Source organism: Eleutherodactylus coqui, chromosome 1 (assembly GCF_035609145.1).
Source record: "Eleutherodactylus coqui strain aEleCoq1 chromosome 1, aEleCoq1.hap1, whole genome shotgun sequence".
NCBI lineage: Eukaryota > Metazoa > Chordata > Amphibia > Anura > Eleutherodactylidae > Eleutherodactylus > Eleutherodactylus coqui.
The window spans coordinates 316356716-316428804 of NC_089837.1; the positions used below are offsets into that span (position 1 = coordinate 316356716).

Sequence of the window (72089 nt, forward strand, 5' to 3'; positions counted from 1 at the left end):
TTTATTTTTAAGGGAGATTACGTAGGCTATTATTCTGCCTCTTATCACTGCCTTAGCCGCATACCACAGCAATTGGGGGTTATTTGTGTGTGGTTCGTTGTCGGACATATATTCCAACCACCACCCTCTTAATAGGGCACAAAAGGTTTCGTCCTCTACCAGAAATGTTGGGAATCTCCATATGTAATCCGTTCCCCTTGGTGTTTGCTCATTTAGGGACCATATCACAGGGGCGTGATCCGAGATGATCATTTCGCCTATGGTGATGTTAGATGTTCTTGAAGCTAACTGGGGTGTTGTGAATGCATAATCTATTCTAGACCATGATGTGTGTACATGTGAGAAATGTGTATATTCGCGTCCCTCTGGATTGAGTTCCCTCCATATATCTTTGAGCCTAGCACTGTGTATAAAGTTCTTTAAATTGGTGTCTTGGTGTCTGGTACTATCTCCCTTGTTATTCTGGTTGAGTCGGTCTTCTGATGTTTTAATTGTTGCGTTAAAGTCCCCTCCCACTATTTTATGGGGCTCTGTGTCAGTAAGCAGTCTGTCGGATAGATTTGTTAGGAATTCTTTGTTGGTTGAGTTCGGTCCATACACACTGTAGACACTGAGTCTCTCTGATCCTATTTTTATGTGTAAATTTACAATCCTCCCCTCTGTGTCGCTCCATTGATCCTGAACTTCAATGTTTAAGCCGTTTCTAATAAGGATCAGCACCCCTGCTTTTGATTGCACTGATGGTGATCCATATACTTCTCCTACCCAAAGTTTCCGCATACGGAAGAAGTCTTCTTTGGTTAAGTGAGTTTCTTGGAGTAATGCTATATCTGTTTTAAGTCTTTTGAGATGTCTGAGAACAGCCGTACGTTTGTGGGGTGATCTTAGACCCTTAACATTCCACGTTATAATTTTCATCTTTTGTTGCTTTGTACTTCTGTCCTATTGTTACGTGTGCCGGTCTCCCCTGGTTACATCAACGAGTCTCCACTTATAAACTCTAACTTTCTAACTGAGATTAACCTTTCCCTTGTCCCTGGTGCCTTTTTCGCTGCGTCTAATGGTTAATGTTGGGATAACAGTTAGTCGAGCACCAGGAAGGAAATATTATGCTTTCTCCCTTAGGGTACAACGCCTTGCGTACCTCCCTAGGAAGAGTGCATAAGTTGACTTCCTTCAATTCCACTTCGTGAGCAGTTTGTGAGGGCAAGATTTACTTGCAGTCGTGCAATGTCGACTGTGCTTTTCCTTATTCCTTGCTCCTACTTGTGTCACGTAGTGGAATAGAATGGAAACAATTCCACTCCAATATATACATACATAAATGTATTCTTTCTTTCCGCTCCAGCATTTTCTATTGTCTTGCTCTATTACACTTTATAACATTTTAACTGTAATATCTGTAAACCAATTAAAGTTCTCTTTGTGTCAAATACTCTAGATCAAAGTTTCTCTTCTCTTGAAATATCTCTGAAATGTCTCTCGTGTGTTTTCGTACTCACGGCTGACGGTCTCACGGGGGTGGGTCAGTCGTTGCTGTGTTCTTGCCGCGAGGTTCTCGTGTTGTTGTTGTTGTTTCTTCTGATGTTGGCAAGTGGTTTGGGCTGTCTGCTTGTCCGTGGCTTTTTGCCTCTGTCGTCGGGCTTGAGTGGTTCCTCTGTTTGTCAGGTATTTTTCTTGCTCTTGGGGAGGATAGTACCTGTTCCGCTTTCCTCGGATCATGGAAAATGAGAGTATCTCCATTAGTATAGAACACTTTTAATATCGCCGGGTATAATAGTGCAAACTTTACTCTTTTCTTGTAGAGTTCTGAACATATTGGGGAAAACTCTTTTCTCTTGCGTTGTACTTCCATTGAGTAGTCTGCTTAGATTAGTACTTTGTGGCCCTCGAGTTCTAGTATGTTGTTGCGGCTCTTGAAATTACGTAGGATTAACGATTTATCTGTGAAATCCAGATATTTTACTATTATCGGTCTCGGGTGTATTTTAATTGCTGCATTTGTATTAGTAATTGAGTTTGCAGATCGTTTGTTGGGGCCTAGGCAATGTGCTCTTTCAATCCTACATGTCTGGGGGATCCCCAAAATATTGGGAATCGTTGATTCACATAATTGGCGTAGATCTTTTTGTAGATAGGATTCTGGGATTCCGATAATACGTAGATTGTTTCGTCGAGATCTATTTTCTAGGTCCTCTAACCGGTCCCAGAGCAGTCTATTGTCCCGTATCAGTTTCTCTACGTTTTTGGTGTTGGCGCTCTGCTCTGAAGATATTGCCTCTATGTCGTATTCCATTACGTCTAGTTGGTTGCCATGTTGGGATACCGCGTCTCTGAGATCATGCAGGGTGCCCACCACGGTGTTTGCCAGTGTAGTTTGAATATCTGGTGCAATCAGTTTTGCCACCTCAATCGCTAAGGCCATAGGCGTAGCGTCAGGGGGTGCTGGGGTCGCCATGGCGACCCGGCCCCTGCGCTCAGGGGGCCCCGACGCCGCCCTCTGCATAACCAACATGCACATTTAGTGCATTAATCGCTGACCGTTCTGACTGCAGCAAAATTCTCATCATGCGGCAGCCGGAACGGCCAGTGTGAGAGGAAGGCTCGGCAGAGCAGAGAGAAGGAGGGAGGAACTCACATGGGCCGGCAGCATATTTGGGATTTCAGCCGCACTTAAGCAGCAGTGAGCGATTCCCGCGACCTGATTGGTTGCTGGGTACACACCCCCCTTTGGAGATATATTAAGCTGCTTAAGTGCGGCTGAAATACCTAATATGCGGGCCGGCAGGGGAGAAGGAGGAAGTCACATCGGACGGCAGGGGAGGAGGGAAGAAGTCACATGACAGGGATCATGTGCTCCCCCCCTGCTTCCTGCTGAACGGGAAGCTTCTAAATTGCTGGCTTGCTGCTGCTGTCACATGAAGGAGAAGTGGACCGGGCCCTGGGGTAAGTGCATATGTATGTGTCTGTCTGTCTCCCTCCTTTATCTATCTATAGTATGTATGTATGTATGTATGTATGTATGTATGTATGTATGTATGTATGTATGTATGTATGTATGTATGTGTGTGTGTGTATATATATATATATATATATATATATATATATATATATATACTATCTATCTATAGTATGTGTGTGTATGCGTGTGTGTGTGTGTGTGTGTATATATATATCTATATATATAAAATTGAATGTATGTCTGTGTGCGTGTCTGTTTGTCCTTTATGCGCTACTACACCATTCATCCGATCGCCATGAAACTTTGGGAAGTTGTTGAGTACACTCCTGGGAAGATTATAGGCATAGTACAAATATCCTACGATAAATGGCGCGCGAGCGTCGTCGAAAGTTACGCCCCCCCCCCCCCACGTAGATTGAATAAGTAAGCCACCTGCTATTGTGATGTCATCACTGATGTCATCAACATCGGACGCCCTTGAACATGCCCCAACATCTATATATATAAAATTGAATGTATGTCTGTGTGCGTGTCTGTTTGTCCTTTATGCGCTACTACACCATTCATCCGATCGCCATGAAACTTTGGGAAGTTGTTGAGTACACTCCTGGGAAGATTATAGGCATAGTACAAATATCCTACGATAAATGGCGCGCGAGCGTCGTCGAAAGTTACGCCCCCCCCCCACGTAGATCGAATAAGTAAGCCACCTGCTATTGTGATGTCATCAACATCGGACGCCCTTGAACATGCCCCAACATCTATATATATAAAATTGAATGTATTGATCAGAATGTCTCCCATCCCCCCCCCCCAGCGATTCTCCCAGCAGTCAGAATGTCTCCCATCCCCCCCCCCCCAGCGATTCTCCCAGTCAGAATGTCTCCGATCCCCCCCCAGCGATTCTCCCAGCAGTCAGAATGTCTCCCATTCCCCCCCCCCCAGCGATTATCCCAGCAGTCAGAATGTCTCCCATCCCCCCCCAGCAATTTTCCCAGCAGTAAGAATGTCTCTCCCTCCCCCCCCAGCAATTCTCCCAGCAGTAAGAATGTCTCCCCCCCAGCGATTCTCACACAACGGCTATTTTATTCAGCCTGGAAGGGGGAAGCAGCGGCCTACAAAACCTCAGTGGTCGCTGCTGCCGTCATCTAGATATATAAAAACGAAGTATGTATGTATGTCTGTCTTCGCAGCAACGCGCGACGGGTACGCTAGCCCTTGAACATGCCCCAACATGTTCTATAAAGCTGCATTGTGAGACCTCCTGCTCATATACTAATATATTAAACAGACGACCTCCTCCTCATATACTAATATATTACACAGACGACCGCCTCCTCATATACTAATATATTACACAAGACGACCTCCTCCTCATATACTAATTCTATGCGCAAAAGAATTAGCGTCCAAATTTTACGTACGGAATCTAATTCTCTCGCTTCGCGATGTAATAGAAACTTGAAATTTGGCACGAGCATTGAATATGTCATAAATAGGAAAAGCTAATCGGTCCCAACTCGATTATTCAATTCTAGGCGCAAAAGAATTGGCGTCCAAATTTTACGTACGGAATGTAATTTTCTCACATAGAAACTTGAAATTTGGCACGAGCATTGAATATGTCATAAATAGGAAACGCTAATGGGTCCCAACTCGATTATTCGAGATTCTATGCGCAAAAGAATTAGCCTCCAAATTTTACATACGGAATGTAATTTTCTCACATAGAAACTTGAAATTTGGCACGGGCATTGAATATGTTATAAATAGAAAACGCTAATGGGTCCCAACTCCATTATTCAATTCTATGCGCAAAAGAATTAGCGTCCAACATGTTCTATAAAGCTGCATTGTGATGTCATTAAGGCTCTATTATGACACGTACAGCTTGGAACCACTAGAGCACGCCAGCCAATTACCATTGGAGTTGGAAGTGGGTAAACAAGTACTAGGATATCTTCCTAAGAAGCCACAGCAGCCGGATAAATTGTATGTTCCACCCAACGGCTATTTTATTCAGCCCGCAAGGGGGAAGCAGCGGCCTACAAAATCTAATTCTCTCATTTCCTGATGAGATAGATAGATAGATAGATAGATAGATAGATAGATAGATAGATAGATAGATAGACTGTATGCAATAACCCTGATAGATAGATAGATAGATAGATAGATAGACTGTATGCAATGACACGTACAGCTTGAAACCATAAATACTAGAGCACGCCACCATGCCCCCCTCCCCCCAACGATTCTCCCAGTCAGAATGTCTCCGATCCCCCCCCAGCGATTCTCCCAGCAGTCAGAATGTCTCCCATCCCCCCCCCCCAGCGATTCTCCCAGCAGTCAGAATGTCTCCCATCCCCCCCCAGCGATTATCCCAGCAGTCAGAATGTCTCCCATCCCCCCCCCCAGCAATTCTCCCAGCAGTAAGAATGTCTCCCCCTCCCCCCCCAGCAATTCTCCCAGCAGTAAGAATGTCTCCCCCCCCAGCGATTCTCACACAACGGCTATTTTATTCAGCCTGGAAGGGGGAAGCAGCGGCCTACAAAACCTCAGTGGTCGCTGCTGCCGTCATCTAGATATATAAAAACGAAGTATGTATGTATGTCTGTCTTCGCAGCAACGCGCGCCGGGTACGCTAGTCTAATATACAATACACGCCCTAGTCCTAACAGATTACTATCTAATATACAATACACACCCTGCTCCTAACAGCTTACTATCTAATATACAATACACGCCCTAGTCCTAACAGCTTACTATCTAATATACAATACACACCCTGCTCCTAACAGCTTACTATCTAATATACAATACACGCCCTAGTCCTAACAGATTACTATCTAATATACAATACACACCCTGCTCCTAACAGCTTACTATCTAATATACAATACACACCCTGCTCCTAACAGCTTACTATCTAATATACAATACACACCCTGCTCCTAACAGCTTACTATCTAATACACAATACACGCCCTAGTCCTAACAGCTTACTATCTAATATACAATACACACCCTGCTCCTAACAGCTTACTATCTAATATACAATACACGCCCTAGTCCTAACAGCTTACTATCTAATATACAATACACACCCTGCTCCTAACAGCTTACTATCTAATATACAATACACACCCTGCTCCTAACAGCTTACTATCTAATATACAATACACACCCTGCTCCTAACAGCTTACTATCTAATATACAATACACACCCTGCTCCTAACAGCTTACTATCTAATATACAATACACGCCCTGCTCCTAACAGCTTACTATCTAATATACAATACACGCCCTAGTCCTAAAAGCTTACTATCTAATATACAATACACGCCCTAGTCCTAACAGCTTACTATCTAATATACAATAAACGCCCTAGTCCTAACAGCTTACTATCTAATACACAATACACGCCCTAGTCCTAACAGCTTACTATCTAATATACAATACATGCCCTAGTCCCAACAGCTTACTATCTAATATACAATACACGCCCTAGTCCTAACAGCTTACTATCTAATATACAATACACGCCCTAGTCCTAACAGCTTACTATCTAATATACAATACACACCCTGCTCCTAACAGCTTACTATCTAATATACAATACACACCCAGCTCCTAACAGCTTACTATCTAATATACAATACACACCCTGCTCCTAACAGCTTACTATCTAATATACAATACACGCCCTAGTCCTAACAGTTTACTATCTAATCTATATATATAAAATTGAATGTATGTCTGTGTGCGTGTCTGTTTGTCCTTTATGCGCTACTACACCATTCATCCGATCGGCATGAAACTTTGGGAAGTTGTTGAGTACACTCCTGGGAAGATTATAGGCATAGTACAAATATCCTACGATAAATGGCGCGCGAGCGTCGTCGAAAGTTACGCCCCCCCCCACGTAGATCGAATAAGTAAGCCACCTGCTATTGTGATGTCATCACTGATGTCATCAACATCGGACGCCCTTGAACATGCCCCAACATGTTCTATAAAGCTGCATTGTGAGACCTCCTGCTCATATACTAATATATTAAACAGACGACCTCCTCCTCATATACTAATATATTACACAGACGACCGCCTCCTCATATACTAATATATTACACAAGACGACCTCCTCCTCATATACTAATTCTATGCGCAAAAGAATTAGCGTCCAAATTTTACGTACGGAATCTAATTCTCTCGCTTCGCGATGTAATAGAAACTTGAAATTTGGCACGAGCATTGAATGTGTCATAAATAGGAAAAGCTAATCGGTCCCAACTGGATTATTCAATTCTAGGCGCAAAAGAATTGGCGTCCAAATTTTACGTACGGAATGTAATTTTCTCACATAGAAACTTGAAATTTGGCACGAGCATTGAATATGTCATAAATAGGAAACGCTAATGGGTCCCAACTCGATTATTCGAGATTCTATGCGCAAAAGAATTAGCCTCCAAATTTTACATACGGAATGTAATTTTCTCACATAGAAACTTGAAATTTGGCACGGGCATCGAATATGTCATAAATAGGAAACGCTAATGGGTCCCAACTCCATTATTCAATTCTATGCGCAAAAGAATTAGCGTCCAACATGTTCTATAAAGCTGCATTGTGATGTCATTAAGGCTCTATTATGACACGTACAGCTTGGAACCACTAGAGCACGCCAGCCAATTACCATTGGAGTTGGAAGTGGGTAAACAAGTACTAGGATATCTTCCTAAGAAGCCACAGCAGCCGGATAAATTGTATGTTCCACCCAACGGCTATTTTATTCAGCCCGCAAGGGGGAAGCAGCGGCCTACAAAATCTAATTCTCTCATTTCCTGATGAGATAGATAGATAGATAGATAGATAGATAGACTGTATGCAATGACACGTACAGCTTGAAACCATAAATACTAGAGCACGCCACCATGCCCCCCTCCCCCCAACGATTCTCCCAGCAGTCATGCCTCCGCTCCCCCGCCAGCGATTCTCCCAGCAGTCAGAATGTCTCCCATCCCCCCCCCAGCGATTCTCCCAGCAGTCAGAATGTCTCCCATCCCCCCCCCAGCGATTCTCCCAGCAGTCAGAATGTCTCCCATCCCCCCCCCAGCGATTCTCCCAGTCAGAATGTCTCCGATTCCCCCCCCCCAGCGATTCTCCCAGCAGTCAGAATGTCTCCCACCCCCCCCCCCCAGCGATTATCCCAGCAGTCAGAATGTCTCCCATCCCCCCCCCCCAGCAATTCTCCCAGCAGTAAGAATGTCTCCCCCTCCCCCCCCAGCAATTCTCCCAGCAGTAAGAATGTCTCCCCCCCCAGCGATTCTCACACAACGGCTATTTTATTCAGCCTGGAAGGGGGAAGCAGCGGCCTACAAAACCTCAGTGGTCGCTGCTGCCGTCATCTAGATATATAAAAACGAAGTATGTATGTATGTCTGTCTTCGCAGCAACGCGCGACGGGTACGCTAGTATACAATACACACCCTAGTCCTAACAGCTTACTATCTAATATACAATACACACCCTAGTCCTAACAGATTACTATCTAATATACAATACACACCCTGCTCCTAACAGCTTACTATCTAATATACAATACACGCCCTAGTCCTAACAGATTACTATCTAATATACAATACACACCCTGCTCCTAACAGCTTACTATCTAATATACAATACACACCCTGCTCCTAACAGCTTACTATCTAATATACAATACACACCCTGCTCCTAACAGCTTACTATCTAATATACAATACACACCCTGCTCCTAACAGCTTACTATCTAATATACAATACACGCCCTAGTCCTAACAGATTACTATCTAATATACAATACACACCCTGCTCCTAACAGCTTACTATCTAATATACAATACACACCCTGCTCCTAACAGCTTACTATCTAATATACAATACACGCCCTAGTCCTAAAGGCCCATTTACACTGGACGATTATTGCAAAAAATTCGCTAATCAGCGATTGTTTTAGCGATAATTGGTGAGTGTAAATGGTCACGGGGCACCTGCATTTCGGGCCCTTTTTGGTCATCAAGCTCACTTGATTTTAATAATTACATTTATCAGTGGTTTTCCACGACCAGCCTAGTTTAAAGCCCCATTTACATGCAAAGATGATCGCTCAAAATTAGTTCAAAAGTTAGTTTGATTGATAGTTTGAGTGATCATTTTGCATAAGCTAATGGGCACTAAAGGCCCATTTAGACACAACGATTATCACTCAAAAGATGTTTTTGAGCGGCGTTTGAGTGATAATCGTTGTGTCATTTACAGCGCAAGATGATCGCTCAAAATGAGCGATCACCTTGCGCTGCGTGCGGAGGATGCAGAAGACAAGCTCGAAAGCCATCGTTGGAACGAATTTTGAGTCATAACTGTTGCGTGTAAATCAGCCTTAGGCTGCATTCCCACGAATGTATATCGGCTTGGTTTTCACGACGAGCCGATATACATCGTCTTCGTGTGCAGGGGGGGGGGGGGATGGAAGAGCCAGGAGCAGGAACTGAGCTCCCGCCCCCTCTCTGCCTCCCCTCCGCCCCTCTGCACTATTTGCAATGGGGAGAGGCGGAACGGGGACAGGGCTAATTCATAGAACTTAGCCCCACCCCCATCCCGCCTCCTTTCATTGCAAATAGTGCAGAGGGGCGGAGAGGAGGCAGAGAGGGGGCGGGAGCTCAGTTCCTGCTCCTTGCTCTTCCATCCGGAGCTGGGTCGGGCCTAACCCACATTATTCCCCATCAGTGGAGCAGTCTGTCAGAAGTGACAGGCTAGCTGGAGGAACAGAGCCTCCTTCAGCCTCACATGAGGCTTCTCCAAAATGGTTCCGTGCGTCCTCTACACTTCCCCATACCCTACCGCACTGCCTGGTAGAGGTGCGGGGATTTGGACTGACGCTGCACGTACCTGCGCTTTCCCCTTGCCCGCTGTGTCACTGGGCTGGCAGAGGGGAACACACAGGTCTAACAGGTCCCTTCTCCCAGCCACATCTCAGACCATGAGGGGGTGGGACTTAGTTTGGCCCCCTTACAATAGCGCTGTCTGCAAACAAAAAGGATCCTTCCTGTTTTTTACATTATAATCAACGAGTGATGAAACTGAACGGAAAGGTTGTTTCCTGTTTGTTTCCATCTTTGCTGTTTGTTTAATGGATCCACTTTCAAATGATCATGTGCAGAAGGCAAAAAGAACAAAACGGATCAGTTTAGGGGCTTCTTCAGACAGATGTATTTGGAATGAATGGAATGAACCTCGGAGGGGACTTTTTGCATTATTGGAAAATATGGGAAATCTGGAGCAGAGATAACACGCTGGTTTGGTGACCCCCTAACACCAATTTAGAGACCATAAAACTTTCACATCCCTTATCAGTGGGCTAATTAAGTATTTACCTCCCCACTCATCCTGTTCTGGTATTTGTGCAAATTAATCACACCATTTCTATGGCTTTGCATATGTGTGTGTATCTATTTCATTGAGCCTGAGGAAGGACCCGGAGTAGGTTGGAAAGCTCGCTTAAGCATTATGTATTTTTGTTAGCCATTAAAAGGTACCATGTCTACCAAACTACTTGGTTTCTCTTACTTGAAACAATCACATTTTGCTTACCTGGCTAACACAGTATTAATAGACAGGCTCACCCCGGAGAATCGCAGCAAATTGTGGCATGCCGCGTTTAAATCCCGCGAGCGGGGAATCGCTATGATTCTCCGCACGTGGACACCGGCGCTGCGCTTTGGAAAGCTTTAGACAGCGTGATTCACCAGTGAATCATCGTCTGTGGACAGGAGCCCTATGCCAAGAGGGGTGCAGTTTCTAAGTCAGGAGTATCGTTTGTTTTGGGAAGTGCAAAATAGTAGTACTGGACTTTGGATTGGTGCATTTAGATGTGCAATGTTTTTTGTTTTTTTTAACACAAGTAAAAAAAATTGCAGCACGTCTTATTTTGGTCCGTATTTACAGACCAAAATTGCACATTCAAATCTATAGAAGTGTAAAAAAAACCCTGCACTACGGCTGACACATGCGTATTCACTGCGTTTACGCTAGAAGACAGCGTGAAGAAAACGTGATATCAGTTGGGACTTTTTCTTGTGTGAGCGAAAAATGCATGAATTACACACAGGCCAAAATGGCATCCACTCATGTGAATGAGCCCTAAAGCGGAGATCTCACTGTGTGAGTTATGAAATGCAAGGGAAAAAGATCTGAAAAAACAGATTAAAAACATGTTTTTTTTATTACATACGTGTGTTGTACAAGTTTAACCAGTGCTAATAATCAGCATTGCTAATATATATAAAACACATGAAAAATGCACTGTGTGAGGCCAACCTACCTAGAGTCCTTGGATTATCATCATTTCCATATATATCTTTTATTATTGTAAAGGAGTGATATGGGCCCTTTAATTTACTTCTTGTGAGACCAGACATAACAGTTATCCTCTGTGTAGTGCAGTGGAGTGGGCGGAGCCTGGAGTGGGCGGAGCTTCTAGAAGGAAAAGTGGCAGTTGGTCAGTCAGACGCCATCTTGAAGCCAGATGAGAACTGCTGGTGCTGCTGACAAGAAGTTAACCCAACTGGATTGGATTTTGCCAGGAACAGCTGGAGAAGCCAGAAGAGGAGAAATGACGAGAGTGGCAGATAAAGAAGAAAGAAGAGGCAGCAGCAAGTCCTTCGGAGAGTCCAAGGAGATCTATCCTGTAGCAAAGTCCAGGCAGACAAAGAGCAGCGGAGACCCATCTAGGGGCCAAATACGTTAGATTGGAGGACATAAGGAAGAGACATTAAGGATTGGATTATTACCTGATGGGACGTCCCAGTGATCTGCAGCTGTCCGCGGGGAAGCCAGTGCCGTCCGCAGCGTCAGCCTCAAGGAGCTCCAGCGAGGGGGTCACCTGGAGTCGTAAGCAACCAAGTCACACAAAGATTAGCAGTCATTTAATTAACAGTTTATTGTTGTGGATTTTGTCATGCATTTTGGGTGGATTTGCCACAGATTTCACCCTTTGGATTCAAAAAGGTGAAATCTGCAGCACATGGTTAATGATCAGATGCCAGCTGCTGAACTCAAAATGTCACACTCAATGCTGAATGTGGCATCTAAGCCGTTAGAGGGAATCCTTGCATCTCTTCCAACAACATAGGATGCCTATGGGTTACTATGGCAACCCAAGGCCTAGTTAATGCTCCTGGAACTGTTGTGTATTAAGGCCTTTTACGTCTCAGCAGTGACATAAGAACGCAACGATTTTTGGGGTATTTTCACCTCCACTTTTCAGATGCCATAACTTTTGTATTTTTCAGTTCACTTGGCCGTATAAGGGCTTGTTTTTTGGCGAGGCAAAATGTAGTTTTTATTGCTACAATTTTTGGGTATATATACTATATTTTGTAAATCTTTATGAGCAGCGGGAGAAAGCACATCAATTCTGCCACAGTTTTTTTTACAGTATTTGTCATGCAATGTAATTGACATGATACATTTTTTCAGTTCAATTATGACGATACCAAAATTCTTGTTTTTTAAAACTTTTTCTACAAAAATATTTTATTCTGCATTCAAAGTCTATAGCTTTTATTTATACATGTTCGGAGTTCTGTGAGGGCTTGTTTTTTTACGTGAATAGCTGTAGTTTTTATTGGTACCGTTTTGATTTACATAGAACATTCTGATCATTTTTATTGCATTTTTGGGAGGCAAAAAAAGTAAGCATTTTTTAGGGTTTTTTAAAATGTTTTTTGTGCAGGATAAATAATGTGTTCAATTTATTATCCTTTTATGGATATGACAATATGAAATGTGGAATTTAAAAAGGTTTTTTTATACAAAAAGGGGAATGAGCACAAAATAAAGTATTTTCTTGTTTGCTTTTTTACACACTATTTTTATCTTTTTTTACCACTTTCTATATTGCTAAGAGCGCCTTCACACTGGCATTAAAATCAGGCAATTTTCTTGCGATCCGAGAGTGAGTGAAAACGCATGATTATGAAACCACTGACTTTCAATGGTTGCATTCTCATTTGCAATGTTTTCATTCCTGCGATGCTGCGTGAAAACAAAATCATAGCATCGCAGGAATGCGATATCGCCCATTGATTCCAACGGGGCCGGCCGCATCAGCGCTGTCCTCATTAAAAGCAATAGGAAGACATCGCAATCCCCTGCCATGTCTGTGACAGAAGCGGCTGGGGATTCCGTCATTCCCGCGAGGAGTCCCCTTATCACTAAATACTGTGACAGCTGCAACAGTGGATTCGTTCAGTCAAATGCAGGGGTTTTACCTCGTTCTCAATGCGGCCGGCAGCAGCACTGGCCCCATTGAAAATAAAGTGGGAACATCGCGTTCCTCTGCCGCTTCTGTGAGATCAGCGGTTGTGGATTCCTTCATCCCCGTGGGGAGTCACCTCATCACTAAATACTGCCACAGCAGTGGCAGAGGATCGCAATGTCTTCCTACTGCTTTCAATAGGGCTGCAGCTGCTGCTGCCCTATTGAAAGTAATGGGATGAAAGGGTTCCCCCTGCAGTGATGCGAGGCTGTTTTCACATGAAAATGGCTTGCATCCAGGGGCTTCCCATGTATTGCGAGGGTGATATCGGGCCATGAATCACAGGCTGATATCGCTCTCACCAGTGGGCAGTAGCCCTGGAACAGCGATCATAGGCAATGGCGAGCCTGGACACCAGCATCTGGTTTCCTGTTGCCATGGCAACACATAGGCCCTCCACAATTACATCACACAGGTCCGATAATGTTGCAAAGGGTGTGACCTCCCTCTGTGAACCCTTTACATGCCGCGTTATTAATAGATTAGGGCATGCATGGGGTTAAAAAAGGAGATCAAAGTTCACTGATCTCAGGGGAAACTGGCTACCAGTAACAGGAGGCTCATGATGCTCATGGTGAAATCTAAGGATTTGCCAAGGCACAGAAGAGTTAAAGGATGCCTCCCCCGATAACCTGCTCTAAACCCTAACATGCATTCAATTCGAGAGGCCCGACGCGGGACCGGCCGGCCGAGAGGCCCGACGCGGGACCGGCCGGCCGAGAGGCCCGACGCGGGACCGGCCGGCCGAGAGGCCCGACGCGGGACCGGCCGGCCGAGAGGCCCGACGCGGGACCGGCCGGCCGAGAGGCCCGACGCGGGACCGGCCGGCCGAGAGGCCCGACGCGGGACCGGCCGGCCGAGAGGCCCGACGCGGGACCGGCCGGCCGAGAGGCCCGACGCGGGACCGGCCGGCCGAGAGGCCCGACGCGGGACCGGCCGGCCGAGAGGCCCGACGCGGGACCGGCCGGCCGAGAGGCCCGACGCGGGACCGGCCGGCCGAGAGGCCCGACGCGGGACCGGCCGGCCGAGAGGCCCGACGCGGGACCGGCCGGCCGAGAGGCCCGACGCGGGACCGGCCGGCCGAGAGGCCCGACGCGGGACCGGCCGGCCGAGAGGCCCGACGCGGGACCGGCCGGCCGAGAGGCCCGACGCGGGACCGGCCGGCCGAGAGGCCCGACGCGGGACCGGCCGGCCGAGAGGCCCGACGCGGGACCGGCCGGCCGAGAGGCCCGACGCGGGACCGGCCGGCCGAGAGGCCCGACGCGGGACCGGCCGGCCGAGAGGCCCGACGCGGGACCGGCCGGCCGAGAGGCCCGACGCGGGACCGGCCGGCCGAGAGGCCCGACGCGGGACCGGCCGGCCGAGAGGCCCGACGCGGGACCGGCCGGCCGAGAGGCCCGACGCGGGACCGGCCGGCCGAGAGGCCCGACGCGGGACCGGCCGGCCGAGAGGCCCGACGCGGGACCGGCCGGCCGAGAGGCCCGACGCGGGACCGGCCGGCCGAGAGGCCCGACGCGGGACCGGCCGGCCGAGAGGCCCGACGCGGGACCGGCCGGCCGAGAGGCCCGACGCGGGACCGGCCGGCCGAGAGGCCCGACGCGGGACCGGCCGGCCGAGAGGCCCGACGCGGGACCGGCCGGCCGAGAGGCCCGACGCGGGACCGGCCGGCCGAGAGGCCCGACGCGGGACCGGCCGGCCGAGAGGCCCGACGCGGGACCGGCCGGCCGAGAGGCCCGACGCGGGACCGGCCGGCCGAGAGGCCCGACGCGGGACCGGCCGGCCGAGAGGCCCGACGCGGGACCGGCCGGCCGAGAGGCCCGACGCGGGACCGGCCGGCCGAGAGGCCCGACGCGGGACCGGCCGGCCGAGAGGCCCGACGCGGGACCGGCCGGCCGAGAGGCCCGACGCGGGACCGGCCGGCCGAGAGGCCCGACGCGGGACCGGCCGGCCGAGAGGCCCGACGCGGGACCGGCCGGCCGAGAGGCCCGACGCGGGACCGGCCGGCCGAGAGGCCCGACGCGGGACCGGCCGGCCGAGAGGCCCGACGCGGGACCGGCCGGCCGAGAGGCCCGACGCGGGACCGGCCGGCCGAGAGGCCCGACGCGGGACCGGCCGGCCGAGAGGCCCGACGCGGGACCGGCCGGCCGAGAGGCCCGACGCGGGACCGGCCGGCCGAGAGGCCCGACGCGGGACCGGCCGGCCGAGAGGCCCGACGCGGGACCGGCCGGCCGAGAGGCCCGACGCGGGACCGGCCGGCCGAGAGGCCCGACGCGGGACCGGCCGGCCGAGAGGCCCGACGCGGGACCGGCCGGCCGAGAGGCCCGACGCGGGACCGGCCGGCCGAGAGGCCCGACGCGGGACCGGCCGGCCGAGAGGCCCGACGCGGGACCGGCCGGCCGAGAGGCCCGACGCGGGACCGGCCGGCCGAGAGGCCCGACGCGGGACCGGCCGGCCGAGAGGCCCGACGCGGGACCGGCCGGCCGAGAGGCCCGACGCGGGACCGGCCGGCCGAGAGGCCCGACGCGGGACCGGCCGGCCGAGAGGCCCGACGCGGGACCGGCCGGCCGAGAGGCCCGACGCGGGACCGGCCGGCCGAGAGGCCCGACGCGGGACCGGCCGGCCGAGAGGCCCGACGCGGGACCGGCCGGCCGAGAGGCCCGACGCATAGAGTGAATACAATAATAATTTTGTCTATCTTTCTGTCTTCTGATGCACCCGAGCCAGACGCCGCCAGAGTCGCTGCACCCGAGCCAGACGCCGCCAGAGTCGCTGCACCCGAGCCAGACGCCGCCAGAGTCGCTGCACCCGAGCCAGACGCCGCCATGTAGTTTAAGGGACTATTTGTTTCTACAAAGGCTGGCAAGCAGAAACTGTTCTTTTAAATAGTAAAGCCAGCATTGTCAAAGCATTTGAAATTGAGCCAGTTTAGTCACTATACTGCTAATTCAGCTGCCAAATAAATACGTATTGTTTACTACAATGTATGCTGTTTTTAAATCCAACTAGACATATTTTCAGTAGTAGCCTGTGACCTGACTCTTACTTTGAACTTGCAGCCCTCTAGGCTCTAAACTGAGGACATATACTATGGGAATACCACATTTTGAAAGCTGTCTGGAACTTTTAGGCTGAGTTCAAACAGGGCGGATTTGCCGCCGAATTTCCGTGCAGAATTTCTGCGCGGCAAAGCTGCCCACGGCTCCTTACCATTGATGGTCTATCCACAGGTTATCAATTCTTGATTGGCTTGGATCTGCTGCTGCTGCTGATCCCTGCTGACATGTTGATTGCCGAGCCTCAATTGAAGGGGTCAAGTCTGCTGCAGCTCTGCATCAAAATCTGCCAATGGTGCAGAATTTGACATGATTTTCTGCTGTGGAAAGTCTGCACTAATTTGGCTACGTGTGAAGGTACCTTTAAGGGTGCTTTCACATGTGTACAAAAGTCTGCAATAAAAATCGCAGTAAATCAGTCACATCTACAGTAGATTCCATCCTTTCAATTACTTTAAAGTCACCAAATTATGCAACAAAATAAGCAACAAATCAGCGACATGAGAAAGCCCACGGCGGATTCCATTGCAAGATTTTCCACATGGATTCCACCTGTAAAACGTCAGCAGAAATCCATAGCTATTCCGCCATTGTTTTTGCAGCAGATCCGCATGCAGATTTAGCCGGTATTATTGTATCTTGACGCCACCAGGAATTTCTTGTGGAGCCAAGATTGATGGGGGGGGGGGGGGGTGACCCCATCTGTACCTGATTGGCTGCAGAGGGCATTAGGCAGCAGGTCCTGCAAGGCCACTAAAGAAGAATAGAAATGCGATGTAGTGGCCAGCGGCACTGCAGCGCGCACCCGTATGCAGCAAGTGCCTTGCTGTTCAATCGCTGCATGACGTCGGGGGTAGGAAGGCCAAACACTACTCACTGTCGTTACCCGAGAGTGGGCATCACAGGGCAGAGATGCAGCTGGCGGAACGGAGCTCCAGCGGCCGGGATGGAGGCATGACGGAGAGGTGACCGTGCGGTGGGGAGCGTATCACGCATGCCTGAAATGCCGGGTAGGACACAGCACTAAGGCTGCAGTGTCTGTATTGATTTGTGGCAGTGCTGCAGGCTTAGGCTGAGGGTTACTATACTTTGGTAACATGGCAGTCTTTAGAGGTCATAATGTAAGGCTAAGAACTATGGTAATCCTTAGCCTAAGGCCTCCTGCACACGGCCGGAAATTCCGCGGCGGGATTTCCGCCTGTGCACACTGCCATAGGATTGTATTAGATAATCCTATGTGAGGTCTGATTGGCTGCATCTGCCTGTGACGTTCCATACACAGGCTGACTGCAGCATGCCAACACTGCATTAGAGGGAAGACTGAAAGATGCGACGCTGGAGCTGCATGAACCCAGGAGAAGGGGGTATACATTAGTTTGTAATACATATTTTTTGCATGGTGCGCAGGAATATAAAGGGAACATGTCACGTTCCCACCGCACCAAAAAGAAGCCTGACAAGCCCTGCAAATGTGTTATTGCACCGTAGAAAGAAAAACCTTATACGTATTTGGCATCACGTCAATTGTACCGAACCCTAGCATAAAGGTAACACATTATTGCCACATGGTACTGTAGAATTAAAAATGCAAAATAAGAAGCAACAGTTATGGTTGTCTCAAAAAAGTGCCAAAGTTGGCCTGGTAAGAAGTGGGAGAGGAGTGCTTTGGTAATTAAGGAGTACAGGCTCATTCACGCTAGTGGTCTTGTCTCTGTTCAGGCTGTCTGTCCCATTTTCGGAGCAGAGCAACCAGATTAAAAGGATCTTTGTTTCCTCAATTGATTTTAATAGGTTTTTTAAAAACAGAAAGCAAACGGAGCAGAAATAAACTGAAAGTTTTCAGTCTGCTTTCATTTTTTTTTTTAAATCCCATTGAAAACAAGGTGGGAGGGGTGGCAATTGATACATTTAATTCAGTTTAAATCTGTTGCTGTGCGCCAACAGAAGAGAAACACAGAGAAAAGACATGCTGCAGCTTGAAATTCTGCACCGCATCGCCAGTTCCGCCCAGCTTTGCGACAACGGATTGGCCGCCCAATGTGGACGAGATTTTTGCAACTCATCCCAGCCACCCAAAAACCTCCAGTGTGATAGCAGGGCCATACTAGCAGCACAGCCCCATCAGCAGCCTGCCCTGTTCTTACCCCTCTTGTTTGCTCCAGTCTTACAACCATCACTCACTAGTACTCCTATAGAAAGAGTCAGCTCTTCTCACCTGGTCAGTCAGAGCAGCAGGTGTAATTCATGGGATGGAATTAGAGTTGGGGATCCTCCCAACTCTTCCCCAACCACCTCCAGGACCCTTTACATGCTGGTTGAGGACAGAACACAGTTTTCTTCTATGTTCAAACACAATGGAGCTGATTTATTAACCCTTTAGTGACTACCCATACGTGTTTTCATGTCCTGGGCTCTAATATAATGTACAGGGCTGTAAAAACACGCCGGTCTTACAGGATAAAGCCTCGGGTTCTGTGCATGTAACAGCTCCCTGCTTTCAGCTGCCAGAGGTAGTCGATTGCCGTGAACTGTCACAAGGAGCTGCAGTGTGCGACCCCCAGTTACGTGATTCGCCGATTGGACAGACCGGCCGAGAGGCCCAACGCAGAGAGTAAATACAATAATCATTTTGTCTATCTTTCTGTCTTCTGAGTCACGGGACCAGCCGACCCGCTCCACCCAAGCCACACGCCACCACACACTGCTGTAAAGCCACACGATGCACCCAAGCCAGACGCCGCCAGAGTCGCTGCACCCAAGCCAGACGCCGCCAGAGTCGCTGCACCCAAGCCAGACGCCGCCAGAGTCGCTGCACCCAAGCCAGACGCCGCCAGAGTCGCTGCACCCAAGCCAGACGCCGCCAGAGTCGCTGCACCCAAGCCAGACGCCGCCATGTAGTTTAAGGGACTATTTGTTTCTACAAAGGCTGGCAAGCAGAGACTGTTCTTTTAAATAGTAAAGCCAGCATTGTCAAAGCATTTGAAATTGAGCCAGTATAGTGACTATACTGCTAATTCAGCTGCCAAATAAATACTTATTGTTTACTGCAATGTATGCTGTTTTTAAATCCAACTAGACATATTTTCAGTAGTAGCCTGTGACCTGGCTCTTACTTTGAACTAGGAGCCCTCTAGGCTCTAAACTGAGGACATATACTATGGGAATACCACATTTTGAAAGCTGTCTGGAACTTTTAGGCTGAGTTCAAACAGGGCGGATTTGCAGCCGAAATTCCGTGCAGAATTTCTGCGCGGCAAAGCTGCCCACGGCTCCTTACCATTGATGGTCCATCCACAGGTTATCAATTCTTGATTGGCTTGGATCTGCTGCTGGTGATCCCTGCTGACATGTTGATTGCCGAGCCTCAATTGAAGGGGTCAAGTCTGCTGCAGCTCTGCATCAAAATCTGCCAATGGTGCAGAATTTGACATGATTTTCTGCTGTGGAAAGTCTGCACTAATTTGGCTACGTGTGAAGGTACCTTTAAGGGTGCTTTCACATGTGACTGATTTACTGCGAATTTTATTGCAGACTTTTGTACACATCTACAGTAGATTCCATCCTTCCAATTACTTTCAAGTCACCAAATTACGCAACAAAATAAGCAACAAATCAGCGACATGAGAAAGCCCACGGCGGATTCCATTGCAAGATTTTCCACATGGAATCCACCTGTAAAACCTCAGCAGAAATCCGTAGCTATTCCGCCATTGTTTTTGCAGCAGATCCGCATGCAGATTTAGCCGGTATTATTGTATCTTGACGCCACAAGGAATTTCTTGTGGAGCCAAGATTGGGGGGTGAGCCCATCTGTACCTGATTGGCTGCAGAGGGGATAAGGCAGCAGGTCCTGCAAGGCCACTAAAGAAGAATAGAAATGCGATGTAGCGGCCAGCGGCACTGCAGCGCGCACCCCTATGCAGCAAGTGCCTTGCTGTTCAACCGCTGCACGACGTCGGGGGTAGGGAGGCCAAACACTACTCACTGTCGTTACCCGAGAGTGGGCATCATAGGGCAGAGATGCAGCCGGCGGAACGGAGCTCCAGCGGCCGGGATGGAGGCGTGAGCCGGCAGGCGGGACGGAGAGGTGACCGTGCGGTGGGGAGCGTATCACGCATGCCTGAAATGCCGGGCAGGACGCAGCACTAAGGCTGCAGTGTCTGTATTGATTTGTGGCAGTGCTGCAGGCTTAGGGTGCGTTCCCACGAACGTATATCGGCTCGGTTTTCACGCCGAGCCGATATACGTTGTCCTCATGTGCGGGGGGGGGGGGGGGAGGCTGGAAGAGCTTAGGAGCAGAAACTCACCTCCCGCCCCCTATAGCATTTGATGGCTTTTCCTTTATACCCTTTCATGGTTCTGCCTATAACCTGAAAGCCTATAGCCTTATGGCTCGGTCTATAGCATAATTGCCTTTATAGCTTTACCTATAACCTTATGGCACTGTCTATAGCCTTTATAGGCTTTGTATGTAGCCTTGCGGCTCTGCCTACAGCCTAATAGCCTTTTTTAGCTTTGCCTATAGCCTTTTATGACTTTGTATCCTTTTTCTTGCATTGTCTATAGCATAATAGCTTTTATAGCTTTGTCTATAATCTTTTATAATTTTGCCTGTAACCTTTATGGTTTTGGGGCATTGTGGCCTTTGTGATTTAGGTCATGTGGCCTGATATCTGTTATGGCTTTACCTGTAGCTTTTATTGCTTTGGGACTTTCCTTATAGCCTTTGCGGTTTTGGCCCTGTGGCTTAGCGGCCTTTTAAAGTTTGTGGTTTACCTATGGTCTATAGCCTTTGGGATTTGCCTATACCCTTTTTTGTATTTTAATTAAGACCTCTGTGCTGGACCTAGGTACTGATAGCGACTCTGTTTGGCCTGGGGCTTGTGTCCTCTGGGCCTCACCTATTCATGTTAGCCTGTAGGCTTGTGGCTGCTGCGCTTTATTTATGGCTGTATGATGTGTCTTTGGCTAATAGCCTCTAGGCTCTGCTTATGACCTGTTTACTCTTCTCCTCTGTGTTGAGCTGCTGGCCGGTGACCTCTGATTTTGACAGACGATCTTCAGTAGAAAGACAATAGACAAAGCCTCTCTTGCCTCGCCATACTCCTTTAGTAATCAATGGTATCTATGGTAAAGAATACCTTTGGAAATCTGAGGTAAGACTGTTCTGAAGACTACATAAGAACAAGATGACAAATAGAAGAAAGTTACAATTTACCTTCAATGGGGAATTTGTATATAGGGATCTTTCTTGCTGAAGTTGCATCCTTATGTGGAGTATTTGTAGGATGGTTTTTATACTGTGGAACATTTATTTTTGATAAGCTGCCTAAACGGATCCTCCTAACGTTAAAATCGAGTTCTCAAGCTAGAATTTTGGCTTAGATTCATCTTAAGTACAATTATATTGGTGTAATATTGTGTAAATAGTGTTTTCCTTTCTGGGAATCATACTTCCTAGGAAGAACATCAAAGTGTGTTCAATAGTCTAGCTTTCTCTAATAAAGAAACCAGTACAATGGGGGCAAGTTGGATCCTGGGATCAAAAAAGCTGTTGTATTCTGTAAGGGGACAAGACCTTGTGATGGTTTGATCGTTCCTGCAGTATGATGTAATACCATAGTATTACATTATACCGCGATCTGACAGGCAATCTATAACCCACACCATAAGCATGGCTTGACAGGCAATCTGCAATGGCAGCCCTGAGTGCTTTCAAATGCTCCCTCAGCTGCCATAGCAACCACAAGGCATGCCGCGACATCATTGCAGGTTGGCCGAATGGGACCCCCAAACATCAATCGGGCATTTAAAGGCCGCTGACACAATCTAAGAGTTGCGATCAGTGTGGGTATCAGCATGTTGTAGGCAGGTATCAGCTGTAAAAAAACAGCTGGCACCTGCATTTTATGGAGCCCCCCATATAAACCTTAAATGCACAGGATGTAACTGCACGTTCTGTGTCGTTAAGCGGTTAAAGAGGTTTTTCCACTCAGTGGTCCAGCAGTGACCTCCTATAGGCAGTAATTGCCTGCAACAGTCACATTTCCTGGTCAGCAGGGACCAGGAAGTACAGAATGGCTGTGAAGCTATTTTATGCAGTGGGAAAAACCCTTTAAGTGACGTTTTTTATAAAGACACCTTGAAGGATTTGATGGCCTCTTAGAGTATAATGGGAGAGGTAGTAGTGTCAATCCCAAGAGATGGAGCAAGTGAGAAGCAGCTGTGTTCTACGGGACTGGTCAGATGACATCTCTTTGCTAGCAGCTAGTGGAGAAGGGAGGAGAGCTGGAGATTCATCTGCTGCTGCAGGGCCAGCAAATGAGCAGTGGCAGACTCTTCAAAGCAACTTATAGCCTAGACTCTTAAAAGTAGTCATCGTCTTAGTGGAGCTCTTAGGTGGCTTATGTCTGAGCTGGGGAAGGTGAAGAAGGGGTTGCTCGGTATGCTGTTACCTCGGATGCAGGTTTTGGCGTCCCGGTAGTGAAGATGAGGAGGCAGCCCTCGATGGTAGTAAGGAGGTTGTGGCCTCTTGTGGAACTTGGGAGCAATCAAAATAGGGGGTGCTTACACTTTCAGGACATGATGGAATAAAAAGAGAAAGCCTACGTTTTTTGTTTGCCTTCCCCATCCTGCATATGGAGTCTTCTGATTCAGGAGCTTATTCAGCGCATGTTCTTATGCTTCCACAGCTAGCCCTGCTCCCATATTGTTAATTTTCATAATTGGGGGTGCTGGGAGGAGATGGAAATGTTGCCAGTTTTGGGGGGTTTGTTTCTATGGCATTCACCATGTGGTATAAATAACATGATAACATTATTCTCTGGATCAGCACAGTTACGGCTTTACCAAATTTAGATATTTTTATATTTTACTATTTTTGCACTATTATTTTTACTTTTTATGTTGATGTGTCTGGTTGTCATTTTCCTTGTTGACATCCTAATTAACATATGTGGTTTAACAATAAAACAGTTGGTTAAAGTTTGTTTTTGTGTTGTCCTATTCCAAGAGCCATGACACTTATTTTTCTGTGTACTGAGTTGTATGACGAATTGTTGTTTTGTAGGATTTGTCATAGTTTTTACTGTTATCATGAAACAAATTTCCTATACTCAGCATCTATCACATATGTCAGCCTTATTGGTTGTTTCATAAATAGGTATATCCATTGGAGTAGGTTACTACTAGAGATGAGCGAACGTACTCGGTAAAGCACTACTCGTCCGAGTAATGTGCTTTATCCGAGTACCTCCCCGCTCGTCCTGAAAGATTCGGGGAGCGCCGCGGAGCGGGGAGCTGCAGGGGAGAGCGGGGAGGAACGGAGGGGAGATCTCTCTCTCCTTCTCTCCCGCCCGCTCTCCCCTGCTCCCCGCCGCAACTCACCTGTCAGCAGCGGCGCTCCCCGAATCTTTCAGGACGAGCGGGGAGGTACTCGGATAAAGCACATTACTCGGACGAGTAGTGCTTTACCGAGTACGTTCGCTCATCTCTAGTTACTACCTTAAAAAGGCATATTGATGGTCAGCAAGGATTTAAACTTTTATTCCCACCAAATAGATTCAACAAATTCTCATCCATCCTGAAATTTTCATGGAGACTAAATATTTAGGGAATGCATTTGTAACATCTCCAGGAGATAGATGTGAATAGATTAGAGATTTCATTAGGTTATACATGAGTGCCTCAAGCAATTCATGGTATTATTGTACCTTTACACCACCTAAAATGGTGGGTGTGGTGAAGCATAATGCTCTGCAACAGGCGGGTGACGCCCCCTGCAATTGATTGGCTGCACCCTGCGCTCCCCCTTGTCAGACTCACAGTTCCTGGCAATGAGTATGAGCCTGTCAGCTGCGGCCCCTGAGTACTGTGCTCTGTTCTGCCTGCCGTCGTCCTTGGGCTCTGAGCTGCGACACCTTAGAACTGCGCTCACCACTGACAGGCTCCACTCCGCTCCCTTCCGTAATCATCTGGATCTTCGGCCTGTCACTTGTGCCCTCTCAGCACAACGCTCTATTCTGCCTGCCGTGGTCAGCCTGGCAGCTGCGGCGCCTCAGCACTCCGATCACCGGTCACAGGCTGGGTTAAAGGTGCGCCAAGGACACTGACAGCGGCCCCGCTAGGGAACGTTGTACATGGAGATAGGAGTTGGCTGTGTAGCACAGTCACAGCGCATCTCACACACCGCCACTGGCTACAGTGAGAGCGGGGCCAGGAGCAGGGGCGCCGCAGCTGTTGCACGCTGTAGCTGGGACAATTATAGTTGCCGCGGGAGGGGAGATGGCATGGGTACACTGACTTCCGCAGCCTCTGCACGGCACATGTCAGCCGGACGCTCTCCACTGGCAACCCGAGTGCTGATCGATGCCAGTGCTGATTGCCAGGACCTGTGAGCAGGAGAAAGTTGAGGCAGCCCTGCAGCCAATCACAAACAGGGGGCATCACCTGGTTGTCAAACGGCCTTACACTGCTCCACTGGCAACATTTCTAGTGGCGTCAAGGTACAATAATACCACAATTCATAAGGACTAAAAGAAGAAAGTAGCTGAAGTGCTCCTATAGAGAAAGCAAATGAGTAAGACCCCATTCAAACTTCAAACCAGAAGTGGGCCAAATTTCAAAAGAGATGCAAATCTTTCCATTATACTATTTCTCTGTATCTACAGGCTCTTTATGTTTTGGCTTACAAACATTGATGCAATATACTACTGTCATGTGCTTTTTAATACCTTATTCAGCACAATTAGTCCACAGCACTCCTTTGGCATATGCTTCAATAGCCCGATCAGTCAGATCATGAATGTATGTCACTGAGCTCAAGACTCATATATGTAATCCACAATATCCAGAAAAAGTGACAGCATATCCAGCGCATAAGTACAATCTTTCTTTATTCCTCCATTACTGCGACGTTTCGACCACGAGCTTGACAAAGACCCCAAGCAGGTCGAAATGTCGCAGTAATGGAGGAATAAAGAAAGATTGTACTTATGCGCTGGATATGCTGTCACGTTTTCTGGATATTGTGGCTTTTTAATACCTTGACGAACAGAGCCTGCAGCTCCTTCATTCTCTTAGTTTATAAAATGACTAGGAGAAAACGGACATCGTTAGACACAATTTTATCTCTACTGTCCCTGAATTATTTACAACTGCGATGTCTGAGTGGTGGCTGGCCATTGTGGGGGAGATCACGGGGTTGTCAAGATGGTTGTCACCAGTGGCTCTACAATCACTCCCAACAATGGCGGAACGTGGCCAGTCTTTTGAGCGACTTTTGAGCGATAATCGTTGTGTCATTTACAGCGCAAGATGATCACTCACACATTGAGCGATCACCTTGTGCTCTAGCTATTCCCCGCTCTGAGCGCCCGGCTGTATAACAGCCAGGTGCTCTGAGCAAAGGATGCAGAAGACAAGCGAAGGATGCAAAGAATCGATCGCTCTGAGCGGAGGATGCAAAAGACAAGCGGGGTGTTCTGTTATAACAGCCGGGCGCTCTGAGCGGAGGATGCAGAAGACAAGCAGGTTGTCCTCGCTTGTCTTCTGCTTCCAGCTGTTCTCTGCACAGAGCGCCCAACTGTTATATAACTGGGCGCTCCGAGCTGGGTATGAAGAACAGAGCTGGACTGCTCTGTTCTTCATACCCAGCCTGTCATCAGGGAGCGGGATACAACTGAAACAATAGTATCAGCTGTATCCCGCTGTGAATCCCTGATAAGGCTCATTGTTGTCTTTCAGCATGCAAGAGTTGCCTGTGATTATCTGTGAATGACAGGCGAGAGTTGCCTGTGATTGGCTGAGCGTCTCAGCCAATCACAATCAGCTCTTTTAGCAAGTGGGGATTTTAAATCCCCGCCTGCTGATAGATCAGCACTACAGAGCTGGGGACAGCACAGAGAAGACGCGGCTGAAGGGAGGTATGTATTTTTTTGTTTTGTATACTACTTTTACTGTTTTTTCAGGGAAGGGCTTATATTTAAAGCCCATCCCTGAAATCCAATGACAGGGAGCCGGCAGCAGGATCCTCTACCGCAGCTGTCATGTGTGACAGATGCGGTAGGGCATTGAAGAATTCCTCTGCTGCATCTGTCACAGATGTGGCAGCTGCCACAGCAGGGAATTCTTTTTACTAGCGGGGATGAAGGAAACATCTGCCGCATGCGGCAGATGTGTTCTGCATCCTCGCGGGGGACACGGCAGCGGCGGAGAGATAAGTTTTTTTTACCCTAAAATTATTGTTTTTCAGGGAAGGGCTTATATGTAATGCCCCGCACAGAAATAGAGCATGTCGCAATTTGTTTTCTGCGTGTGATTTCGCGCAGATAAATCGTGGCAGTCTGCCTAGGATTGCGTTTTCTAACGAAATCCTATGGCAGCTTCCACGGGAGGAAATTCTGTGGGAAATGCCGCCGCAGAATTTCCACCCGTGTGCCGGAGGCCTATAGTCTGGTGGTAATATTTGGTCATTATGTATTATTATTTGAAAGTAGGACTGCTCCGCATATATAGATTCAAGATTGTAGTTCATCCTAATGTGTCCTGTATTTCTCAATAGAGTACTTCAATCTTAGGAACAGTACTCATCACTGATCACCAGAAGCAGGGCTGTGCTCTAGGCAGCAATGCAAAATGTAAATGTCACTATCAGAGGTATAATAGTTGTATTGTTGATCTGCTCCTTTGTTAACAATGATCATTATAGTTTCACTTACATGAGCAAATCATGATGAGAATTGGCAAGTGTAAATGTACCATTAATGGGGGCATATACGGTATTATTTTATCTTGACGCCACCAGAAAGCATGGGGTTTGGCAGGGCTTGGATGCAGGAACGCCCCTAACCCCCCCAGCTCCCGATTGGCTACATTGAAGAAGGTCCTAGCAGCAGCGTCTAGATAGCTTTTTGCCAGGGCTGCAAGGTTAGGTTTAAGGATTGGTGTTCGCTTTAGTCTTACTGTATTAGCTGTTAATGCTTCCATGTTACAGCGGTAACATGGAAGCATTAACAGGCAAAACTGTAAAGCTAACAGGCAAAGTAATGCCTAACCCTAACCCTGCAGCCTTGGCAAAAATGCACCTCGGCACCGCTGGCGGCAACAAGCTCTGCTCATGACACAGTGCCTTCTGCCCCCAGCACCGCCTGCACCGCTGCTGGCAACAAGCTCAGCTCATCACACTGCACTCCTGGCGCATTGCCCCCCCCCCCCCCCCCCCCTGCACTTACCACCGCTCAAGGCCGCTCCCAAGTGTAGTCCGCCGGCTGTCAGATGTTTCACAGCAGCGCTCACCACTGTCGACTGCTGCCTCTGCCCTTCCTGCACAGGCAGCGCTGAGAAATGCCGACCGCCGCCTGTCCCCTTCCTCCACCACGGACCAGGTACTAGGAACGGAGGGCCCATGACGCCACCTCCAGGGACAGTCACCGCAGGACCGCTGAAGGCACTGGAGGCCATCAGGTTCTCCGCTGCGGGGGGGCCGCTGCCACCTACAGGATCTGTGAGCCCACGGATGGGGAGACAGGCAGCCAGCCAATGGTCAACCACCTGTCAAACACCCTGCATCTTGGCTCCACCAGTACTTCCGGTGGCGTCAAGATACAATAATACCAGCATATACACCCTTAGTGCTAAGGGCACCCTGAGCTGCAAATATAGCCCTGTTCATAAGGTGCTTCTAGCCGTACCCACCAACTCTGACAGTTTTTAGCTATTACATTACCTACTGATAAAAACTACCAATCAGGGCTGTTGCGTATACAATTTCCCATTACATTACCTGAGTGCTACTACAAGGGGCTACTCTATCCTACTCACTTAATCTTGCGCTTCCTTTACACTCTGTTTGCATATTCAGCATAAATCACACCCCAAGACAGTCCATACACCCCTAAATAGTGGTCATGAGTAAGGGTGTGGAGCCCGAAACATGTAGATCATAATCTCCATTTGTCTGTTGTTTTCCTCATACATTGCAGTGTACACTGATGCCATGTAGATTTTATGTTGTACCGATTAAGGCTGGACATCTTATTTTAAATACGTGCTGGATCATCATTTTTTGTTACTGAATCTGCTGGACTTTTTGATCTGGGTACGGTTGAAGTCAGCAGTCACAATTTCTAGTGTAATATACACGCACACTACTCTCTAGCAGTCAAAGGGTCAACACTGTCAAAGGCTATGCTCAAAACAGCAAGGACTAAGGCTGCGGTCACGCGGTGTGTGAATCCTGCGGAATGACCGCAGCGGGACCACACAGGAATACCGCGAGATTTCTGTGGCAGAAATGCAGCTCCAAAACTTGCGCCGTCCGGCGCGGGTTTTGAAGCGGTTTTGCTGCCTGAATTCCACAGCGGCCATCTCACCCCATAGAGAGGAGAGCTGACCGCAGCAGAGACGGAGATAAAATTGACATGCCACGGCTTTGAATTCCACACGGCATGTCACTTTCATCGCAGCATGAAAGCAACGGCTTCTCCGTGGCGTGTGGACAAGATTTTTGCAAGTCTCGTCCACTTTGCTGCTTTATCCCGGGATGAAAATTGCCAGCAGAATTTCCGTGCAGAAAGTCCGCAAGGAAATTCCGCCCCGTGGGAACCCAGCCTAAGCTTATTAAAGATTTAAGCTTTAATACAAAAAGATGCAATGCTTACAAAGGATAAAAAGGGGACAAAATAAAAAGACATATGAATACACACAAAAAACTGGACAATGAGGTAAAAATACAATAAATACAAATACAATAAAAAATTCCCACTGAATTCAATGGAAGCTGCGCCTGCAACACCAAGCCCAGGCTGCTGCGCTATAGATAGTGCTTTCTGCGTCCTGCACTGACAGCAGTAACAGCGGCCCAGGAATCAGCTGATCATCAGGGATATTGAGTGCTGGATCACCATTGATCATCTATTAATGACCTATTGGTCATCAATAGAAAGACTCTGTCTTTCCTGGTTGTTGCTGACCTGGACATGTGACTGCTGTAGCCAAACACTAGCCAGAGCAGTGACATTTTACAACCAAAATGTCATTGTTCCCAGCAAGAGAAACCACGTATTCTTGCAGATTTTATACTATTTATTGACTAAAAAAATACATGATGTTATAGTGAGCTTCCGAACCAACGAGGGTTCTTCTTCAGACTTAAATAAAATAGATCCAAAGAGGCATGCATATTTATACACACTTATGACACATAGTTATTACAAGGCACAGACATGGATGTGATTGGTTTGCACTTCAAGGAATACTGCAACAGAAACATAAACCTTTTCAACTAGACACTGATAAGGGAGTGAAATTTTAAGGTCCTTGAATTACTGTTGGGGGGTCGCCTAAACACATCAAAAAGTCCATTGTCTTCAGCCAGACCATCAGATACAACCGAATCTGCTCCAACCCAACAGACAAGGAGGAACATCTATACCATCTTAAAAGGACATTTTTATATCAGGGCTACCATCCCACCTCAATTGATGACCAAATCACCAGAGCCAGCAGGATACCCAGGAATCAACTACTCCGATACAAGGAGAAGGAAAGAAACAATCATGTGCCTCTAGTAGTGACCTACAATTCACAGCTAGGGGTACTAAGGAAACCTGCAAAGAAACTCCACCATACCCTACACAAGGATGACCATCTGAAAACCATATTCCCGGGCCCTCTTCTTCTGTGTTACAGGCATCCTACAAATTTGTGGAACTTTATAATCAGGAGTGCATTGCCCTCTGACACACAAAAACATTTTCTATTTGAAAATAGAAAAATAAGTTACACGAATGCTAGTGCTGGTGTTTTCCTGGCAATTAACCTTATGCTATTACATGAGGGTTAACTGTAATCATGGGGTCTCTAATAACTATTGGGTCTTCTATGGGGGTCGCTATTACCACTGTCTCTACTATGGGGGTCGCGATTACCACTGGGTCTACTACGGAGGTTACTATTACTACTGGGTCTACTATGGGGGTTGCTATTACCACTGGGACTACTATGGGGGTTGCTACTGCTACTGGGACTACTATGGGAGTCGCTATTATCACTGGGTCTGCTATGGGGGACGCAATTACTACTGGGTCTCCTATGGGGGGGGGTCGCAATCACTACTGTGTCTACTATGGGGTTCCTATTACTACTGGGTCTGTTATGGAGGTCGCTATTACTACTGCGTCTACTGTGTGAGTCGCTATTACTACTGGGACTACTATTGGGGTCGCTATTACTTCTGGGACTACTATGAGGGTCTCTATTGCTACTGGGTCTACTATGAGGGTCGCTAATACAACTGGGACTACTATGGGGGCCACTGCTACTACTGTGTTTCCACAAAAATAAGACCCTGACTTATATTAATTTTTGCCCCAAAAGAGGCACAGGGTTTTATACTCACCTAGCAGGCGCCATCCGGGTCCCTCCCGCTGCTCTTCAGCATTCCTGCAGGTTTCCGTGCACTGGTCTGCACAGATGAACATCTCTTGCGGTAATGAAGTTTGAAAATCAGAGGCAGTGCTTGATGAACCAATTACAGCCACGAACGGCTACGATTGGTTCATCAAGCATTGTCTCTGATTGGTTCTCAAGTGCCGCGGCTCAGTCAATCAGAGCTATCTCTTGCTGGAAGTGGGGTTTTCAAACCCTGTTACCAGCAAGAGATGGACTGTCGATGCTGACAACTGCACGGAAGCCTGCAGGAAGACTAGAGAACAGCAGGAGGGACCTGGACGGCACCCGCTTAGTGAGTATTGCTGCTTTTTCTTTTTTCACGTAGTGTAGCTACGGACGATTTTTGGGGTAGGGTTTATATTTCTAACCCCAACCCCTTCCCCCTTGCAAAAAATCATCATAGGGCTTATTATTGGGATATGTCTTACGTTCGGAGAAACACTGTACTACTGGGACTATTATGGGGTTGCTATCAATACAGAGGTCACTATTACTACTGCGGCCACTATAAGGTTGGGTTCACACGGGGCGGATTTGCCGCGGAAATTCCGTGTGGAATTTCGCCACGGCAAATCCGCATGCGGCCGCTAATCCCGGGATAAGCCAGCCATGTGGACGAGATTTCTCGGCCAGGCCGCTTCTAAACCGCCGCGGGTTTTAAAGCAGCGGTTCTCCCAGCGGTAATCTTGCAGTTTTTAGCTGCGGCCAAACCGCGGGATTTCCGTTGGGAATCCGCCCCGTGGGAACCCAACCTTAGGGCTCATTCACATGGGTGTAAGCACATTTCGCTCATGTGTGATCAAAAATTGCTTACGCCACGCGTTTCTCAGCCTCTCGCATTTTTTAGGTGCACAGACTGCTTACTGGAACATGAAAAAAAGAGCTCAGGCCGGCTCATTTAAATGGTGGGCAAAAACACTGCTCCACTACCTCATATGACACATAGCTCAGCCATATAACACAAAGCCCCTTGTATGGATATCCCAAATGAAGCTGGCAGCACACACAGCTCTGCTGCATGAACACTCTGCATCTACTAAGCTGTGCTGGCTGTGACTTCTAGTCCCCCAGCACAGAACGTACATCTATACCAAAACATGATTAAAACACAAAATACATGTGGCTAACAAGAATTAGCAAGTTTATTAAAAGCCTGCGCCATCTTTATACAGCTGTGCTGCGGGTTAAGGAAGGCAGATTCCTCACACCGCATGTTGTGCCTTTTTGATACAGTTAGTACGATTGGCGCCATTTTCACCAAGCTGTCCACGCGCACCACACGCCCTGGAATATAACCAGGCCGCCTGGCTCCTCCCACCCATGTGACCGGTCACATGTTCGTGACATCACTAAAGGTCCTTTAGTCAGTGGGATCTAGTACTTCCAACGTCTCCTCCGCGCAGTCTCTTCCCAGTAGACAATGAAGGACCAGGAAATAAAAACTTGCCCAACAGCTGTCCCTGCAGCCTCCTCCGACCCATCCGGCTCTCCGGCCCCCCCAACAGCTCCTGAAGGGCGGGATACAGCCGCTCCGTGCGCTGCTGCCAGCCAAGGTGAGTGCCAGCTCTGCCCATCCTTACAGGGGAAGTCCACAGACTCCGCTTCAGTTGGAATTACCGGTGGAGAATCCTTCAAACCGCACATTAGGTACGTAGTGCCGCCAGACAGCCGCCTGACTGATCAGTGAGGCAGTAATGGCAGCTGTCTGGAGATACCGGCTGCCAGGATGAGGTTATGCTGCCCAGTGTGTTCTTCATCCTCCATGGCGAGGACAGGTGGGGGCGCTGCCAGGAGACGGCGGTTCTGATGGGTTCCTATTAGTGCTTGTCCACACAATGCAGATTGGTTTTAGTCTTTAACCCTTGAGAGGAGGGACAAGGGCCCTTCTCTTCTCATCTAAACTTGGTTTAGGCTAAAAGTTGATTCTACTTCTCAGAAGGCAGCTTTAGGCCGGACGGATTCCATGTTCAGGTGCCATGCGGGCATTAAAAGGTATGAACTTTTGCGGCTTCGCTCGGACATGCGGGTAGGAATTGCGGATTTCACGAGCAGAAGAAAAACTGCATCATGCTGTATTTTAGCGCAGACTGCCTCCATTACAGTCGATGGATGTGAGTGTTCCGTTGCCCATACGCAATTAATGCTGCCTATGAGCGACCGAAACGCCCGCAACTTCAGAGGAAACTAAATAGGGATGCTGGCTGGAGAGGAGCGAGAGATCTGTCTGTACACTGTGCATTGCGTATATCCGCACGGAGAAACACTCGCATCCGTGATCTTCAACGACCATTTAGGCTGGGGTCACACTGCGCGTATTCCCGTCCAAAATCTCGCGGTTTGGCCGCAGCAAAAACCGTGAGACTTCTGCAGGGAGAACCGCCGTGGCTTTGAAGCGGCCCGGCCGTTCGCTCTTCCGCTGCGGCCGGCGCTCCCATAGAGGAGAGCGCAGCCGCAGTGGAAAGAGAAAATAAATAGACATGCTGCATAATTTAAAGCCGCGGCTGCAGTTCCTGCCTGACTTACCGCAGCGGATTGGCCGTCCCGTGTGGACGAGATTTATGAGAAATTTCGTCCACATGGCTGACTAATCCCGAGATTAGCGGCCGCAGGCGGCCTTGCCACGGAATTTCCGTGGCAACCCCGCCCCCCCCCCCAGAGAATAGAGCCTGTTCATTTCAATGAGTTGGTTCTCATAAGTGTGTTTCATATGTGTGTTGCGTGCGTGTAAAAAAAAAAACAAAAAAAAAAAAAAACAAACCTGGTCTATTTTTCAGCGTTTTATGCAGCAAGAGCCCCATAGAAGTCTATGGCAGGTGCACAAAATACACAAGGGGAAAACAGGATAAAGAACACAACTGGTCTTGCGTGCGCAAGAAGTACAGTAACATGTGCAGCCGTACAACACAAAGATTATGCACCTCTTCAAACCTAGTTCATACACAAAAACAGCGAGCATTTTTGCGCATGAAGCAGTGTCACCCCGCCTTAGGGTACGTCCACACGGTGCGTAATCTGCAGATAGTTTCTGTAGAAAATCTGGAGCGTTTTACAGTGCAAGCGAATGGGTGACATTTTAAGAATTCTCATCTAGATACTGGAAAAAAATCGATTTAACTCGACCTGCTGTGTGGGGGTTTTCTGGCCGTTTACTTCTGCATTGGTGGTCAGAGACGGCTTCACTCACATTGAAATCATTGTGAGCGATGACTTCCATTACTTTTACAGCTCTGACCACAATGTGGACCTGGAAGTGTAATCGAAGGCATCACACCCATAGATTTCAGGGGGAGCAAAGCCGTCTATTACACTCCTTGCACTGACGGCGGGCAGGAGGATCAGCTGACTGGCAGGGTTCCCGAGCGGCGGACCTCTGCTGATGAACTGAGGATAGGTCATCAATATTAAATGCCTGGAAAACCCCTCTAAATTCACAGCATTTCAATTTATGATCCGGGGAAATTTCAAATGAGAGGATTAAATCTGCTTGATACTCATGTGGATTGTCATGTGCAGTTATGCCAATGCCTTCATTGGATCGGATGTACCATAAAGGGGTTTTAGAGTAATCCAGTCTGCGAAGAAGGGTGTTACAGCCCAGTCTGAAGAGAGATTGTGATGTGACTTATGTCAGATGCACTGTTGTCATGGAGACCTTCTTGGCATTCTAAACGCCAGATACATAACTGCCAGCCAGGAGGTGGAAGTTGCTGTCTTTTGTGATTTGAATCCAAATAAGGTTTCCATGACAACATGGCACCTGAGTGACCTCAGAGCAGGAATTGTAGCTTGGAAAGTTGTGGAGCTTCTGATATACTTTGTCTGCTGAAAACCCCTTGTACAGTTGTATCCAGGCACCATAAGCTGATACTTTGTAACAAATTCCCATGGATGATATGTGTTGCAGACTATGTATTTAGCTCGCAGAGCTTGTCTAGACTTGTATCCTTTTTGTTGGCAGTCAGCAGGCCTACGTCTATATAGGTATCGGCCTCCGGATATAAACAAAAATGTACCCATACAGTAATTAAAGGAGATGTCCCGCGCCGAAACGGGTTTTTTTTTTTTTTAAACCCCCCCCCCCCGTTCGGCGCGAGACAACCCCGATGCAGGGGTTAAAAAACCCACCCGCACAGCGCTTACCTGAATCCCGGCGGTCCGGCGTCTTCATACTCACCTGCTGAAGATGGCCGCCGGGATCCTCTGTCTTCATGGACCGCAGGGCTTCTGTGCGGTCCATTGCCGATTCCAGCCTCCTGATTGGCTGGAATCGGCACGTGACGGGGCGGAGCTACACGGAGCCCCATAGAGAAGAGGAGAAGACCCGGACTGCGCAAGCGCGGCTAATTTGGCCATCGGAGGGCGAAAATTAGTCGGCACCATGGAGACGAGGACGCCAGCAACGGAGCAGGTAAGTATAAAACTTTTTATAACTTCTGTATGGCTCATAATTAATGCACAATGTACATTACAAAGTGCATTATTATGGCCATGCAGAAGTGTATAGACCCACTTGCTGCCTCGGGACAACCCCTTTAAAGGGAGCTTGTCATGCACTTTATGCAGCCCCATTTAAAATAGATTCTTTTCATGTGCAATTCCTGTCCATATCGACCGAACCAAACGATCTGGCAGGTGATATTCTTCTTAAATGGAACTTGTCATATACTGTATGCAGCCCTCAGGGGGTCTCTAAGAATTTTAGCTTGTTTCTGCAGCTGCCAGCAACACGAGTCCAGATTATTCATGAGGCCCTACTAGCTCCACTCGCCCTCAGTGATAAGCTGTTTTGTTTGTTTTTAGGGTGTTTTTTACGTATGTATTGCTAGTAAAAGAACAGTCATTCGGGATGGCCGGGGCTAGTAGGTCCTGATGAATAAACCAAACTCCTCTCTTGCTGGGCAGCTGCAGAAGCAAGCTGTAAGTTCTTAAAGACCCCTGAGGGCTGCATACAGTACATGACAAGTTTCATTTAAGAAGAATATCACCTGCCAGATCGTTTGGTTTGATCGATATGCACAGAAACTGCACATGAAAAGAATCTATTTAAAATAGGTGTATTTACGTGGGAGAGTTTTCTTTCCCATCTATGCTGCGGCAAAAAAAAATTGCATCTGTTCAGGAATCGACCATTATTCCCTATGCGAGCAAAAAAAAAAATTGCATCAAACGTAAATGTGAATTTAAGGCCTCTTTCACATGGACGACTAATTTATTTATTTTTTTGCAGCGATATAGCTGCTGTCTTCTCACGTTTTTTTGTGTGATATTACTGCATTTTTCTCTTGTGACTTTGTTGCGATGTTTTGGGGATGGCCTTATTTTCTCTGAACATAAGGCCTACCCTAATTTTTTTTTGTATTTTCAGGGGGCTTGAAATATAAGCCATACCCCAAGAATAACCCCTAGCTGCATTACATAGCAGATGAGGTCCTCCCGCTGGTGGTCTTCACTCTGGCACACTTGCTTGCAGTCCTCAGCACATCACTTCTTGGTTATGGGGTTCATAAACCCCTGCCTCGAAGAAGCGGTGGCTCTGATTGGTTGAGCTGTGGTGCTCAACAACCAATCAATGCAGCGCTTGATGAACCAATCACAGCAATCAGATTGATTCATCAAGCGCTGCATTGATTGGCTGAGCCACGGCACTTGAGAACCAACGGGGCCACTGCTTCTTGGAGGCGGGGTTTATGAACCCCATAACCAGGAAGCGATGTGCTGAGGACTGCAAGCAAGTGTGTCGGAGCAAAAGAGACTAGCGGGAGGACGCGGACGGTGCCAGTTAGGTAATGTATTGGATTTTTCTTTTGTTTTTATGTAATGCAGATAGGGATTATTTTTGGGGTAGGGCTTATATTTCAAGCCCGAAAATGCTGAAAAATTAGTGTAGGGCTTTCTAATATTGAAGTCGCATCGCACGAAAGCTACGATTTCATGTGTGGCAACACAGACAAAAGCTCCATAGGGAAACGTGGGCTACAAAAAATCACAAATTGCAGCTGTATTAGGCCTCCTTCCCACAAGCGTGACGGGCTCCGCCGCGTAATATTACGCTGTGAAGCCCGTCACGGCGCCCCCCAGAGCCCCTATACTTACCTGCGGGAGATAGCGTGAAATCGCTTCCCCGCCCACCGCCGCCGCGTCACCACCCGTCACCGCCCACCGCCGCCGCGTCACCAGCCGTGTCACGTGACGCGGCCGGCCGCGTCATATGGCGTCATATGACGCGCGGCGGTGGGCGGGAAAGCGTTTTTTCACGCTATCTCCCGCTGGTTACAGCGGGAGATAGCGTGAACGGACGGCTTCCATTGACTGCAATGGAAGCCGTCAGTGCGTACAGCCCGTCCTCACCCGCAGAAAATAGAGCATGCTGCGGGTGAGGACGGGAGAAATCGCGGTGCGTAATTCCGCGGTGGAATTACGCATCGTGAGCATTGTGCTATTAGGTTCAATAGAACCTAATAGCTGCGGGCAACGCAGCGGATTTTCGCCGCGAATTACGCGGCGGAAATCCGTTCGTGGGAAGGAGGCCTTAGTGATATATTTTTTTATTTTTTTACATTTTTTTTTTCCTTGCAGCATCACATCAGAAAAATCTTTGCGAATATGAAGAAACCCATTGAAAAGCATGGGATTCGCATACATGCGATCTGTAGCTCTGTCACATCGTGCGAAAATCGCGCAATCTTGTTGCCCTTGTAAAAGCAGTCTAATGTTACTCCCTACTGATCCTCCTCTATCTCTCCGCAGCATTTGACACTGTTGACCACAAACTCCTCCTCAGTATGCTTCACTCCATAAACCTAAAGGACACTGGTCTCTCCTGGTTTCCCCCCTACCTATCTGACCGCTCTTTCAGCGTCTTCTTTGCTGGCTCTAACTCTCTTCCTCTTCCCAGGGCTCGGTCCTTGGCCCCTTCCTTTTCTCTATCCACTCTCGGCTCAATTTATTGCAACTCGTTGCTGATTGGCCTCCCCCGCTCCAGACTCTACCCTCTCCAATCCACCCTGAATGCGGCAGCCAGGCTCATCTTCCTGTCCAGCCGCTACTCGGACGCCTCTGCCCTGTGCCGGTCACTGCACTGGCTGCCCGTTAAATACAGAATTTAATTTAAACTCGCTACCTTCATCCACAAAGCCCTCCACAGCGCAGCACCACCCTATATCGCCTCCCTCATCTCAATCCATCAACCAGCCCGGGCTCTCCGCTCTGCTAATGAAACTAGACTGCGCACCCCTCTCATTTCAACTTCTCATTCCAGCCTCCAAGACTTCTCCAGAGCAGCACCTGTCCTCTGGAACGCACTACCAAAGGCTACCCGGGCAATCCAGGACTCGCAGAACTTCAGGCGTGCTCTAAAAACGCACCTCTTCAGGGAAGCATACCACATTCCCTAAACCAAACTCCTCTGTAACGCCGCCTGATAACATGCTCCCTGACCTACTGACTGCAATCCCTGCTAGCCACCATAAACCACTCCTGCAGTCATACTGTTTCTGCCGTCACAGGGCTAAATGTCTGACCATTGTCTATGTGTATAACATCGCTCACACTTCGCCATACCACGCACATCTCCAGCCCCTTTACCTTCTGTATCACCCCACTATTCGTAGTATGTAAGCTCGTTGGAGCAGGACCCTCACCCCTATTGTTTCCATCAACTGATTACTATGTAACCGTGGTTCTGTAATTTTTGTACTTTTGTCTTTCTGTATTACCCCATGTCTATGTAAGCGCTGCGGAATATGTTGGCGCTATACAAATAAGGATTCTTATTATAAGATTATTATTAATGTGAATGCCATTTGAAGATAATGGAATTTTATTTTCTTGCACATGTTTTTCATCAAGTGCAGTGATGTGTTTTTCTCACAAAATGCATCTCAATCACTTTTTTTTTTTTTTTTAATTGTGGGGTTTCAAGTGTGTATTTTGAGTTTCTTGGATTGGTATCGCACTCTCTCATGTAAATACACCCTAACATGTATGGGGGCCTCTCGACTTAAAAGGGTTGTGCCAAGTTTTGCACATATCCCTTAGCCGCAAGATAAGGCATAGGTCTCTATTTAGTGGGGTTCAACCACTAAGACTCCCACCGACCATGAAAAGGGGATCCTGTATCCACCGTATGAATGAATGAATGAAGGATCGGTTGAGCATGCTCAGTCAGTCCTATTTAGATGAAAGAGGAAGCAGGGGACGTTACACCCCTGTTCTCCTAATTGGTGGGGGTCCCATCGGTAGGACCAACACCAATCAAACATCCCCATAGGAAATTAGTGTAAAATTTTGCACAACCCCTTTAAGGATCAGGCAGTTGGATTCCAGCTACAAGTTTGTCTTTTAAGGTCCATTTACATGCAACGATTATCGCTCAAAATTACTTCCAACTACCGCAAATGAGCAATAATCGTTACATGTAGACGCTGCCATTGTGCACTTTTCGTCTGAACGATGATTTTAAGGTGAACTTAAAATCCATCTTCAGTTGCAGACAGATTACATTGTATTCTGCCAGCAGCCCCGATGAGTACTATGCAGCTGTTAGCAAAGCCCAGCATGTGTTTATTTACACACTAGGCTCTGCAAACAGCTCCAGGAGGCCATTTTAATTGCAAATGAAGATGATCAAGTAGTATCATTAAACACTATATGCAAAAATATCACTAAAACTTTCAATCTTTCGAAAGATTATCTTTGCATGTAAATGGGCCTTTACTCAGATGTCTAGCAGAGGCTTTCTCGCGCCTCTATATGCGGAGCTTACTCAGCCGTGAGTATATGAGTATGGTGGTCTTTGGTGAAAAGGCTGTCTGCCAAACGCTCATTTGGCCATGTAGTTTGTATGGGCAGGCTTAATTGTCTCTGGCTTATCTCTCCTGTACAGGTGAGGGAGCCGCTTCTCATGCCGCTCCTGGGTGTGATGTCTCAGAAGAACTTAGCAGGCAGTTAGAGGATATTCTAAATACTTATTGTGTGGATGCCGGCCAAGAAGGAGTGGCAGACTCCGAGGAGACTGACAAAGGTCCTCCAGAGGCTGCTAGGAATGGAGAAAGCAAGCCGGTGGTGCCAGAAGTTAATGGAGTGAAGGAAGAACTTCGTGGTGCAGTGGAGACCAGGACAATCAATGACACCGATAAAGATCACAAGCGAGTGCAAGACAAGAAAAAGGCAAAGGGGCTTGGTGAGTATTAAGTCACTGGAGTCTGCCAATGCAGATAGCAGCACATCTTCTCATTTGATCGGCCTGATAAGTGCGCTAGAGTCTGACACAGCAGCAGACCATCACTTGTATCTCATCCAGACCTCTCAAGTAGAACTGCAGAGTACGGTCTGTGATTCGGAGGCTGGAGCTGCTCCTTAATAATTGTGCTAACTATACAGAAATATTACTTGGGAGCTTTTATAGCAGTCAATGGTATTTTAATTTAGACAGTGAGATTTGGCTGCACAGTTTACTACTGAAGGCGTGTAGTACTGCAAGTCCCAGCAACATGTGCATGGTCAGGAGAAAAGAGCTTCATTACTAAACTAGGCCAATATTTAATCTATGGGAGTTATGGAATAAACCGAGCTATCGTGCAGGCAATCCTTTTAGAGCTCCTAACTGGCTGTGAGGATCAGACCGCCTGACTCCACAACACCACAGCACTTCTGTTTCACACCTTTGGGGCTGTTCTAGCAGGTGTCATTGTACCATCTTGTAACTTTTTTTAGGGTATTTATCAGATGATGACGTATTCACCGTTGTGAAAGTGTCCTCGGTAGAGCTGTAAAAAAGGATGACTGTAATGTGAATCGCTTACTCCTTGGAATGGATAGGAGGAAAGGAGCAGTGGCACGCTGGCATGGAGCTGCCACGTGTGGCTGATTGGGTGACGGATTTGTTCCCTGTCAGCCATGTCCCGGCTCCTTCCTCATGTCTTCAGACTACAGCCGCCAGGCCTGGCTGTCGTGGTATCTCACCACACATTGCAGGCCCTTGGGCGTCACTCGCATATGCGCTCTTTACCACAATACAATGCTCCCATTGATTTCAATGGGGCCTCGCAGGCCTGTGCTCGAACGCGGTGCTTTCTAACGTCGTGATTTACAGGCGCTGCCTGCTTTATTTTTGGTTTGTTTTAAACTGCAAGTCGCGGTATGTCCGCATTCAGTTACATTATGTGCGATACAGGGAAGGTGACACATTCGGTCATCTGCGGCCTTTGTGCAGTGTTTGGCCACGTGACAACGCACAATCCAAGCTGGACATTGGTGCTGTGAATTGTTCCTTTCAGCTGAATATTTTCATGTATTTGTATTTCAGGAAAGGAGATCACTCTGCTAATGCAGACCCTAAACACACTGAGTACCCCAGAAGAAAAACTGGCCGCCCTGTGTAAGAAATATGCAGAATTGGTGAGAACATGGCATTAAAAAACATCTTAGATTTCTTTTTGTCAGTTGATATGATACCACCTAATCTCTTATCTCATGTCTCCAAAGCTGGAAGAACATAGAACTTCTCAAAAGCAAATGAGAATTCTGCAGAAAAAGCAGACCCAGCTTATCCAGGAGAAGGACCAGCTTCGTAATGAGCACAGCAAGGCCATACTGGCTCGTAGTAAATTGGAGAGTCTGTGTAGGGAGTTACAGAGGCATAACCGGACTTTAAAGGCAAGTGTAAGCCTATGTTATAGACATTGCATGCTTAGCGTTATCATGTAAGGTATCCGTGTTACGCAGCTGAGGTACTAGCATTGTAGCTATTCATTATGCAGAGTCTGCAAACTTGCCCAAGCCCTAGTCCCTGAGGTGGCCCAAAAGCTCTTCTGCCCCATAAGGAGACACCAGTATTACAAATAGTTACAAACTAGCACATGGCAAGTTAGGGGCTTTGTTACAGACTTTGCATTAGTGTAACAACATTGGTGTCAAGCAGTTTCATTCGGTTTGCTACCTTAATAGTGTATGATTGGGGGATTTTAGAGGTGTTGAATTTTTTTTCAATGGAGCACCCTTAATCATACAGAATTTGATCTTGATCTTAGCTGCAAGGAGTTCATGATCAGTGCCAGGGAAGGTTTTCATTGCAAAGACTGAACTTCACTAACGATGATTACTCAGGATGTCTCAATCTGACTTCGATGGAGGTCATTGGGAGATGTCCACGTATACAGTCGGCATTTGGGTTGCATCAACCATGCGCTTGCTATCCTGAACTAATGTTTTTGGCAGAACTGTACCAGCTGATCACCAACTTCATTTCTTTCACAAAGCCCAAACCTTCCTGTGATGATTGCTTATGTGGATGACACAACTCTGCTTGCAGAAACAGAAGCGGGTCTGAGCAGCTGATATGTCAGATTGAAACTGAAACTGAAAAAATGGGCCTCTACCTGAATTTAAAGAAGACTGACAACGGCAAAAAATGGCCAAATTCAAACCCTAATTGACAACGAGGCCGTAGAATGCGTGTGAGACTTCATCTTCCTTGGCTCAAAAAACAGGCTGCAGAATCTATACCAGAGATTAAACGCAGGATCGCATTGGTGCGAAGCGCAATGCTAAACATGGACGAAATCTGGAAAAGTAGGGATATCAGTATAGTAACTAAACGCAGGATAGTGCAAACCACCGTTTTCCCCATAGCCATCTGTGGATGTGAAAGCTGGACTGCGAAAACCGCTGCTAGGAGGATTGATACGTTTGAGCTGTGGTGCTGGCGAAAGCTGCTGCGTATGCCCTGGATGGCCAGGGTAACAAACAGAGAAGTTCTGAATCGTGTAACACCCGCTATATCACTGGAGGACAAGATCACCAGACTCAGACTTGGGTATTTTGGCCATGTAATGCGAGCAAAGTCACTAGAAAAATCTATAATTCTTGGACAAATCAGTGGCAAAAGACCAGGATGGCTAAAAACTGTCAGAGCCGATACTGGCATGGATATCACACAACTGAAAAAAGCAGTGCCAAACCGAAAAACATGGAGGGAGCCTATAGGGTCGCCAAGGGTCATGAATGACTAAATGGCTAACGGCAACATTTGTGGCCATTATATGATTTATGCCCTGCTGAATTCCTAATTGCTGTTTTTTTTCTGAGGTAGTGAGTGTAGAATAGCTGCTATTATGTCTTCCATACTAAAAGGAAAAAAAAATTCTGCTCCCTTATCGCGGTAGCAGAAGCATGGAGGACAATATAAACCAGTGCTGAGCGTTTTTAGCTGCAAATTTGGGACTAAAGGGAGACAAAATGGTAGGCTGCAGCAACAGTCTCTGCTTTTGTCTGCTTCCAGCAGCTCCTCTGCGTAGACTTCTATGGGCTATCATCTGATCACTTTGCATGTACAGATAAAATCCATTTGCAGAGAGCTTGAACAGGGAGGAAGAGGATCAGCTTATATGTGGAGAAAGAACATTCTAATATCAATTTAATATAGGAAAATGCCTAAGTATTAACTTTTTGTTTTTTTGATAGAGAAAAATAGTTTTTAGTTGGTCTTACGTTTTTTGTTTTGTGTTTTTTACCTCCTGAGACACCGTTGTAACTGTCACAAGTTTTCATAATGTGTTGGACATATGAGATGCCATTAACTAACAATCTATAATAAATTTGTTCTTTTGAATAACATTAAAAATCTGGTATAAAAAAATATAGCATTTTGAGCACTAGTTTACACTCATCAGTCTTATTGTCACAGGAGGAGGGTGTACAAAGAGCCCGTGAGGAAGAGGAGAAACGCAAGGAGGTGACATCCCACTTCCAGGTGACACTGAATGACATCCAGACTCAGATGGAGCAGCACAATGAACGCAACACTAAGCTGCGCCAGGAGAATGTCGAACTAGCTGACAGGCTGAAGAAGCTGATCGAGCAATATGAACTGAGGGAGGAGGTAAGTTAGAGCGGTCTGTAAGACAGAAACATATGGAGGCTAATCTGCCTTAGCAACTGATTTTAGCAGACACCCCTAGTTGCTTAGATACTTTCTTGAAATAAAATAACTGAAATGCTCTTGTAAACGTACAAATAATGGGTTTGATGTTGATATAGTCTGATTTGCCATGTGATGCTGGATTTTTATTTATTTTTCCTCTCGTCACCCTTTTTTATCGGGCAAACTGGCTTGTTTTATAGGAATTAGTTTCATCTGGATTAATAAAGCTAAACCAAGAATTCTATTAAGGCCGCCTGCAGACGGTCGGGTCAGATCCCACTGCGAGAATTCTCGCACTGGGACCCGACCCGAGCCCCTACAGGGACCAGCGCGGCACTCGCCTGCTCCCGCGGCTTCGGCTCTGTGATGTGCCGGCTGCCCCCCCCCCCAGCCGGTGCATGAGCGGAGCCAGCGGCCGGAGAGTGACATTTCTGTCGGGGGCTCTGCGATCCCCGCACAGAAATAGAGCGTGCCACGATTTATTTTCCGCGTGTGATTTTGTGTGGACAAATCGCGGCCATCTGTATAGGATTGCGTTTTCTAACGCAATCCTATGGCAGCTTCCACGGGCAGAAATTCTGCAGGAAATCCCGCTGTGGAATTTCCTCCCGTGTGCGGGGGGCCTTAGTCTTTTGGGTTTTGTCTTTTTGCTTTTGTTTTTTTCTCTCATCTACGCCACCTTTCCCTTTGCTGCTTGAACGTCATTTGTCATTTATTTATTTTTGACTTGTACAACACTACATGCTATGTTAAAAAAAAGAAAAAAAAATATGCACAGTAACGTACTAGTACTAATGGTGTCTGCTTGGTTACCGCTGGCCATCCAACATTTAACCGGCGAAATAGTACTTCTTGCAGCACTAGATTGTTCTGTTTTTTTTTTTTTTTTGGTTTTTTTTTTTTGTTGTTGCATTCAGCTATGTAGGATCTAAATGGAACCTCAAACACTGATGTGAACATAACCTTATTTGATCAAACGATGATAAATGTGCCTCCATTTTATACAGGGTAGAGACAGATATAGGTTGGTGCATAATACACTGTTAGGCTTCCTTCCCACGGACGGATTTCCGCTGCGTTGCCCGCAGCTATTAGGTTTTATTGAACCTAATAGCTCAATGCTCACGGTGCGGAATTCCATCGCGGAATTCCCCACCATGAATTCACCCGTCCTCACCCGCGGCATGCTCTATTTGCCGTGGGTGTACGCGCGGCTGGCTTCCATTGCAGTCAATGGAAGCCATCCGTTCACGCTATTTTCCGCTGTAGCACAGCGGAAGATAGCGTGAAATCACCTCTCCGCCTACCACCGCCGCGTCATGTGACACTGTGGGCGTGTCTTGCGACGTGGCCAGCGTGTCACATGACGCTGCTGTGCGTCACATTGAAGCGTCATGTGGGACCCAGGAAGCCGGATCCGCTGGTAAGTATGGGGTCTCTGGGGGGTGACGTGACAGGAATATTCCGCGGCGGAGCTCGTCACGGCCGTGTGCAGCTGGCCTTATACTAGCAAATCTGGAAATTGTTTGGAGATGGCTGCAGAAAAATGCTTGACGTTCCATAGTATTGACAGCAATCCGAAATGGCAGGATAGCTGGGGGACATTTCTAATGTCACACGGTTTCCTTCAGTGTGCTTATATAAATAGTGTACTTTTGTTTCTTGCCGACTGGCCTCCTTATGTGAACAAGCCATTCCCTTGGCTGCTTGCTTGGTTCTGGGATCAGTCCGACTTGAGTGGTTCAGTTTCTTACTGATAATAGATGGTATTGTCATGAAACTTGGAAATGTTAGACCCTAGAAATAGAAAATAGTTTCAAGTTTATTTTTACATCAGATGATTCTTTCTCACATCTCTACCCTACAGCATATTGATAAGGTTTTTAAACACAAAGATCTTCAGCAGCAGCTGGGGGATGCTAAACTGCAGCAGGCTCAAGAAATGCTGAAGGAAGTGGAAGAGCGTCACCAGAGGGAAAAGGACTTCGTAAGTTAAACAAAACTTCTTTGCATTTTCCCATTCGTGCTGACTTATGAGCTATGTGTAATACTTTTTGTACCACCTTCTGGTTTTTAGGACTTTTTTTTTTTTCTTCTTATACTCCTTCAGTGAGCCACATGTTGTATCAGGGGTGTAACAAGTAAGCAGGCGATCTCATAGCAAAACTTGTAGTGGGACTGCACTTCACCATCACTACTTTCAGTACTGAAATAAAAACTTTGATTATTTTGGTTTCTCTATTGTACAGGGATAATGCACAATGCGTATTCGCAGTACCAGGATAGTGCATGTGGAAAAAAAAAAAAAAAATTAAAAAGTCACTAGCTACACTGACTTCACAGTACAGGAATTTAGCAGTGATGTCACAGCAGAACAGGGCTAATACAGACTGCAGGGTTAACCATAAGGATATATAGTCATACGAAGGACGGGGCTGGACTCAATTTTCCATGTCATCCCCTCCTCTCCCATCGTTCATAGACATTACTTACTGCACCTTATGTCTGAGTGAAAATTGGTCCGTTAATAGTTGAGCCATATAGCAGCTGCTGTGCCTGCCGCCCTGGTAGTTACACCCATATGATCTATCTATAGTTTTTATTTTTTACCAACTAAATAAGAAAAAATTGTATCTAATTTTCCAGGAAGCTGTAAATAGAAGAAAATACTTTGGAACCACACTGTACTCCAATGAATAGGCTGCTTATGTGTTGTATTAGTTTTCTTTTTTCACACTGTCAGGGTGCATTCAGACGACCGTATATCGGCTTGGTTTTCATGCTGGCCGATATACAGCGTCTCTCTCTGCAGAGGGAGGAGGCTGGAAGAGCCGGGAGCAGTGCTCTGAGCTCCCACCCCCTCTCTGCCTCTTCTCCACCCCTTTGCACTATTTGCAATGAGAGGAACTGGTTTTTTTGTTTTTGTTTTTTTTGTTTGTTTTTTTTTCTTCTGAATTTGCTCCGCCCCATCCTGCTTCTCCTCATTGAAAATAGTGGAGAGGGGGCGGGAGCTCAGAGCACTGCTCCCGTCTCTTCCAGCCTCCTCCCCCTGCAGAGAGGGACGCCGTATATCGGCCGGCGTGAATACCTGGCAAATATACGGTCGTCTGAATGCACTCTCAGGCTGTATTCACACAAGGGTTTGGATGCTGTACAAACTGTACTGAAAAGCACATTGGCAGAATCGCATGCGTTTTGCTGCAGATTTAAGACATGGTTGCATTATTTTATTTATTTATTTATTTTACCACAGCCAAACTGCGCACATGAATTGAACACTCTTATGATTAATTTCTCCTTGGTTACTTGAGGTCATTTAAACGTTTTTGGAACACCCAGCTAAGATTTAAGGCTATTGCACAGAGCGTTTCTGCCCCGCACGATGAGTCCAGGAGCTGTCGGCAGGCGGTGTTTCTCCGCCTCCGTGTTTTGCAGGGCAGAAGCTCTGCTGTCTAATAGTACCCTAAGGGTGCCTTCACCCTTGTGAGAAAATCACACTTTTTTGAGTGATGTGTGAGGTGAGTAAAAACGCAGAATTATGAAACCAATGATTTTCAATGGTTTCCTTCACATTTGCGATGTTTTCACTCATGCGGCGTTTCAAGAGAAAAAATTGTTGCATGCATTTTGCTTTTTGTCTTTAATTTTTTATTTTTTTTCTTCTGCAGTGTAGACAAGATCTTAACAATTTAAATCCATTTTACTGTTGTAAATGCTGCAGATTTTCCTAATGAAAAGTCTGTGGCAAATATGACCTGTGTGGACATACCCTTGGGGTGCTACTACAGTGCGGCGTTTTTGTCTGCGCTTACAAAAAAGGCACATAAAAAATGCATTCATTCTTGCGTGTTTTTTTTTTTCTTTCTCTGCATTAACAAAAAAAACTCCTGGGTAATAGCACACTAAGGGTACATTCAGACGACCGTATATGGGCCAGGTATTCACGCCGGCCGATATATGGCGTCTCTCTCTGCAGGGGGAGAAGGCTGGAAGAGCCGGGAGCAGTGCTCTGAGCTCCCGCCCCCTCTATGCCCCCTCTATGACTCCTCTCTGCCCCTCTGCATTAATTGCAATGTGAGGAGGCAGGACATGGGCGGGGCTAAGTTCTGGGAATTGGCTCCGCCCGGCCTCTCCTTATTGAAAATGGTGCAAGGGGATGGAGAGGAGGCAGAGAAGGGGCGGGAGCTCAGAGCACTGCTCCCGACTCTTCCAGCCTCCTCCCCCTGCAGAGAGAGACGCCATATATCGGCCGGCGTGAATACTTGGCCGATATACGGTCGTCTGAATGCACTCTAATGCCCACACATAACAAGTACCTGATTGATTGAGCAATGGAACCAGCTAGGCAAACAGGCTAAATTGTTGGTACTTGTATTCATCTGTGATTGCCCACAGCAAAGACCTCACTTTGATAATTGTGTCCATTTAACCAAGTGCTAAGCAATCAGTTACTCAGAATAGAGAACTTAAATTCTTGAAGACTCATTAAAGGGGTTTTCCAGACAGCGACGGCTGTCGGTGCCAGGCTACACCAGGGTTCGGAGCAGAAGCCGCTGGTTCCACCCTTGTGTAGTGACCGGCACTCATAATTGCAGGCGCAACGCCCATTGATTTTTGAGCCCCGGCCACTACACAAGAGGTGGAAGCGTCCGCTTCCACTCTGAACCCTAGTGTAGCCTGGCACCGACAGCGAGCGCTGGCTGGAAAACCTCTTTTTAAGCTGTATTCATACAGTTTTTGCAGTGTTTTTAATGGCATTTATTGTCTTATAAAAACATTGCAGCTAGTTGTTAGCTAACAGTCTAAAGTAAATTACTGAGTCTATGGTGTTTTGTGGGGGTTTGGTGGTATAGCATCTGTTTCCCATAGCTTCTCCATATGACTTGAAAAAACAGCAGAAAAATGCATGCTTTACCTAATGCAAAAAAGCCACCAAAATGTCTGTAAAAGGAATTCTGTGAAAAACTTAAAGCTTGTGGTGAATTTACAGGTTTTTCAGAATACTGAAAAAATAGTATGTGTGCAGGAGGTCATATGTAGGACTAAGCTGAAGAAAATGCGTTTTAAGGGGTTGTTAAAGTTATGAAAGACCTGTTTTAAAGGTTCTCTGTGGTGTAAACACAAAAAACCAAGAGCTCATACACTCTGCTCCTCGTTCGTTCACAGGCTCCGGTCTACCTGCTGACCTCTGAGCCGTGTCTAAACGAGCTGCTGCAGCCAATGACAGTGGTCAGCAATTATCACTGAGCGCTGTCATTGGTTGCCGTAGCAGGTTTACGGAACGTCACAGGCTGACTGCGGTCTGTACACGCAGTGGAGACCCAAAGCCGCCTGCGGGGGATGAGCAGGGGGAGGTGAGTAATGGTCTCTTTTGTTCCTTTTTATTTGTTTTACACCATGAGGGATTCATTAGGAAGGCCTTTCATAACTCTGACAACCCCTTTACAATAACACAAATTCCCCCAATGGGTTAAATAACAGTTACTTTATTGCAACGTGTTTCGGCATCAGAAAGCCTTTTTCAAGCAAGAACAATAACAGCAAAACACACATATAATCTCATATGCAATGAATGCTCTTACCTCACTAGACACCGCACACCTTGTGCGTCCCAGCGGGAGGGGCATATCCAGTGACGACATGACGCTCGTCACATGGTACTAAAGAACGCAATGAAGCGTTCCCATAATGAATTATATGGAATGCACGCTCTGCATTCCATTTTTACTACTATAAGACCCGATCCGTTCATAAATATGACATTGTAATATACATTATCCATTAATTAAAAATAGAAAAACAAAAAAACATTTTACATTTTTTAATTGTATTCTTTATAAATTTCTGACAATGTATTAAATAGGTTGTCTCGCGCCGAAACGGTTTTTTTTTCCCCATAGACCCCCCCCCCCCCCCCCCCCCCGATTCGGCGCAGGACAACCCCAATGGATGTGTTAAAAAAAAAAAAAACATATTACTTACCTGAATCCCTGCTCTGCAACGTCTTCCTTCTTCCTACTTCTTCCTTCACCAAGATGGCCGCCGGGATCTTCACCCACGATGCACCGCGGGTCCTTTCCCATGGTGCACCGTGGGCTCTGTGCGGTCCATTGCCGATTCCAGCCTCCTGATTAGCTGGAATCGGCACATGTGACGGGGCGGAGCTACGATGACCAGCTCTCCGTCACGAGCGGCCCTATTCACCAGGCAGAAGACCGCACAGCGCAAGCGCGTCTAACAATGCCAGAAGACAGCGAAATAAGACGGAGCCATGGAGACGGGGACGCCAGCAACGGAGCAGGTAAGTGAATAACTTCTGTATGGCTCATAATTAATGCACGATGTACATTACAAAGTGCATTAATATGGCCATACAGAAGTGTATAACCCCACTTGCTGCCGTGAGACAACCACTTTAAGTGTATATTTATAATGTGGTATTTTTGAAGGAACACTGGCCATTGAGCTTTTTTTTTCTAATTAATGGATAATGTATATTACAATGTCATATTTATGAATGGATCGGGTCTTATAGTAGTAAAAAATTGAACGCAGAGTGTGCGTTCCATATAATTCATTATGGGAACACTTCATTGCGTTCTTTAGCACCATGTGACGAGCGTCATGATGTTACTGGATATGCCCCTCCCGCTGGGACGCACAAGGTGTGCAGTGTCTAGCGAAGGAAGAGCATTCATTGCATATGAGATAGGTAGGTGTGTGTGTGTGTGTGTGTGTGTGTGTGTGTGTGTGTGTGTGTGTGTGTGTGTGTGTGTGTGTGTGTTGCTGTTATAATTGGTTTTGCTTGAAAAAGGCTTTCTGATGCCGAAACGCGTTGCAATAAAGTAACTGTTTAACCCATTGGGGGGATTTGTGCAATACTGTGCCGTGGATCCCGTGAGCGCTGAATCTACTTTTCTTACTTGGATATTCATTGCATGAGGACTTCTCTGGGAGGAGAGGTCTGAATTGATATCAGCTGGCTCTCTGGTGTTTTGCTGGATGGTGAATCAGGCTGGAAAACGTGGTTTCCTTGATTTTATGCCTTCTTGGATGCTGGGTGCCAGTGGGACCCCTTTGATAAGGTGGATCCCACTGAGCACCAGGTGAGTCCTTACTCTCTTTCTTATTTTATTGAAGGGGCGCGGTTTCAACTAATCTGATCCCCTTTAAAATAACGTTGGTGTCGGAAGTACTTCATGAACAATCCTTATTGTGATGTTTGATATTAACATTCGTTTCTATACATAGCTCTTGAAGGAAGCGGTGGAATCTCAACGCATGTGTGAGCTCATGAAGCAGCAAGAGACCCACCTCAAGCAACAAGTAATCGCTTTCTTTTTCTTATACTCCAATAATTTTCAGAGAATTTGCTTATTTCTTCTTTGAACAAACGACTAGAATATGTGGATGTTGCGAAGAGTGATTTAAGGAGCTGATTGTATATGGATTGATCTTTCATGTTTAATTTTTAATATCTTCAATATCAATCACTCATGATTAAAAATAAATTGAGAAAAAAGCTGCTGTTTACCATCCATACACAATCTAAGTGTTATTTGGGAAATGGCAGACTGCAAAGTCAGAACATATATATCTAAGATTCTTATCGATGTTGGCTGCTGCCATATGTAACTTTAACTTTCTTCCTCGTTTGTTTCATTCAGTTGGCCCTGTATACAGAGAAGTTCGAAGAGTTTCAAAATACTCTTTCTAAAAGCAATGAAGTCTTCACAACCTTCAAACAGGAAATGGAAAAGGTGATTTAATGATCCGATTCCTTTTTTAACAGTGCCATTGCACAAGATGCTGCTTGTTCAGGATTAGAAAAAAGGGGTTCCCCTTCAGCAGTGGCACTGTTGTCCAAGGACTGTCTGATTCTGCTACTCAGCCCCACTCCATGTTTTGTTATAGTGCCCCATGATTTCCCCTTCAATACATATTGTGGACTAATAAATGTTTATAGGGAGTTGGTATAATTAACACAGTATTTTACATCCTGACTAAACTCTCTTCTGAGGCTTAGTATATGATTTACCCTGATTGCTGATGGTGTATCAGTGTTTTATATTATGAACACCCTACTCTAGTAGCATACTAGAGTGGTAGCCCATGGAAACTATTTTTGTTTAAGTACTTTCTACATTTTGTATGGTAGTCAAGGTGTTCATCCTGGATGCCGGACTACCAGCAAGAAACAGCCTGAGTTCCCTGCATAACTTTGCTCTATAACTTCAACAGGAAATTGTTTCTTAGTTTATTGCTTCATTTGTCATGCAGATGACCAAAAAAATTAAGAAGTTGGAGAAAGAGACAACCATGTACCGCTCCAGATGGGAGAGTAGTAATAAGGCATTGCTTGTAATGGCTGAGGAGGTGAGTACAACTCATAGAACTAAATTAGCTTTCCTTGAAAGTCACATCAGACTTGCCAGGATATAAGGTACCTTTTACACGGCTGATATTCATCCAACTAATTGCTCATGCAAGCAGTTATGGGCAACTGTCAACCCATATACATGCTGGCCCCGACAGGGCACTGACTGAGTTGTTCAGTAGTCCCCAGTTTTGTTTTAGTGAACTTAACCCCTTAGTGGCGAAGCCTGTTTGCGCCTTAGTGACTGAGCCAAATTTTGGAAATCTGACGTGTCACTTAACATATTATAACTCCGTAAAGGCTTTACATATCCAAGTGATTCTGACATTGTTTTTTCACCACATATTGTACTTCATTTAAGTGGTAAAAATAGACCAATAGAATTTGTGTTTTATTTATAAAAAGTGCCAATATTGGGAAAAGTTTGAAAAATTTGGCTAGCGCCGATCGCATTGCTGGGGGAGGGGAGGGAATGCCAGCAGCCCGGGATGACAGCTCCATGCTGTCGGCTACCTGTGGGCACCGACAGCATGAAGCTGTCATGTTCTCAGCCAAGAGGGCTTTAATCCAAAGAGGATGCATGTTTTTACGTCCTCTAGGATTAAAGCCCACTTAGCTAGAACGTAAAAAGGCAATGGGGCCGTCACTAAGGGGTTAAAACAGAAAAACTACTGAACGACTTCTCGCTAAGTGTAAACAGGAATCGCCATATCTTTGAGAGCCTGTTTGCCGTGAATGGAGGCAGGTGGTCAAAAGAGATGCTTGCTCCGTTGTCAGACAGCTTATCACTCTTTTGTGGAAGCACATAAGTGATAGTCGCTGGGACGGTTGTCACGCACATATATGCCTGATAGTCGTACCTTAAGAACAAAGTTTTGTGGTTTTGTTTTGGTTTTTTTTTTTTGTTTGTTTTTTTTCCACTTCAAATTGATATTTTGATTGTAGGGAATAAAAAAAAAATACTTTTTGCAGTCGTAATAAAATATCTGGAATACGATACTCCATTCATTTTTTAAAATACATTTTATATTCCATTGGGCTGTATATTTTACTACAGTAGCTACTACAATAAAAATAAAACTAGTCAATACATATAAGTACAGTAAAATTCCTTTGGAACCACAGCATTAAAACTCCATCTTTTTATTCTAGTAAAAGTACCGATTCAGCCAGTATTTCATACAATTAGTGCAGGCTTAACTGCAAAAGCTAATAAGACAGTAGAAGTTAAAGCAAAACTACAACCTCTGGAAAGGCTGCTAAGCAATTATAGGCATATTTTATCTATACAAAAATCAAATTGCAGCAACTTCATGCACTCCATGCAGGACCAGAGCAGATGAGTATAAGTGAAGCAAAAGTAATTTTTCTAAAATGGTCAAACACTGAAGAAATCTTTGGCTTGTTGTGCATGGATTGCATGAGCCATGTAGTGTAAATTGTTTGACTATTTTATCTATAGTAGACCAACTTTGCATAGCATGCATGCTAAATGTATATGTGGCTGACTTTTGGCTTTCCTGAAACAGATTGAAATTGGCGATAGATGAGATGCCCTTCTGCGTTTTGATCTGCTTATTATGTTGTTTCTAGTATATCTGATGCATTAGCTTGTAGCCCCTGTAACTGAATGTTTGTTTTCTTTCAGAGTATTTAAAAGTTGTTAAAGGGGTAGTCTAGGAAATCAACAAAACGGTCACCATCTGCAGTCCACAAGAAACACATCCTAGAATGTAACAAAGATTGGGTTGATGAGATCTGAGGAGGGAGTAAAGCCCTGGTTGGGTAGAGCCAGATATCACAAGGTTTGTTCCTGTCAGGCTAAGGGCAATGAACACTGCAGTGTTGGGCTCTGCCCCTCCTGTGGCTCCACTCTTTCCCCTCAGGTTTCTTCAACCAGTCCTGGTTGCACTCTAGGATGGGTTTCTCACTGTCTGCAGACGGTGGCCATTTTGTTGCTTACTTAGAACACCCCTTTAAAAACCCAAATTGGAAATTTTGGATGTCTTTTCCAATTTAGAAATTCTGGTGACAAAGATGAGATGGAGGTGTGGATCAGTCTTTGCAGCAGAAAACTGTAGTGGATGGGGGACAGTTATGCGATATTCAAGCAGTTTGGATTTATTTATTTTGTTAATCTGCAGCTGAAGCTCTAATTTCCGCCACTGAATGACCAGTAAATTAGTCCCTTTTCCAATACCGTGAAGCTAATCCGTGGCAATAATGGACATGTGGATTTTATGTTCACTATTCTGCGAGAATATTTTCCTAATCTTGTGAATGGGGCATAAAATACCCCACTCAGTATTATTGCAGGTACAATGTCACTGAGTTCTGTTAGGATTTAGTTGTAGAATATGGTCCTAAACCATGAAAGAATCCTCAGTATGTGAACACTGCCTTCACAGACACAGTAGCGAAAGACAAGACAGGATATGTTGCTATTATGTCCTGGTACTTGCGAAGAGGGACTTGTCAAACCTTAGGAACCATTTTTAAGGTTGACTACAGTATATTGCTGCAGCTATGAGGTAGGTAAAGTTCCCTGGTGCAAGCACAGAGTCATTACTGACTCCTAGGGTGATGTCACAACGTGACAGTTTCTTGGCTGACTGTTTTTGCGAGGTGGTTTGCCATTGCCTTCCCCCAATTATCCTTTACCCTCCAGCAAGCTGGGTACTCATTTTACCGACCTCGGAAGGATGGACGGCTGAGTCAACCTTGAGCCAGCTACATGAACCAAGCAGGGATTAAACCTTCAGCCTTCCATTCTTCCGAGGTCAGTAAAATGAACCCCCTTCTACAACCTTGTGTATCTAGCATTCCATCTCCCCTTTGCTGCCACTACAGGTTCTTCTCCATATCCCATTTCCCAGTTATCTTTTTTTTATTTCTTTCCCATCCCCACTCCAAGCTCCCATACTTCTGTGTTGTGTAGTAGCACATTTCTCTTGACTAGCTGTAAGTTACAACTAAAAAGTGTAACAAAAATATCTAAAATTTCCTTCCAGAAAACTCTCCGTGACAAAGAACAGGAAGCTTTGCAGGCCAAAATCCAAAAATTAGAGAAGCTCTGCCGGGCTTTACAGACGGAGCGTAATGATCTGAACAAGAAGGTGCAGGGCCTCAGTGGACCTCCAGCTGTCTCTCCAGAGACCACTCCAGATGATTGTATGACTTGCCCAGCACCCACCAGCAGTGAGAATGTAGAACTGAACAGCAGTGGTGTATACGAGCAGAATGCACCACAAGTCACAGCACCATCTTCTCTTCCAGCTGCTGCAACTGAATAACACAGATGGAAATGAATGATTCATATGTCCTCATTCCTTTTATAAAATAGCTTCCACTTTTATACCCACCTTACACTCGCACTTCCTCTTGCTTTTTTGTTTTTTCGTTTTTATTTTACAAATATAAAACTATCCTGTAAAGCAGTCTGTATACCATACACTTGGCAATCTTCTCTGGAGCTGCATTCATTCCGCAGGTTGCCTGTACACAGTGTAGTTTTTGTTGTCAGACACTTTTTTTTTTGTCTTGATTTATTCTAAAGAAAATAATTTAATAAAACGAATACATACTAACAGTGTAAAACATTTATAACAGCTGGAAACTGGTCTAAAGGATCTCGGCTAGTAAAGTTTACGCTCATCAATCATTGATGCATGTCAATAAATCATATCTGAAGTTTGCATCATGCATGCAATGTGAAGCAGTCCTTACTCTTGCTGCTAATGCGAGGACAATTGCATACATATGACATCTTGTAGACAGTCCTCCAAATGGTTCCTCTGCAGCATATTTTATACATAGTATTGCCGCAGAGCCTAATCTCCTCACAGATGGGACTGATTATGAGAATGGCTTTTTTCCCTATCTCTCTGTATGAATGGAGCAGCATCTGAGCATTCTAGTCATCGCTATAGGACTGCCAAAGAGAATCGGTGTCCATTGTGATTCAGTATCTGGCAATCCCATAGAGATGATTTTTGTGCATGCTCAACCATTCCTTGAGTCATACAAGGGAACAGGGAATCCCTGCTCTAGTAATCATTGAAGGTCCCAGCAGCTGGACCTTCATCAATTAGACACTTATTGCCTATCAACAGGATACATTTAAAATCTTGGAATAATCTTTTTAGGCAATTATCTGAGGTTAGAGGGGGAAAAAAAATTGTCCATTTTATTAATCCCAGAAACTGTGCTGCACATAGCGAGGGGCGATGCTAGATCAATCAATATAGCTTACTTAGTTTTTGCTATGTGTTTTGCACCAGCCTCCATTACTTCTTGATGGCATGCCTATGTGGAATAAATATGAACTGCACCTTGTTTGTATTTATTGCCTCTGCTCTCTTAATTAGTGGCTTGACCAAATCTGTTCAACCTGTGAAGTATCATGCTTTTTGCTTCAGTATATTTTGCAGTATTCTCATTGCTGTAAGCATTGCTTTGTGTTCTTGCACAGAAACACATTCTGCTTTGTGTAGAATTCTTTATTATGCACACACAGCAAGTGTTTAGTTATTAGAGCGCTTCCGTAGAGTAATTGTTGTGGCTCTAACACAAATCCTTACAGCGTTACTGTTATGTCTTTTCAATTGAAAGGGAGCTTTGCGACTCTTATGTGTATGATTGTTAAAGGCTACTCTATATGTCTTTTTACAGGAAATCCTTGCTCTTCATAAACTAGTAATAGATCTTTCCAAGGATTCTCTTTGGAAGTGCCTTGGAAAGATGTCCCATATCTTAAAACCAGTAGTCTGAAAAAGAGAGAACCAAAATGTTCCATTATAAGAAAAAGCAGTACGGACCTCTTCAATCCTTCACCGATCCAGTGCTTAGGCGGTACCGCACCAGTCTTTGTTTACTGGCTGCCAGTGATAACCATACCAGTATATGACTGCTGAAGCAAATCGGTGACCTCAGTGTCATTTGTCATACTTGGGCCTCATTCACACGGGCGTATGAGTAAAACGCTGCAAGCCTAGCAGCGTTGGACTCATAGCAGCTCCGACGCCCTGCTGGCAGAGATTGTGTACGGGCTTCAATAGGCACTGTGCATGCTCAGGATTATGATGTCCCGGACATGCGCAGTGTGACTTTTTTTTTCCTTCCAAATTTCCTGATCGGTGCAGAGTGGGGCTCTGTATTAAACAGTGCCCTCTCGCAGACATTGCAAAGGGGCAACGTTTCAATACACAGCCCTTCAAGGGCTCCATATGAAACGTAGAGAAATTGTAATACGCAATGACAACATGCCTGTGTGAATGAGCCCTTACTGGCATCATGCAGTGGTGTTTTCAGCCCCCCCCCCCCCCCCCTTTCTCCAGCCAACACCTTAATCATGAAAGGCTGCTGACCGCACTAGGTAAGAGCCCTGAAGAGCTGTTTAAATATACTACCGTTACTGACATAAGTATCAGCGTTCCTTCGGAAGAGACCTTTTAATCCAGCACATGCCATTCCTAAACGTGTCCTGAAGGCTGTGCTTTTCCCCTGAAGTAGTCTCTGCAGTAAGCTGCTCTAAGTGACAAATGTAGTGTCCAACCAGGTGACTGCTACAATTGTCACTTAGAGCAGATCAGAGGGGTTGCGGAGAAGCTGAGAGTGTCAGAGTGTGGGGCAGTTTATGGGAGCAGTATGCTGCAGGTTAAAACAGCTCTTACAAAATAATGCTGAAACTACAACTACCCACATAGGTACAGTTAGTTTTAGATGTCAAAACTGTTGACAGTCTGTTTTTAAAGAGTAGCTACACTTTTCAGAAACTTTTGACATGTCACAGACATGTCAAAAGTTTTGGTCAGTGGGGGTCCTGCTGTTGAGACCCCTACTGATTGCTTTGTCAAAAGTTTCTGAACAGTGTAATTACTCTTTAAGTTGGCAAGGAGTTCACTTTCATCTTCAGGATACTAAAGACTTATTAAGAAGTGCACAGTTCTTAAAATATTAGGCACATCTTGGGGTGGCTGAGCGCCAAACGAAAATCTACGCCAGGCACAAGCTGGTATGTCTTAGAGTTACAATTATTGCCAGTTCTCTAAAGTAAATTATGCTAAATGAGACCGATCGCAGTGGCCATTGCATCTAAGCCCCAGATACTTCTTATAAAGTGCTAAAGTTGACATAAAAATCAAAAAGTCACAATTTATTGGCTAAAATCACCTACTTGCACCAGAATTCAAGTACAACTCTGTTAATAGATTCCCCCTATAAATAAAGCTCATCATAATCATCATTTACATGGGACTTGTCTTAAAAACAATTAGTCAAGTAATTGTTTAGTAATTGATGTAAACTGCTGCTATATTTCAGGGGTTCTTTTAGTTATCAAATGGGGACCATAATAAAAAAAGCCTCCTTAGCACAGCATCTGTACTATAATGTTTAGGGGCTGTAGTGTGGATACTTATGTACCCCAGCACTTAGGTACCAAAGAGATTGTCCTACTCTGTGAGTTAGGCAAGCAGGCTGATCTTCATTGTTCTGATGGAAGTAGAGTGTTATTGAAAAGAAATAAATACATTGTGGCTTTCTAAGCAATCAGTTTGTTTTCTTTTATCTACAGACTTTATAGTGCAAGCCCAAGGGACACCCTAACCATGTCAGCCATATTGCATATGGTATCATAGCTACAAGATTACGTGGTTTCTCTTACTGAGAACAATGCCCTTTTGCTCCACTGGCTAACATGGTACCAAACTTTTTTTCCTTTAACAAATATTGCCGTGATCCTAGTGCAAGAAGGGTTGTGTTACCTTCTCTAGACTAGTAAATACACAGTCACCCGTCCGTATACTTATGCATCTTATTCTATCCTACCTACTGTACATCCTAGTTCTTTTTTCCCTTGGGCTGCAAGGGAGTGGAGAATATACATGCATGCTCCAGCATGACGAATCCTTAGCAGTTTCCTTTCTACGGTCAGAAGATAATTTTGATTGTTAATAATAATTAACAATTGTTACATCAATGGCCAGTTTGAACTACAGTCACTCCTGAATTTTCATAGATTAAAATTAGTCTTTAAGAGTTAAAACTTGACTATTGTCCACCTTATGTTGCACTTTATCTTATACAGTCCCACATGCTGAATTGCAGCAGTAATTTGTGGTGCAGCAGAACCACTCCTTTTGCTGATTATTCAGTACAGATTTTAGCTGCATGGCGTATCCTAGTAACATAGGTCTTTATTTGGCTAATATACTATGTCTGTCTAGTTCAGCCTATTATGCCAATGTTGAACATGAGGAAGGGAAAAAAGACCAATGAGGTAGAAGCTCATTTTCCTAATTTAAGAGAGAGATATTTCTTCACGACTCCAATCTGGCAATTGGAATAATCCCTGGATCAACAACCCTTCTGAAGTAATTGGTGATTATAACATGTAATATTGTAATGTTCAAGAAAGGCATCCAGGTCCATCTTAAACTCTTCGAATTTGCCATCACCGTGTCCTCAGGCAGAGAGTTCCATAGTCTCACTGCTCTTATAGTACAGTATGGCAGTGTAGAAATGGGTCTTCCCCCTAGACTTAGAGGATGCCCCCTTATCACAGTCCTTGGTATAAATAGATTGCGGAAGAGATCTCAGTATTATACCCTAATACATTTATACATAGTTGCCCCCTCAAATGCTTTTTTTTTTTCTAAACTAACTAACCCCAATTTTGATAATCTCTATGGGTATTGTAGTCCACCCATTCTATTTATTACTTTAGTTGCCCGCCTTTGTACCCGCTCAATTTCTAATATTTCCTTCATGAGTACTGATGCCCAAAACTGTACACAGTATACCATGTGTGGTCTGACCAGTGACTTGTAAAGAGGAAGAACAATGTTCTCATCATGTGCCCCCTAGACCTCTTTTGATGCACCTCATTATCCTATTTGCCTTGGCAACTGCTGCCTGATACTGGTTGCTCCAGTTAGGCTTACAGTTAACTAAAATTCACAAGTCCTTTTCCATGTCAGTGTTCCCCAAGTGGTTTCCCATTTACTGTATAATGGTGACATATATTACCTCTTACCATGTGTATAACCTTACATTTATCAGTGTTAAACTTCATTTGCCACTTTTCTCCACCAACCCCCAACTTATCCAGATACGCTTGCAACCTGTATACTGTCCTCTCTTGTATTATTTGACATAGTTTTGTATCATCTGCAAATATGGCTGTTACGGTGCGATCTTTTTACCAAGTCATTAATATATTGAAACGAATACTGACCCCTGTGGCACCCCACTAGTAACTGTGACCCAATCTGAGTATGTGGCATTAATAACCACCCTCTGCATTCTATCATTGAATCGGTTACTTACCCACTTATACACATTCTCACCCACACCAACGCACAAATATGAACCCCATTCATTTGAATGTGCTCAAACACATGAACGATGTTTTCCTGCATGGCATCAAGACGCTATCTTCCTGCGTGCGCTCATATTGCAGCCCCATTGTGTTCAAAGGGGCTGGCGGCAGCAGCAGTACTGGCCCCATTGAAAGCAATGGGAGAACTCAGCGATCCTCTACCAGGGTAGGGATTCCCTTTACCCCCAAACTGATGTAAGGCTATTTTCACATGAAAACGCCTTGCATCCATGGGACTTTCACATGGTGGCAAGTGCGATATCGGGCTGTGATATCGCACTCGTCCCTGTGTGGCTAGCCCTATACAGATATTTTCCTTGTGGTACTCCAGGATAGCATCTCTTAAAAAGCCTTCAATAAAAGTAAGACTTGCTGGCCTGTAGTTTCCACGTTCACATTTTTGACTCCTTTTTCAATATTGGCATCACATTTGCTATGCGTCAATTCAGTGGAACAGACCATCATTATAGAGTCCTTATCTTCCAAGCAGTCTGGTTTCAGCAGCACGCTATATAGATCACATGCAGTGATTAATATTGCTCACCCCGTAGTGGACTGGATCCAAATCCACGAATAGCATATGTAGAAATCAGACCTCAGGACAGCAGGGTTTTACTGGTGCAAATATTTAAAACATCCCCAGGGGATGTATATTTATTCCTCACTATAGAGTCCTTAAATATAAGAAACGATGGTCTGTCTATCACATTTTTTAATTCCCTTAGAATCTGGAGATGTATGCCATTGGGACTTGTCTATTTTAACTTTTGTTAGGTTTGTGGCATGGCAGTGCACAGAATGGCCTTCAGGGGGTTGTAAATAGACCTGTGTACTGGAAGGTGAGCTAATCAGCAGGGACAGCCGTGCAAGTGTGTATGGAAGATCTAACATCTCCAGACACATTCAGTCCAAAGGTTGAAGTTAACGGAAAGCCAGAGTAAGAGGGTGTAGCAGCAGCCACCTGACCTGGGAGCCTGAGATCCGGTGTAGACCAGTCTGGACCCGTCACAAGGTCTGACAGAGGAGGATACACTGTGGTGGATAGTGATTGAGACCCTGTGAGTTGTGAATCCTAGAATAATAGTATGTTCCTCAAGTGTTTGCTGTGTATGGAAACAAAAGGTGACCAATGCCAGAATTTGGGCGATTCAGTGGTCTTGAGCCTCTATGACGTGGTGCCAACGATCTTGAATGGAAAAGATGGCGATCCTGTATGCAAATAACCCCCAGGTTGCCACAGGTTGTACAAGTAAAACACATGGTTTCAACTGTACAACCCAAATGGCCAAAAATTACATTGTAAAACCCTCTTGGCATGTGAGAAAACTAAGCAGTTCCTAAATAGGACATCACATAGTAATATGTATGTCTTCCTAAGATCCACTTGACATGAGGCCAAATCTAATGACCAAATGATTTAGCAAAAAAATTTGCAGCTATTGGCCACCACAGCTGGGCTAGGCTTCGTTCACTTGTAGCACTGGACTATGTGTCCTTACCTTACAGCAAGGAACTAAAGGGTAGTTTGCAGTCACAATCAAAATTATTCAACCTCTATTGCAAATTGAGTTTATTTGTAAAATTTACAAGCTTTCAGTTCTTTATTCTTTTTAGGCTGCATTCACACGAACATATATCGGCTCAGTTTTCACGCCGAGCCGATATACATCGTCCTCATCTGCAGGGGGGGGGGGAGGATGGAAGAGCCAGGAGCAGGAACTGAGCTCCCGCCCCCTCTCTGCCTCCTCTCCACCCCTCTGCACTATTTGCAATGAGGAGAGGTGGGACGGGGGTGGGGCTAAGTTCCGCTAATTAGCCCTGCCCCTGTCCCGCCTCTCCCCATTGCAAATGGTGCAGAGGGGCGGAGAGGAGGCAGAGAGGGGGCTGGAGCTCAGTTCCTGCTCCTGGCTCTTCCATTCTCCCCCCCTGCAGATGAGAACGACGTATATCGGCTCGGCGTGAAAACCAAGCCGATATACGTTCATGTGAATGAGGCCACGATTGTAAAAAAAAATGTAAACAGCTCAACACTAATATAAGAAGTCCACACCAGTTTACTGGTAAACCATGCCCCATGAAGAGTAATGCTCAGAAAGGGTCAAAAAGACAAATGCCAGTTTTTTGGCTCCAATTGAGCCAGCTTTCTGACTTGTGCTGCCTTTGGATAAAGGAAATGGCACCTACAGGAAAAACAAAATTCTCATTAGTTATGAAACAAGGAAATACCTGGTTTACAACACAAATGCTGGTGTAGTAGCCTTAAAGGGGTTGTCCCGAGGCAGCAAGTGGGTCTATACACTTCTGCATGGCCATAATAATGCACTTTGTAATGTACATTGTGCATTAATTATGAGCCATACAGAAGTTATAAAAAGTTTTATACTTACCTGCTCCGTTGCTGGCGTCCTCGTCTCCATGGTGCCGACTAATTTTCGCCCTCCGATGGCCAAATTAGCCGCGCTTGCGCAGTCCGGGTCTTCTTCCTTTCTGAATGGGGCTCCGTGTAGCTCCGCCCCGTCACGTGCCGATTCCAGCCAATCAGGAGGCTGGAATCGGCAATGGACCGCACAGAAGCCCTGCGGTCCATGGAGACAGAGGATCCCGGCGGCCATCTTCAGCAGGTGAGTATGAAGACGCCGGACCGCCGGGATTCAGGTAAGCGCTGTGCGGGTTGTTTTTTTAACCCCTGCATCAGGGTTGTCTCGCGCCGAACGGGGGGGGGGTTTAAAAAAAAAAAACCCGTTTCGGCGCGGGACAACCCCTTTAAGGCTCATTTACACACAAAGACAGTCTTTCAAACGATTGAAAGATTGACCATTTTACAGATCATTTTGCATAAAGTGTTAATAGACACTAATGTCCATTAACACTTTATCAGCTTCATTTGCATGTAGAAGGGCCCCTTGGATCTGTTTGCCTTTACAGCATGTGGTCTGAGCTCTGCGCACAGTTCCATTGTTCTCACACGGGCTGTCGGCAGAATACAATGTAATCTCCGACTCCCTTGCAGAACCACAGCATGCGGTCCCTGTTATCTCTCCGGCTAAATGATGGATTTTAAGCTCACCTTAAAATCATAGTTCAGCCGAAGAGTGAACGATGGCAGCGTTTACATGCAACGATTATTGCTCATATGCCATCGTTTGAACGAATTTTGAGCAATAATCGTTGCGTGTAAATGGACCCTTAGGGACAGGGACAACCCCCTGTAGATAGGGCTAATGTATACACTATGTTGACAAAAGTATTGGGACACATATAGAAGGTGATGAAATTGAATTTTAATTACGTTTCAATACGGTGTTGAGCTGCCTTTAGTGTCAATGACTGTAGTGACTTTTAGTCATGCTTTCCACCAAATTGTGATATACAGGTGATTTGTCTCCATTCCTCAACAAACGCTTCAGATAGTGATGTGAGGGAGGGGGGGGGGGGATAATGGGCATGTTGGGTATGGATATAGCGTTCTAGTTCATCACAAAGATGCTTAATGAGATTGAGATCCAGACTATGGGCTGGCCAATGAAGTTCGCAGATGTTCTGTTACTCAAACCAAGTCTCTACACTGCGTGCTGGATGACATGGAGCTCGGTCACGTTGGTAGAGACACACAGGTGTACCAAAGTATTGCCACAGGGTAGAAAATGACACATTGTCCAGAATGTCTTTGTGCCCATTGGCATTGCAGGTGGACTTCACTATAACCAATGGCCCAAATGCTTCCCATCCAATCTGCATATCCCCTTCACCTGATAGCACAGGATTGGTGGGTGTCCCAATACTTGTGTGAACATAGTGTAGAAAAAAAGAATGTGGTCATCTTCAAGCCAGACAAAAAATATACATGGTTTTCATTCTTTTGCATATTTATGTTATTGACCAATTGGTTGATTGGTTTATTCTTAACTGCTGTTTAATTCTCTCTTCTTTCCGAGAAACAGAATGATTAACCCACTTTTGTGCTGCTTGAGGATAATCAGAAAAAAACAGTAATAAGTAAGTAATAGAAGACTAGGAGACCTTCCTCCATTTCCTGCATGGGGACTTCGCTGGTGAAAGTATTGTCCTGGTAAAACGTGTGTGCCCTTGCTTCCAAAAGTACTTCTTTCTGGTCTCTAAATATCAGGGCCTTGATAAACACCTCTTGGATGTCCAAAAATGTCCTTCTCTGGCCTGCATATCAATATAGTATGTAAGCATTATATATTGCCACTGTATGATGTACACAGCCAATTTCTTTCTTGCACCACAACATCAATTTCCAAATATTGTTATATGGCCTCAGTACTTGATCCAAGAGATCAGTTCCTCCCATGTACCTATTACAATGCAATTGGGACTTCAGGGTTTTTGTATTGCTTCCGCATACTGCTAGGGGGTACTGATATGATCATGTATTGTCAATAAAAAAATATACAAAAAAAAATAGTTTTTTCTGTGACATATAGGGCGATATTTTTTTTATATCTTTTTCACTGACTCTTTTTTTCAGTTTTTTAGTTTTATTTGGCGTAAAAAGCTAAAACAAACAAACATTTTTTTAACATTCATAGTTATTTTTTTTTATTAGTATGTTTATGCTAAAATAAAGTATGAGAACGGGTTCCTCTATTTGTTTCAAACGTTTTGATATATAATTTGTAGGAGTTTGGTTTACAGGGCGCATACGGCGTATACGGCGGTTTTGGTTGGTGTCAGCTTTGGGTCATTTTCTTTCTTATGTATATATTGTTGTTTTATTCTGTAATTTTTATTTACTGATGTATGTAATTATGTTTTTTGTTACTATCCATGTCCCCCATGACGTCATGTAAGACCTCTGGGGGACATTCACATGTTTTGGTTTTTTTTTTTTATTTGACACTTTTCCACTGTAGCTGGGGCATCCATAGGAGCCTCAGTTACAGGGAGAAACATCCCCTGTAGTGACATTAGTCACTGGCAGTGCTGATCAGGGCTGCTGGGACCCTGTAGCAGGGAATCCCGGCAGTCACGAGACCCCCAGGCTTCCGTAGTGGAAGTTACTTATGCATGTATATATGTTTTTTACTATCTATGTCCCACATGATGTCATGTAAGACCTCTGGGGGACAGTCACATGTTTTTGTTTTTTTAAATTTGACACTCTTCCACTGTAGCTGAGGCATCCATAGGAGCCCCAGTTACAGGGAAAAACATCCTCTGTAGTGGCATTAGTCACTGGCAGAGCTGATAAGGGTCTTCTGGGACCTTGTAGCTCTGCTGTAGCAGGGAATCCCGGCAATCCTGTGACACCCCCCCCCCCCCCCCATGGCTTCTGTAGTGGAAGTTACACTTTCACTTTTCAGTACACAGCGCAGGAATCTAAAGATCACTTCAAAACTCATCCTAGCCATGGCAATGCGGAACATAAAGGAAATTCGTGCTCCAGTAGGCAATAGTGTGATGACTCAACTGGTAGGGTATCGGGTTGACTGTACGAGGGATGGTATGCCTAAACACTTGTCACTGTGTGCTGCATCCTCTTCTAGTCAGTCACACACAGTAAAAGAATATGCAGTGATGGGGAGATGCACTGGGGCTGGTCTCTGCTTCCTAGATGTGGATGGTGTTGGGCAACTCCAAAGACTCAGGAGACAAAACAGTTACACATTCCTTTAAAAACAGCTGTTTCATTGCTGATGGTGGCGGCTTATTCTTTCCTCATAGCTATCCTTAACCTCCATACTGGACTACTTTGAATGTTTCATCAGGCTCTGAAGTTTCTCTATGCAGAAGCCTTTCCATCAGTTAAAGACAATCCTGTGATATCCTGATTCTTATGTGTAGTGATCCAGGGCACACTAGTAAGCCTATCAACCACTCAATAGTGGGCCTCCACATCTGCTAGAAAAATTTATAATGCTGGGACAGATCAGCGGCAAAAGATGACTTGACCACCAAAGAACACGATGACGGATTTTGTCAGAGCAGATACTGTCCTGGATATCACACGACTGAAAGAAGCAGTGCAAAACCAAAAAACATGGAGGGAGCTCGCGGCATGTCCTATTTCAGTGTGGGCCTTGCACAAGCTCGCACAGCCTCGTCATCGCTGACATGCCGGCTCTGCACTGCGCATTTGCAGCTGTGCGCCAGCCAGCACATCCACAGTGCAGAGTGAAGACACCAGACAGGTAAGCTGCGGGTGACTGCATGGGCACAGGGTCGCATCCTGCTAAGAGAATCTCGCAGTCGGAATCCGACCCGGCCGTCTACATTCGGCCTAAGATGCAATACAGTGGCTAAATATATTTACAGACATACATACACATTGCAAAGTCCTAAAGGGAATGTGTCATTAGAAAATTATCTATTAATATAAATCACATTTTTGTGTTAAACATATTTTTTAAGAATTTTTTTTCTTTTTAACTTTCAGCCACAATCTATATTTTTTAAAAATCCTAAAGGCCTGTATTTTTTACACTGACCACAAAGCCTAATAATAGGCAGTCACTTCCTGATCTATTAAGAAAGCTTTGCAGCAGTCATCTTGCTCAGATCACAGGCAGGATTATAGCCTTTTTACACGGGACGTCAGTCGGCTAAACAACTGCATGAGTGCTGACGTCACCGCTAAGGTCATCAGCGCTCCTGCAGAGCTTTTAGACTGACAGACTTCACCTCTGGATCGCGGGCTTCTCGCTTAGCGCCTCACCTTTTATGTGAAGCAGGGAGCATTTACACAGAACGAGACGCTGGCGATCCAGCTGACTGAACATCAGCGATGATGACTTGTGAACGAATAGTGAGTGGTTTTTTTTTGCATTTACACTGCACGATTATCGCTCAAATTGGTTTGTTTGAATGAATTTTGAGCAATAATCGTTCCATGTAAATGGGCCATTACACTGAAAGGTGAACACCTCTATGTAGATAATACAGGATCCAACATTCACAATTGGTGATAAGCTGTGACTATCTTCTCCCCTTCCCGAAAAATCTCTGCACAGAGCATGCCTGGAGCAGTTTCCCATCCAACAGCTCCTGTGCATTGTGTGAGTGGCCCATAAAGCTGCAGTAAAGCATCTCTAAATACTGTTAAATGTAGCTCAGGCAAGATGAAAGCCCCCATAATTATGCATAGGCAACAGGAGAGAAAATTTCAGAATCAGAAAATAATAGATTATGAAAATGGAATATGTTTCTCTACCTGGTTTTAATTAATAAAATAAGTGATATGGTTGCAGACATTATAAAGATGTAAGTGCACCTTATTAAACAATAACAACATATAGAGAACTTTTTCCTGGTGCCGTAGTCTCACTCTGGGACATCGCAATAATGCTTGACTTCTTCACTATCTCTATAGTCAATACAAGGTCCCAAAATTTAACCCATCTGAGCGGCATCTACAGGGATCCACCTGTGGAGTTTACCATAAATAAAGGTGGGATTCTAGATGATAAATTGTTGGGAATACAAATTAGTCTGGGCCACCATTAAGTTGATAAACTCGTCTGAAAACACAACTTACAAAGTCTAGTTCTCTGAGTCCTGGGATTCTGGAAGGTGTATCCAAGTTCTCAGTGAACTCAGGAACCTGGGGTACATTATTCTCGGTGGTTATCAACATTTAGTCAGAAGATTCAGGGGGTGGCTTCACTGGCAGTCGTTTGTCAGTGGCTGTCTTATTTAGACTTTTCTTATGCAGGCTTCATTGACAGTCTTAATTATTTTAGTATGCATGTCTATGTATGAAGTGCTTTAACATGTGTGGGGATAATGTAGTAGTTAGAATTAAAGGGGCTTTCCAGGCTTTGGAACTGTACCAAAGTATTGCCACAGAGTGGGTAATGTCACATTGTCCAGAATGTCAGTGTACCCATTGGCGTTCAGGGTGGACTTCACTATATCCAATGGCCCTAGTCCTTCCCCATCTAATTTGCATATGCCCTTAGCCTTACAGCACAGGATTGGTGGGTGTCCCAATACTTTTGGCAACATAGAGTATTAAAAAAAAAACACTCTAAGTACAAACAACGAGATAAAGGAGCAAATGTATATATCACTGATTTAGTGATGGAGATTCACTGATCAGTGAAAGAAGGATCATATGAAGATGAAGGAATCATAGGGTGGTTATCACATTGAGATTTAGGAAAATTGATCTTTAATCACAAAATGCAGCCGTGATCTAACACATTATTAGTACTACCGTATAATCCTCCAAACATTGATCAATAAATCAGTCCACTGATCAGTGTCAGGGTTCTGATAGCAAGAAGAGGTGATTGGGGATGTATTTTTAGAAAATCTAGTAAGTTTGATACCATACAGAGAACACTACTCCAGCTCTAACACAACTGCAACGGTGAGAAAGTGTTCCTTGTGTGAGTTAGTTTGGGGGTTCCGTGACAGCTGCTGAAACCAATGCTGTAACGGAATACCCAAACAGAAACAAAAGGAACTTGTCACATCTCCTTCATACGAGAACTTGGGAACTGCGAACTAGACACGCGGACCAACATAAGTCAACAACTAACAAACACACCCAAAACACTCATCCAGCATAACTGCATGCATAAACAGATGGAATAGATATGGTACAATGTATTTGTTTCGTATTCTGGCCAAGATACTTAAGCCTGCGAGCCCGCTAATGAGGGTCCTCGTTGTCTCGTGGGTCTCTACTCTGACAAAACAATTTTTACATGAATCTTGCCAGTATGCGGGGTGATCGTCCCAATAGGGACAGCCCACACTGGATTCCAAAGACCTGCCTCGCCCTAGATGGTAAACGATCCAAGCAGCACAGGACACAGTTTACACCAACACATCCTGGAATGCATGCAAAATGGAACAGGACTGTTCACACCATATGTCCAGCATCGTGCGCAGACACACAGAATACATCACTGCTCATACCTACAGAACTACATGCTTGAATGCAAACACCAGGGGGAATGAGGAAACAAGCTCTTTCTAGCCAGAGGAGTTGGTATTTATATGCAACAGACCTGTGGTGATTGGCTTGCTGGAGAATTCCACACCATCAGCCAGGTCAAATATGCCACACCTGTGGAAGTGTGCTCCTGTAAACCAATAACACTACAGGTCTCAGAAGCACAACCTGACAGAACCATTCACTTCTATTGTTAAATTGACACCTCTTTGATGTCCGTTTAAAAGGTTTCCATTTGTTTCTGCTTTATTTGAGTATGGAATAACGTAGTTGACTACAGTATAACAGGTGTCCATTTCATAATAGAAGTGAATTGTTGTTTTCTTTCGGGGATTCTATCACAACGTTGTTTTCAGCAGCTGCTATTGAACCCTTGAACAAAGTCACGCAGTGTGTACAATGAATGCTCATTTAGAGTGCAGGATACTGTATGAAGAAGAATATTGTATAACCAACAGCACAAGGAGATTCATGTATCCCCTGGTGTCTTCAAAGCCTTGATCCAAGGCGAGGGAGATAATGCAGAGCCAGGTTAGGTCCCGATCAGAGACCAAACAAACATCTACTGTAGTAAAGAGTTCCAGGCAGCATCAGATGAGTTGAAAATCCTTCTATTCCTCCATAATGAAAAGATTGCTTTTTTACTATGGAGGAATAAAAGGATTTTAAACTCATCTGATGCTGCCTGGAACTCTTTACTATGGTGACTGTATGAAGAAGATACTGCCTGGAGAGGAGCCGCAGGAGTAGTAACTGTGCAGGGCACTAGAGAGTAGTCAGGAGGAAAAGCGAGGAGTCAATATTGGGAAGTCTCGGTTGCAGTACAATGAATGAGGTAGGTAAGGTAGTCAGGAGGAAAAGCCAGGAGTCGATATTGGGAAGTCTTGTAGCAATAGCAGGCAGATAGAAGCTGGATCAAACATTCTGGAGCAGAATACTCTCACACTGAGGGCGTGGCAGAGCGGGGCTTATATAGGAAGTGCAATCAAAGGCACAGGCAGGGTCAGGACCAGGAGCTAGAGAACTGGGGTCAGGTAACAAGGCTGGGGTATGCAGGAGAACTGGGAGAGCTTTTTACTGGAGTACAGGAGGTCGTGGGTTCGAGCTCTGACACTCTTTCCCTTACACCAAGCAGTTGTATTAGAGCTCTCAATATAGCACATCTCTCGCTACCTTATTATTTCCTATCATTGTCTACTGTACATCCTGAGCATTTCCAAAGATCAATTTGTTAACCAGATGTTTAAAAAATCAAACTTGAAAAAACTATATTATGTAAAACTACCCATACATTCTCTCAATCATACCATCCTTATGACACTAGCAAGAACTGTTGCACTTTTGAGATTATCCAAAGGTCAGCTGGAAAAGAAGAGTAGGTGAGCTGTGGTTCCATCTAATTGGTTAGCTGCTGTTCAATGGGAAAAACGGAGGCTTTATAACCTGGTGTCTTCGAAGAAGCAAAAAAACAGAAGCAGCACCCTGACCTCCCTCTCACCCGGATGTCTGTATGATAACTCTTAATAAACACAGTTTTATGTCTTGTGCATTTATTAGATTTGTTAATTTGTACCATTTATTGCTCAGGTAGGAGATAAGCTGGTGTCTTATCTCCTACCTGAGACGCCAGCTTATCTCTTACCTGAGCGCTATATGTGGCTCTTTATATATCAGCAACAGCCAATACTTTGTGACGAATAGAAAAAGATCAGTTGTGACCAAAACGTCAAAATTAATGTCACACTACCTATGGCTATCCACCTACAACACACTGCTGTAGGCGCAACTGTAGTGGCCCAGAGTTATTGGAGCCCATCCATCAGTGTGCATGTATTTGTCTTTTGCTTATTGTATTGTTAGTATCTTCTATGTGTATGAATATGATGTGTATTGCCCAGCTGCAACACTAAATGGATTACTGTCTGGGTTATGTCTGGAAGTGTATCTATTTGTTTGTCATGTGACCTTGTTTTATATGTGTGGATGCAAAGTGCATGAGTAAGTCTTCTTTTCTATGATTTTGGAGTGCTTGGAGCTCTGCAAGTGAGCCACACAAAGACCTTCATCTCTGTGTGGTTTGGAATGGAAGAGGCTGAGAGGAATCCAAAGCCTACCCTGGGCCTCCTCTGGCCAGGAGATGCCAGTGTTACCCTCAAACACTGAGAGAGAGAGAAGGAGAGAAAGAATGAGGAGGCGCCATGCAGCATACACCTTTCCAAATGTGAGTGATGACTGGAGAGTTGGAGAGAGAAGGAAGAGTATTGCCAGGATCAGGACCCACAGATAATGGGACGTTACTGTTGTATCTTGTCTCCACCAGAAGAATGAGTAGAGACAAGATACATGCCCACAAGCAACGCCCACAACTTGATTGGCTGGGCCAGCCACGCTCCCTTATATCCTTCCCAGCTTCTGCACTGTCAGTGTCCTCGCTGGCTTCACATATTGCAAGCATTATGCGAGGCCGTTGAGGAGACTGACAGTGGCTGATCATCTGCGCCGAAGCAGGGACAACAGAAGGTAGAGGGGGAAAGGTGCTGATGCCGGCAGGGAAGAAGCTCTGTGGCCACTGCGGAGCTATGAGCCCACAGAGTCAGGCATTTGACAGCAGGGGTGAGGAATTACAGGGCCAACACAGGCAGGGGAGAAGGTTTCTTGGA

At 45.8% G+C, this 72089-nt stretch overlaps 1 protein-coding gene across 1 annotated transcript; it reads left to right on the forward strand.

Moving 5' to 3' along the window:
- Nucleotides 1–32163: 32163 nt before the first annotated feature.
- Nucleotides 32164–56464, forward strand: TXLNA (taxilin alpha). The gene is made up of 10 exons (XM_066575031.1): nt 32164–32377; nt 39709–40005; nt 41131–41222; nt 41310–41480; nt 43510–43704; nt 45614–45733; nt 50998–51072; nt 51414–51506; nt 52027–52122; nt 55135–56464. Exons 1-10 carry the CDS (start codon nt 32245–32247, stop codon nt 55414–55416), a joined length of 1554 nt encoding a protein of 517 aa, XP_066431128.1. The 5' UTR covers nt 32164–32244; the 3' UTR covers nt 55417–56464.
- The last annotated feature ends 15625 nt before the right edge of the window (nt 56465–72089 follow it).

What these genes read in the sequence shown, in the direction of transcription:
- TXLNA (XM_066575031.1), top strand. Translation starts at nt 32,245, where the DNA reads ATGAAGGACCAGGAAATAAAAACTTGCCCAACAGCTGTCCCTGCAGCC. An exon ending in GAAAAAGGCAAAGGGGCTTG is followed by an intron (nt 40,006 to 41,130) that starts GTGAGTATTAAG and finishes TTTGTATTTCAG; the next exon opens with GAAAGGAGATCACTCTGCTA. An exon ending in ACCAGAGGGAAAAGGACTTC is followed by an intron (nt 45,734 to 50,997) that starts GTAAGTTAAACA and finishes TTCTATACATAG; the next exon opens with CTCTTGAAGGAAGCGGTGGA.